Source organism: Fundulus heteroclitus, chromosome 14, assembly GCF_011125445.2.
Source record: "Fundulus heteroclitus isolate FHET01 chromosome 14, MU-UCD_Fhet_4.1, whole genome shotgun sequence".
NCBI classification, from domain to species: domain Eukaryota; kingdom Metazoa; phylum Chordata; class Actinopteri; order Cyprinodontiformes; family Fundulidae; genus Fundulus; species Fundulus heteroclitus.
Genome location: NC_046374.1, coordinates 3,991,793 through 4,063,387, shown reverse-complemented (window position 1 = coordinate 4,063,387; position 71,595 = coordinate 3,991,793). Strand labels below are relative to the sequence as shown.

The 71,595-nt window shown below is 40.1% G+C and overlaps 4 protein-coding genes and 1 non-coding gene across 6 annotated transcripts in view; 1 reads left to right on the top strand and 4 right to left on the bottom strand.

Moving 5' to 3' along the window:
• Window positions 1–4,751, bottom strand: part of pelp1 (proline, glutamate and leucine rich protein 1) — a 41,705-nt gene extending 36,954 nt beyond the window's left edge. Inside the window, exons 1-3 of one of the 2 annotated variants that reach the window (XM_012851607.3) lie at window positions 4,594–4,751; window positions 4,331–4,395; window positions 1,427–1,532 (exon numbers count right to left, since the gene is read on the bottom strand). In XM_012851607.3, the coding sequence (XP_012707061.2) occupies window positions 1,427–1,532; window positions 4,331–4,395; window positions 4,594–4,734 (312 nt within the window). In that variant the 5' untranslated portion in view covers window positions 4,735–4,751. The remainder of the gene's footprint in view (window positions 1–1,426; window positions 1,533–4,330; window positions 4,396–4,593) is intronic. The other variant, XM_036146086.1, reaches the window with a different exon arrangement.
• A 148-nt stretch (window positions 4,752–4,899) lies between these two features.
• med11 (mediator complex subunit 11) lies at window positions 4,900–10,534 on the top strand. Its single transcript, XM_021310076.2, has 3 exons — window positions 4,900–5,016; window positions 9,365–9,495; window positions 9,770–10,534. Exons 1-3 carry the CDS (start codon window positions 4,947–4,949, stop codon window positions 9,914–9,916), a joined length of 348 nt encoding a protein of 115 aa, XP_021165751.1. The 5' UTR covers window positions 4,900–4,946; the 3' UTR covers window positions 9,917–10,534.
• A 6,236-nt stretch (window positions 10,535–16,770) lies between these two features.
• On the bottom strand, window positions 16,771–22,558 carry eif4a1a (eukaryotic translation initiation factor 4A1A). The gene is made up of 11 exons (XM_012851609.3): window positions 22,459–22,558; window positions 21,285–21,327; window positions 20,938–21,070; window positions 20,703–20,842; window positions 20,064–20,232; window positions 18,606–18,715; window positions 18,223–18,366; window positions 17,854–17,991; window positions 17,663–17,752; window positions 17,245–17,324; window positions 16,771–17,165 (listed from the first exon to the last, which is right to left on the bottom strand). Exons 1-11 carry the CDS (start codon window positions 22,548–22,550, stop codon window positions 17,021–17,023), a joined length of 1,284 nt encoding a protein of 427 aa, XP_012707063.2. The 5' UTR covers window positions 22,551–22,558; the 3' UTR covers window positions 16,771–17,020.
• Window positions 19,598–19,736, bottom strand: LOC118565982. The gene has a single exon (XR_004932729.1). It is a non-coding gene; the product is annotated as a small nucleolar RNA SNORD10 (small nucleolar RNA).
• A 9,234-nt stretch (window positions 22,559–31,792) lies between the features above and the next one.
• senp3b (SUMO specific peptidase 3b) lies at window positions 31,793–58,737 on the bottom strand. The gene is made up of 12 exons (XM_012851610.3): window positions 58,571–58,737; window positions 56,937–57,062; window positions 53,270–53,950; window positions 52,546–52,650; window positions 52,198–52,309; window positions 46,456–46,603; window positions 39,460–39,507; window positions 37,687–37,764; window positions 37,231–37,368; window positions 36,347–36,430; window positions 34,544–34,594; window positions 31,793–33,127 (listed from the first exon to the last, which is right to left on the bottom strand). The coding sequence occupies exons 2-12, from the start codon at window positions 57,022–57,024 to the stop codon at window positions 33,017–33,019; spliced, it is 1,644 nt and encodes a 547-aa protein (XP_012707064.2). The 5' UTR covers window positions 57,025–57,062; window positions 58,571–58,737; the 3' UTR covers window positions 31,793–33,016.
• Between the last annotated feature and the right edge of the window lie 12,858 nt (window positions 58,738–71,595).

The window sequence follows — 71,595 nt, the reverse complement described above, 5'->3', positions numbered from 1 at the left end:
TTTTTGAAACAGCATTCCAGAAACACAAAAGAAAGATGCATTTAATGCAGGGACCTGTGTGTGGTAGGTTTGTGGTTGGGGAGGGGCGTGGCTATCTTTACCTATTCCAAGGGGAGGTTCACATTCATTGAATTTGAAAACCCATGGTTTAGACATTGATAGCTGTGTATTGTGTTAGGGTTTACACTGTTACCCAAGCTGTACACTTACTACTTTACATTGGATAAAAGTGTCAAGTCAAGTTTATTTATATAGCCATTCATATATATATAGCAGCAAGGCGATTCAACGTGCTTTATAACATGAAAACATAAAAACATCATAAACACTTTGAAAAAGTCACCGGTTCTGGGACCAGTAACAAATATTACATTTTATCAAGCGAAAACATCAATACACATCTGATCTAATATGTTGGTCCTGTTGTTATGGGTCAAAGCAACTCTAAACAGGTGGGTTTTCAGTCTTGATTTAAAGAAACTCAGTGTTTCTGCTGTTTCGCAATTTTCTGAAGGGTTGTACCAGATTTGTGGAGCATAGGAAGTAAATGCTGCTTCTCCATATCTTCAGTGTTGTCCCATTAAAAGATATTGCAAAATATTTACAAAAATTAAAGGGTGCTCACTTTAGTGAGATACCATCTAGGAGCGGGGTGATATGAACCATGATAAATTCCCCAATAAAGTAAAATGAATGATTTAAATGTTATGATACAAATTGGTATATTTTTGGTTGTGATTTAAAATCTAATGAATTTGAGGCTTTTTAATTAAAATGAACTGTCTTTTTAATCAAATACAGATATTTGACATAATAAGCTAAAGTTTTTCCAACAGCAATGAATTTTGTTTAATGACTGACTCAATAAATACACAAAATTTGGATTATGATTAAATCCAGCAATTTTTACCTTGATTTAGTGGAAACTGGAATGTTGTGGCTTTTATAAAGTTGTTCTTCAAAACAGATGCAGTTATAGTCAAAATGTTAAATGGCTCCTAAACCAGCAGCTTTATACGTGATACTTTTCTAAATAACGTTGGGGAGAAAGTTAACCACTTTTCAATTTTAAACAACAGCTGTCCTGTCATTCAGAAGTGTTAAACCTCTCTGCTTCTCTCTTCACCATCACTGCGATTTGGTGGAAATGTATTTTTTAAATCCTCTACATGTAAAATATTTTTCTTTACAATTCAACTAAATGTTTTATTACGTTTGTTGATGCTGTAGCTGTATTAGCCAAATAAACACGATACCTGATAATGTTTAGTATTGTCTGTAGACACTTCTTCAAAAAAGAAGGAAAAAACAGCAATAGAAACCTTTTATAGCAAATGAGAGAATATTAACCGGATTCCTGGAAAAAAGGAGCTATGTTCTTACCAATTAAACATATTAATGTCTCCCACCTGTTTGTGCATCTTACCTGTATGACCTGCTGCAGGGAGCGCAGCCAGGAGAGGCAGTGCTGCTGGAATAGATCGCTGGAGCTGTCTTTAACCAGCATGGACAGCAGACACAGCCCCTCGAACCTGCTCAAACATGCAAACACAAAACAATGTCTCCATCACATTAGGCCAATAGCAGTCTATCAACTGATAAGTAGCAACTGGGTCAACCAATAGAACATTCTTATTTTTCAAATCTGTACCACAGCGCCAAATGAGTCCTTATAGGTTCTGAGGAGCATATTCAATATTTCACCAAAAGTACTGAAATACTTCTCCAAATCATTTAACTCAGTTCTTCTCATCACTTTTATGACCACAAGTGTAGAATATGAACCTGGTGTATAAACCACTCTTGGCATACAGACTGCCTTCACAAACTTTTATGAAAAATGTCTCGCTCTCAGGAGCACTGCACCTAAGAGCACCGTTACCTTTACAGACTTTCCCTAAACTTGGAAAGGAACTGTCCACCTGTTCTGTATTTCAGTACTTATTACATAACATGATGCTCTTTACCCAAGAGATTGACGACAAAAACCACAACTACTGTCTTATCCATGAATCAAACTGGCCCACTGACTATTTGTTGTTAAATAAGCCTCTTCTTTACACTACAGATTTTAATTGCTCCACCATACCTGACCACTGAGAAGTTTCAAACGTGATGTTCTCAGAGAGAAGTTGCAACTGGGCTTCAACTATCACAAGATGGTTGCAAACGGCACACAGAGGGATGCAATAGTCACAGAGAGCCATGGAAACGGACCTCCAACCAACGCTGATGATCGCTTTGCTGTGAAAAGTGCTCTGCAGAACTGGATGGAGAATGGCACCCAACTACAGATACGTTAAAGATAAGAGTTGAGAAACAGACGCCACTGGTTCCATCAGCTCGCTATGCATGCTAGATAATCTACAGGGTACCTAAACACAGGGGTGGGCTTCTGTGCTGAATTCATGCTAAAATGCCGCAAACGCTGTTGGAGACCGAAGGACATCCAGGAAAATGCTATGCATCAGGCACAGTCGTCATCAGACGAGGCTTTGGAGGCGCAGGGATTACAGGCTGGGCCAGTTGGAAACCACAAACATCATTAATCCAGCTATGGAGAGCTCCGCATGAGCAACTCAGATGTAATTTTATCTTCAAGGAAGACAGTCATCCATTTCATTGCAGTTGCATCATCAAGGAGCAAGTTCTGAAGGCTGGGGGTCCCTAAATGAACGGGGTTAGGGTTAGAGGGTAGAGCAGCCAAGACTTGTACTCGAGTAAAGGCTGATACATACTCCACGAGAAATGAGTCATTTGTTCTCGCTCCCGCAGAAAGTGATGTCATTTTGTTCTTACAGCCCTGTCTTTGAGGGTCTCCCTGCTTGTTGTCAGCGTCTGGGCAGAACTTTTTAATCACGGGTTTCTGACTGCTGGAATGTGATAGGACAGGAATTAGATGCTCGTGTTTAGGTTGTAAAAGCGGAAATGTCTCATTCATTCTTTCAACTGTAGTCCCGCAGTTCTACTCTGGTGGTTTAAGCAGTCGAACATGTCAGTATCGCTCACTTGCAGCGTTTCCTTTATAAATGATCCTGGTGGAGCAGTCTAACCCCCTAACACCACATGCCCCCGGCGTTCAAAGCATCAGAGCACACCGTGATCCATACTTTCAACTGTCCGCCTGCTCCGTGCTCGGCTCTCTGTGCCCCCTCCCCCGCCCTTATGTGACATGGGACTGCTGCTGGCTGATCGTCTTATATGAATAGACAGCCAAAACAAACTCTTTTTGTCTTCTTACCAACCTAACAACAAGAAAAAACCCTATCTGTTGAAAAGTCCTACGTCAACGTATTTCAACTCAAGTAGAAGTAGAATGTAGTCATCCAAATACTCAAGAGTAAAAAAGTCTTTAATAAAAGGGCTACTTAAGCACTCAGTGACTGATCGTAACTTCTGATTTAATTTGTACAAAATTATGCAATCAGACAAAAATACATTATGTTAAAATCCTGGCCATTTAAAGAATAACATTTAAAAAAAAAAAGTACAAAATATTTCAACATGCCAAAGTCAGACTTGGGAAACATTTCCAACTATATTTTATTTTGCCACCAATACTTAGGAAAACTTATAAATTTATGTCAGAACATGGCAAGGTAACTCCAGTGATAATGGATATTGTGTTCACGTGACCTTCAAAGTGCACAACAGGCTCAGAACTTAGAAAACGACAACAGATTAAAGAAGTTGTGCTTTAAACAACACTCCTCCTTGCAGGTGTGTTTCTGTGTCTGGTGCACTTTGGGTAAAACCTGCTTGTTCTTCATTCACTGAAATAAGTCGAGATGGGTAGAGTAGCTACAATCTGTACTATAGTGAGAGTGCTTTAAAATTATATTACGCCAGTAAAAAGTGTGATACAGTAAAACTACTTTTAGATATTTTATTTTATTCATGAAGTTACTTAAGGTATAACTGAGTAAATGTAACAAGTAATTCACTTCTGGCAGTAATAGATGGCAAGGTACTGAGAAACTGACATTCATTTTTGTGTTATAACCACCATGACTGTTATAACCTTTCTTTGAATAGATCGTGAGAACAAAAATCGCTACTGCATAGATCCACTGAAACGCCCAACGTTCATGTTACATTATGATTAAAGCATGGACCTTAACCTTTCCCCAGCTTTGTGTGTGCCATGTAAATGTGAGGAAGCAGATGAGAATACTTTTGGTAATGCATAGTATATCTGTGTGCTTTTCCATGATATTCTGATATATCTAGTGACACATCAGTCAATCAGAGAGAAGAGCTCTACCAAACGCGAGGGAAGAAGGATCCTAGCGGCGATAACAGGGAAGTCCACAGGAAGCACTTTTCTCACCTGGTTTTGCTGCAGCCCAGTTTAGCATTGCTGAACCCAACAAGCCCCGCGATATCGCTGGTGCCCTGGAGACAAAACGCGGAGGTTTAAAACACATTTCCCACACACTTGCAGCAGCAGCCTGTAAGAACCGGGCTGGCTCTGCAGATATGCCGCTGCATAGAAACAAAGGCTGGAGCTGGAGCGGCAGCAGCACAGACAGTCTGGCAGCATGTTGGCCCAGAACCAGCCCGGTCCGCAGGGTTCCGCCTGAGGCCAGTTACCTGCGCTGAAAACACGCCGTGCTCCCTGTAGTTCGCCAACACCTCGGACAGATACTCCGGACGCTGCTCCTTAAGGACCGACACTAAACCCTCAGTAAGTCTCATAGCAGCGGCACCATGCAGCCAAGCCGAGGTAGCCATTTTCCCTCACTGCCAATGTGACGTCACTACTGCGCGACTACGGCACGCCTTCATCAGTTCTTCGCGCTGCCGTATAAAGGAATTGTAAAAAAACGGCTGAGATACTAAAATGAGTGGTTGTTAATTTACTAAAGCCTGTGTTTTTCTGGAGTTTCTAAGGGTGGGTTAAGATCTTCTATCTGGCTGCTGGTTTTAGCGCCTTCCTGCTCCGAATGGCGAACGAGCGGCTCCGACTGCTGGAGGAGGTGGAGAAGGAAATCGCTGTGGTCCTGCAGTGTGCCGGTGAGCAAACTTTGGATAACAGAGCGGGGAGGGGAGGGGGGGTTATTCCCTATAGTTTATACACAGAGCAAGGCAGAAATAAATATCTAACTGTAGTGTGCAGAGAGAGACAGACAGACACGATCTACCTTTATAGTCCCACTACCATGGGGGGTGAGGGGTTAAGTGAGCCAGCAGTACGGTAACAAAGCAGCAGGGGGGCGAAAACATTTATATTTGTGTAGAATGTGTTACTTTGACACTGTTACTATATCCACAATAAATGTTTAACAAATATACTACTTGTTTTTGAGAAGAAGAATAAAAACAAGTTTCTCAATTCCTATACGAGATAAAGAACGAGATCCCGGATACAAGCAGCCAAAATGAGTTTTCTCAGTAGTGTGTCTGGGCTCTCCTTTAGAGATAGGGTGAGAAGCTCGGTTATCCGGGGAGGACTCAGAGTAGAGCTGCTGCTTTTCCATGTCGAAAGGAACCTGTTCAGGTGGCTTGGACATCTGGTTAGACCCAGGACACTCTGGAGGGACTATGTTTCTCAGCTGGCCTGGGAACGCCTTAGAGTCAGAGATGGCCCAAGTGGCTGGGCAGAGGGAAGTCTGGGCCTCCCTAAGGCTGCTACCCCTGCCACCCGACCCCGGATAAGTGGAAGGAAGAAGATGGATGGATGGATTTGCAAGAAAATAAGTTTTTGAATTTTTATTGGCAGAACTGAAGTATTTGCAGTTTTACTTGCAAGACAAGTACAGTAGTTTTTGCATTTATACTAGAATATACAAGAAAAGTGTGCATGTGAACACTCAGGCGTGTATCTAATTGCAACAGACTTGCAGTTAGAGAGAAGACCATAAACATTCCTGTTCTCCTGAGCCCTATGAAGAGTGTCTCAATGCAAAGGAATACTATGTTGAACACAGTGGATGTCTCCATGAGATATAAAACAAATAAAATAAATGCTATCGCACAGACTAACCAGTATATGTCTAATATTAATTCAAACACAGTTAATAAAAATAACTAAATGACTAATGTAATAACCGTATTTTTCAGACTATAAGGCACATACGGTTCCCTATAATCCGGTGTACCTTACATATGATTACCGTTGTGGTTATTGGGCGATTTTATGTGATACAAAAATTGATTGATTCAAAAATCTGTTAAAATGTGTAAGTACGATGTTGGTAAGCAATTAAGTTTCTCTGCTCAATGGATATTCGAAGCATTACGGTACCCTGTGTCACTATTTGATCGGACTCCTGAGCTGTCTACAAGACTGCCTGACTGTAATGTCGAAATAGAAGTGCATTCATGTAAAGGCCTCCACTTACTCGGCCTTACTTCACTCCGCTGAGGTCCACGCGTACTCAAGACGGACTCTGCGCAGACTCCGCGCATACGGGTACTACATGCCGAGCTCAATCTTTACAACACTTTATAAACTTCTCGTCGGCAAGAAGTCAAGACAGGTGGGAGCCTGCTGGTTAAGAAACAGCTCTAAGTGCTCAGCTAGCTAATAACACATTTTACCATCGCACACCGTCCCATTTGCAGACGGTGTGCGAATTGTTGAAATTTTCCACAAGAAATGTAGGCAATAGTACGCTTGACTATAAAGGGTAAAACGTGCGCGGACAGTCAGCGCAGAGTCTACCAAGATTACAGTATGCGCGCAGTAGATGTGGCGCGCAGAGTATGTGGGAGCCTCAAGGCAGCCTTTCCCCGGAGTACGCGCTAGCAACAATAAACCTATTAAGTTAATGCGGTACCGCGCGCGAGCTATTTTTAGAAACACAACGTCACGATGACGTCACATCACGTGGTACGCAGTAGGGCAAGCTTGCATAGTCCGCCGCTGTTTCGCTGTAAAAGAGACGTGCGTTACCCTTGGTTTTACTCGGTAAACGACTGCTTTTTCCAAATCTAAGACCATGGTTTTTAAACATTGTTGCTATGGAACGTGCAACAGCGACTCGAGTTACGCTGATCGGCCGCATATGAAGGATGTTTTCTTCAAGACTGCCAAGGAGAAATGTGTACGCTTGGAACACCGGGGCGGTCGGCCTACACAACAGTTCAACCCGGAAAAAGTTACCAAATTCAAGTACATATGTAGCAAGCATTTTGTCGGAGGAAAGGGCACAACCGAAGAACATCCTGACCCAATTCCAGCGACATCAAGTCAAGGTAAGAGTATTTTGGTGGCCGACATGTTAATAAAGTAGCGCCTGCTACCATGATCGCATATAGGCTATCATGGTAGCAGGCGCTAACATGATAGCCTGCTACCAGGATAGCTTACTCAAAAACATTTCAAATGAGACAAACATTAAACATATACCCATTCCTGGACGGTGATTGCAAACAACAACAACAAAAAAAACGGCCGATGATGCCATGATCGCCGCGCAGGAAAAAAAAAACAAAGCTTACCGTTCATCAACTCGGCCAGTTTTCCAGTCTTTTTAAGCCATCGAACCTCAAGCCATCGTTTGAGCTGAAGGTTGGTGTGTTCTTCGACAGTGCGACCAATAAACCGTGTGCCTGGGACATCGTCTTGGGAAAGTTTAACGGCTGTAAAGTCGGTCATATCTGTTATCCGTGCGTTCTCTCCTGTATGCGTTCTCTCCTGTATGCCCTACCTAAGCGGCAAAAGGGGCGTTGCTCTTGAGACGGTGACGTCACGTGCGCGGTACCGCATTCAATATAAAAGTTACATTTATTTTGGCCGTATGTTAGAAACAGAGCAGTGTAGTCCGACTACTCTGTCCTCCTGACCGAGAAGGATAGCTCTTTCTCTCTCAGGAGAGAGCTGTGTACACGGAGAAACGGAGTGATATTACACACTTGGGAAGAATGTTTAGTGCACCATATGGTCTGAAAAATATAGTAACATAACTAATATAATTATCACAACACAAAAAAATCTATCTCAGTTGTCAGCATGTGTATTGCATGACAATATATTTTAAGTTTTGTAAAGTTTTGAAAATTTTAACACAAAAGGCCAATTCTCACAGTTTCAAAACAGAAGTGAATGAACTTTTGAATGAATGAAATTTTGTGCAATTATTAATCGATAACATGGCAAATTGAGGTGAAAATGCATACATATCTTAAAAGATGCAATATTCAAATTCAAAAGAGGAAACATTGCAGAAAAGAATGCAATATGCATGATTGTACAAGTAAACACCCTTAAAGAAATGAGCAAACGGATATCAGCATTTGAGAGACTGTAAATGATTCTTGGTCAGGTCAGGACCAAGCCGGCAAAAAAAAAAAAAAAGGAAATCTAAAAAAAAGTTGTGCGTGGCATCACGTAAATGTCATATACACCACTATGAGACACAAGTCTGCACAGTAATATTATGGCATTTTTTGTACGATGCTGACAGAAACGCGTTCTTGGCACAGTTTTGTGGGGTAGCAAATGGTCGGTCACAGGGTAACATTCCCAGTATTTCTCTAATTCATATTGAATGGTTTCCTCTGCTCATGATGTCTACACAGCAAACCTTTGTACTTCACCTGAACAACAGCAAAGTGCAGTGCATCGAAGCTGGTAGATAGCACCATCATAATCATGTCTAAGAAAAGTTTGTTTCTGTACAGTTGAATAAGTAATTTGATATATTAATGATCTGATTTTAACCACCAACAGGCTTAAATCAGAGGTAACTGGACTTTCGCTCAGTAATTTTCTGAAAACGTTTCAACACATATCCAGGGGTCTTTGTCAGTTCTGCCGGCTCGCGCTGCTGTTTTTAAGCACATGGGGACTGATCCTCTTGGAATGCGCCTTGGAGGAGGGGCCTCCATGTGCTTAAAAACAGCAGTGCTGGGATTTTCTTATACGTTTGAAGTTCATCTCCTTTTGCTGGTGGTTCTGAAAAACAAAAATATCTTTCAGAAATATTGTAGGAATCCAGAAATTATTATTACTCTGTTATTAAATTACATATTTGATCAAATGATTTGTTTAAGGTTAAACATGAAAAAAATTAGGATTTGTACTTTAGGACTTTTAGGTCTTTACCTGGTACTTGTGCCTTGCAAAACAATAATTCGGTCCCACCTCTGCCTGCCACTGCTCTGGATGACCTTCGTATTCGCCAATTGAAGATTAGTTGGTAGTCTGATTTGAATAAACTGAACTTACTGACGGGGCCTGTTCAGCTGAAAACAGTCTGATAATGATTGCTAATGCTACTCATTAATAGTCATATTTTAATGCTCTTTGTTGGCCATAGAGAATTCGTCCTAACTTGGCTTTAGATTTGTGTGCATCCTGTGGTTCACTGCCAACCTAAATTGTCTTCTTCTGATTGATCTTTGCCTTTGGTGTCAGGAAACATTGTTCTGGAACTCTCCAAAGACAAACACAACGCCAGCTTACTGGACAGACAACTAGTCCAGTTCCAGACGTCAATAAACCGAGTGGAGAGTGAACTGAGTGCCCAGATCCGCTACCTCACACAGGTCAGAAGAGGAAAATTAGACACTGTGTCACTTTTGCAACTGTAGATTTGTGTCCTTTTGTCCATGTACTGTGTACAATTTTGCAAAGAGAACCAGTATGTTACTCCTCACCTGCCATTGGTCATATTGTTATGGCTGATTAGAATAGGTGTGAATGTTTCAATGAACATTAGTTGTGGCAGGGGGGTTAAAACAAATTTCTAAGTTCAGTTTAAATCTATAAAATCTGATTGTCGGAAGCAGCCTGTTCATGTTTGCTTTTGTCTTCCACCAGGTAGCAACTGGTCAACCACACGAAGGCTCAACTTATTCAACCAGGAAGGACTGCCAGATGTCGCTGAACAGAGCAGAGTATGCAAAGGTCAAGCTGGGAGAACTGGGTCGGACATGTGAAGCCATGCTGGAGCAGCAGCAGATATGAGACACAGAGGCCACATGGCTGCCTGCTGTTCCCAAGGTTGCTGAGTCCGCAGCAGCACCTCCCTGTAGTTTCTGGGACTGTATTAGTTTTCCACAGACAATGGTCAAAAAGGTTAGAGTGACATCAACCAAGACACTGGATAAAAAGGAAGGCTTTTAAAGTGTATAACTTTTGCTGTTTTTTTCTTTCAAGCACCAAACCGTTTGTGCAACAATATTTGAATTTCAGTAAAGTTTTTGTAATTTCCACTAGATCTGCTACCTACAAGTATTGCAACTCCTTTCTAGTAGAAAGTACTGTGACTTCAACTGTAGGCTAGTTTTTCAAGTAAACATTTTCTTGGCAAACATTGTAAAACTTTGGTACAGTTGGCTTTTTCAGTTTTCAGAAAATGTAAATGAGTAAAAAAAACATTCTTAATCATTACTGCAGCTTTATTAATTGACAGATAGGATGTAATTATGCAGTTTGAAGGTGGAAATACTAATTGAAAAGATAGAAATTGGAATTCTAAGGAAGAAAGATGGTTTCAATCCAATATGGCTCCCTTGAATAAATATTTTTGTGACTTCCACTGTAAAATCAGTTTGTATCTTTATTAAACACGGTGAATATTTAGTTTATTGTTTGCAAATACAAAATGCAGAGAAAAGCATTTGTTTCGCTATGGATGGTTTTGTCACTGGACATATCAGTAAGCAAATCTCACAGATTTTTTTACTTGGGGAGTGAAACGCAGTTAAGTTGGCTTTGATGTTATTTCCAGATTCAAGTTCTGACCTAAACGGTAAATGGAATAGTGTCTGTAGCCACCAACACTTGGAACGGTTGCGTGCTCTGCTTCAACTCCGTTAATGAGGGTTCCAAGCCTGCACAGCAGCAAGTTAAGGCCTGCTCCAGCAGAGCAGGGGAACCTACTGTAATTGTTTTTCATTAATTATTTCCACTAAGTCATTGGGTAGAAGAAAAATTAGACCCCTAAGATAAAAAACCTCAGATGCCCCAATAACTAGGGGGCCTTATTACAAACCACAATGCGTTTTGGCTTATACCTTCCATGCTATGTCATATACTCAAAAGCTTTAAATAAACTTGTGACCAAAACAGTATGGACGAAAGTTTTATTTTTGAAAATTGTTGAAACTACATACGGACAAACCTAGTGTAACCTATAACAGAAGTTAATTGACTGTTTGCCATATTTCCTGATTTCCAAACAACGATCCACATCCTAATAGAGATAAGTTCTCATGCCTTTATATTTAGTTTTAGACATTTATCTAAAAGCCTTTAAATGTTCCTGACAAACTTGGATTTGTACACATGGGGAGAGGGGGGGTTAATTTGACGGTACTTTTTTGTTCTCTACAACTCCTAGTTGCAGAAACTCTTCTCCTGTATTTCCTCCTTGAGTCATTCTAAGTTTTTTTTTATTAGTACTAATATCATATCATATGTGAAATCTATTTTCAAATACTCTTAAGGCCAATCAAAGTGAAACTGGTGAGAGAGCAGATAAAGCCGATCAATCGATGTGGACAGTTTTATCAAAAATATAAATATAAGCAAACAAACTTAACTTAAAAACAGTTTAAGATTGATGATATAATTTCATACCAACAGTGCATAAGGTTAAATCGAGTGTAAGTATTCCTTTTCAGCATGATCCTAAACTACAGGTTGCAAGTATGAGAAATTTATATAGCCAAAATGGCTGAAAGCATTTTCCTAAAACCTCAGGATACCACTCTGTAGACATGGTCATCTGAGAATATTTTAGGAATTTTATGATAAACTGGATTCATTTAATATAAATTTTGGAATTTGCGTCACTGTCGTACTGTAGAAATTACACTATTTTTTTGTTGGAAAAGCATTTAATCTGTGAGGGGTTCCTGTTGTGTGAAACCATCCATCCATTTTCTAACACCTATATCCCTTGTGGGGTCACGAGAGGTGCTGGTACCTATCTCCAGCTGTCAATGGGAGAGGCAGGGCTCATCCTGGACAGGTCACCAGTCTATCACAGGATAACACAGAGACAAATAACCATTCTCACACACAAGGAGAATTTTAGAGATTAACAGTCATGTTTTTGGACTGTGGGAGGAAGCTAGAGTACCCAGAGAGAACCCACCCATGCATAGGGAGAACATGCAGACTCCATGCAGAAAGACCCAGGGCAAGGGTAGGACTTGAACCCAGGACCCTCTTGCTGCATGGCAACAACACTACCCAGTGCTCCACTGAGTATGGAGCATTTAGCTCCATAAACATTAGTTTATATTGTTCAAGATATGAACATGTTAAGAATGCTAAGAATATTTAGGGAAATTTATCAAACTGACTTTTAGAGGAATTCATGAATTTAAGTTGGCACTGCCAATATCGAAATGACATTTACAAATTTTTGGTTGAAAAGGATTTAAAAGTAATGGATCTGTGTTGTTCCTGATTGACATAGTCATGAGATTATTTTGATAATGTTCTGAAAAAATCCCATCTACCATTCAATAAAGACTCTCAATTTCAGTCCCATGTGTGTGGTTCTGGGTTCATCATAGACAAATCATGACAATTTTAGTATTCATTTCAATGCCACCCAAAGGCAATTTGCATTCTTAAATCTTAGATTTGAAGGTGTTAGCACTGCCCTGCGAATTCACTTGGCTTGGCGGTTCACTGGGGAAGAAAGTGCGCCACGATGGGTGGGGTTTCGCAGGTTGTGCTTGGAAGCTGTTTATACCTGCTTGCTGTTTCAGATAGTAGGGCTATTAATCGAGCAAATAATTCAAAATAATAATAATAGGGGAGAGTGGAGTAAGGTGAGCCAGCGGGTAGGTTTACCCATCCCCTGTATCTAGACAATGGTATTTTATTGTCACGTGACAATAAATTCTGCAAGCATCGTTCTTTTTGCTGCACCTGTAATTGATAGAAGCATGCAGTAATGTGGTATGTTTTCTTTGCAAAAACAGGTTTTTGCTTGTCAAACTACATTTTTTTTATTATTATTTCAGCTGTCATGTGAAAGCTAATTTATCCAAGTCTACAAAAATACATGTTGATTTACTAGCATATTAAACCATGTGCGCCATTTAGCTAAAGATCCATTTAAATTGTGAAACAAGGTCACTTTTTTTTCCAAAGTGGTGGCTGTGGGGTATGTTAAGCCACTAAAGCATGGGTAAAATGTCAATGTTAATTTTAATGTATTACATAGCTCTTTTTTTCCACATATTTTACACAGTGTAGAAAAGTAACCATGACAAGAAAACACAGCAGAAAGACAGACTGGGGGTCAACACCCCTTGAGGAGGTGTGAAAAGAGCAGCTGCTGGGGTCAAGGTAGGAAAATCCATAATTCAATTCAATTCAATTTTATTTATATAGTGCCAATTCATGAAACATGTCATCTCGAGGCACTTTACAAAGTCAAATTCAATCATATTATACAGCACACATTGATCCAGTAATTTGTTCTATATTAGATGGTAGTAGCGGGTGAGCCGTCTTCCCTGGATGATGTCACAGTTAACAGAACGTCAGACCAGGTGTACCTACTGAAGAAAAAAGAGAGAGAGCAAAAAGTTAAAAGCTGAAATGACAACAGTCATTTCAATGCAATGCAATGCAAAAAATAGGAGCTTGGTTGAAAAATCTTGGGGGCGAAGAAATGAGAAAAAGATTTCTTGGATAACTGAGGGACCATTGCTGAAAAGAAGCCAACTTTTGCTTTTAAGGAAGATGATGTAGCACTTTCCCTTGAAGATAAGCGCTAAAGAAGCTAGGTCAACCTCAAAAGGCTATAATATGAAGTTTATTTTGTTCCAGAAGTATTTGTGCTTTGTAAGCATGAATTTGAAGTTGTAGAGAGAGTGTCATTCCAAGTTTTTTATTTGTAGAATAAAAATAAAAAAATCACAGGTACCGGTACAATTTTTTTTACACCTCTTGAAATATTTTTTTCCCCCTCAACACAAATACAAATCAATAAATACAACTGCACGAATCTGCTGCTGTGAGTCACAAATTCAACGTTACAAGTTACGCCTTAATTTTCACGTTTGACACAAATGTCTCTGCGGTAGTACCCTTGATTGGACAGCAGGGGGCGCTGCCTCCACCGTCAGTCTGTACCAACTGGAAATAAATATTTGGCTACTGCCTTGTTGCCTTCCAATGACCCTGCCAGCATATGCCTTTGAAGGACGCCGCTGTCACTGTCACTACCCGATCCGTGGTCCGTGTACCTTCAGGCTGCACCTGCAGCTTCCGGGCCAGCCGTGATACCGTCTTCGTTTTTCAATCTGAAGAAGAAAATGGAAAAATTAATTGGCGAAATCCAAAAACGGGCCATTTTTTCCATTATATTTTTCTGGTTTTTCGTTTCTAAATTGTGGCGACAGGAAAGAAAAAACGGCCTTGTTTTCCATTTTTCCGTTTTGATTTGCAAATGGAAAAACAGAAGTAGTTTCTGTTTTTGGTTTTCCGGGGGAAAAAAAAGGAATTGCCTGAAGGTACACGGACAGGTGGAGGCAGTCTGTTGGCCCCCTGCTGTCCAATCAAGGGTACTACCCACATGTTACAGATCATTTTTACCGCTGAGACGTTTGTGTCAAAAGTGAAAATAAAGGCGTAACTTGTAACGTTAAACTTGTGACTTACAGCAGCAGATTCGTGCAGTCGTATTTATTGATTTGTATTTGTGTTGAGGAAAAAAAAATATTTGAAGAGGTGTAAACAATATTTGTACTTGTGGGGTTTTTTATTCTACAAATACAAAACTTGGAATGAAATTCTCTCCACAACTTCAAATTCATGCTTACAAGGCACAAATACTTCTGGAACAAAATAAACTTCATACTATAAGAACTGCACAGTGATCAGCAGTATTTCATATTTCCTTGCAACCTTGAGGGGTTGAATGTGAAATAATTGCATGCATGCATCTTGCTGCATCCTAGATGCTTTAACGAGCATTTCCATAGGTCTTTCCTCCCGGCTGCTGTTAAACTTTATGTCTCACAACAGACTCCATGACTGTTTACATCAAGCTAATGGATGCACAGGTTCTGATTCAATGCAGTTTTATTTATAAAGCGCCAATTCACACCAAGTCATCTCAAGGCACTTTACAAAGTCAAATCCGATCTGATCGTTAACCATTTACACGGTTTCCTAGATGCTAAGGTAAGTTGCATGTGTCTTAGCTACTTTAGGAGGCTGCTGAACTATCATGCACGTATGTTATGTAAATAGGCTGGATACTTTTTACTGTTATTTTTTTTTTTTACTGTGCAATATTTACTCTGGTATTTATTTTATTTTTATTTCCTATTCTTGGTGTTTGTTAGACCTACTTTTAGATTAGTTCTTTTCATGGCCATTGTGTGAATGCCACTCACACCCAAATTTCCCCATTGCTGGACAAGGAACTCTAATCTTATTTCACTTGCTGTATATAGTTTAAAGTGTCATTTAGGGTTATTCAAAATGCTATTTTAAAGTTGGAAAAGTTAATAGCTCAATTTAACCCTAAGCAGTGGCAAGTTTAACCACAAGACCATTTTAAGTCATAACCCCCTTGTGTTATGGATGCATTCTTAGCAGTTCCATTAACAGTAATGTTTTGGTTATACTTTATCACTTTTTCTTGCCTTGAGGAAAGAATAACTAAATTTACCCCACTCTCCACTAGCAGTGTAACTTGTAAGAGCTTGTATGGATCAGCTAATGGATGATTTGCCTTGGATATTTTTTCTTCATTATGTTACCTCCTTTCACTAGTCTTAGTGCTGCAACAATGCTATATTTAAATCTGCAAAAGTAATGTGAATCGTATTATGAACTGAAAGGATTGCAACACTGTTAGAGAGGAACACTGGTTTGCACATCTGCCTTGCAGCAATATTGAAGCCTAGCGGGGGGAGGGAGTGCTACTTTGTGTGAATCACTGGAACTTGGTACTTTGTAATAAAAAAAAAAAAAAAAAAATCCCAAAGTTTTGCTGTTAATGTATTAACAATGGCATTACTGCTACAGAATTCAAGATTTGCCAGCATCCTTAGTATTACCTTCATACCTGCTCAGAGCTAAACACCGTTGTCTGATTTTTGGGAGCAGTAACAATGTACCTTTACTTACAGAAAGCAATACTTGGGTTCCAAAGCAGCCACCATTTAGCCAGAACAAAGCATTCCAGGGACAGAAAAAATAAAATTGCATTAAAACAACCTTTAGGCTTTTCAATGCAGAAACCAGTTTTATGTTGTTAAAAAGGAGAAACCTTTATTTTTTTTAAAGACCATTAAAATAAATACTTTACAGAATCCAATGTAGAAAACTCGATACACTGTCTCAAAAGGTTAACATCCCATAATGAAATTTGAAGAAATGGGACTGGATAGGGGGGTAATAAAGAAAAATTACGGCCAGCACTTTAATGAAGCTTATCGAGAATGTTGGTGACAAATGGCCTTTTCTCCAATTAGACATAATTTGGTCCTTTCATGCCACATACCAGCCCCCCCACAAAAAAAGAAGAAAGCTTTATGAAAAGGTGTTAAAGTGTAAATTCGTCAGGAACCCAAGGCTGGAGGCCAGCTTCTCACCATTCTAAACTTGGCCCACATGTCCCATTTAGTAACCATGCCTGTCCTGAATGCCATGTGATTACACTTAAGGCTGAATATATACTGCCCTGGTGAAAAACAGCACTTTGCATCCTTTCACCTGAACGGCACTCTAAACCATTCAGATAAGCAGTGGTGGAGCATGAGAATCCTTAGACCACAACCGTGACGGAGTGGCTGACGTTATGCTGAAGTAACAGATTTCAGAGGAAACACCAATGAAACAAGATTGCTTTTATCAATGTATTACAGATGAAGGCAGGTCTGAGCTGCAGAAGAGTTCAGTTGATGCATGAAGGTCTGACAACTATGGTGAACAGATGGAACAGTTCAGTAAAACAAAAACGTTCTGATATTTGGATACAGATCATAGTGAAATTCAATGAAGTTTAAAATTTCAATTACATAGCAAAAACAGGACTTCACTTCTAAAATAAGCGGGTTGGGGTGGATTTTGGGCATGTAGAAGCTAGATGAGGTCAGCCACATTCATGGGCATCTCTTCAACGGTGGTGTTGTAGAATGTTTCAATATCTCTCAGGGTTCGTTTGTCATCCTCAGTCACCATGTTGATGGCTACTCCTTTTCTGCCAAAGCGACCCCCACGTCCAATCCTGACCAAAAAGGAAAAGTAGCTTTAACATATGGCCAGTATCGTCATGACGTCGATTCTGCTCTGAAGCTTTGAATTACCTGTGGATGTAGTTTTCTCTGTTGGTTGGCAGGTCATAGTTGATGACCAGGGACACCTGCTGAACATCAATACCTCTGGCCTGAAAGAGGAAACAGCAAGTGTTAGATAATGCAGCCTTGTACAGCTTGGTTTCAGAGGAAAAAAGCCAATTAGACAATGGATGGGAATGTAACCTGCCAATTAGTTGTGAAACAAAGACTTGAGCTAAGCTACAGTGGAGGGCAGGCAAGTCTCTCTACCAAGGAACTTTCAATCCTTGACCAACACTGCAGATGGAAGGAGAGGGAACCTTGGACCATTTACAGAACTGAAGCCATTGTGAGTATCCAGACGGATCTCCAAACAAATGCTGAAACACCACAGGGTTCTTAAAGCAGAACAAACAGTTAACTAAAGTCAGGCTGCAGCCAAACATACCAGCAGGTCAGTGGTAATAAGGACTCTACTGGAACCAGAACGGAACTCCCTCATGATCAGATCCCTCTCCTTCTGGTCCATGTCTCCATGCTGAAAAACAAAGTCACAACCAGAATGAACAAGGCGCCTATGACACGTTTACCACGTAGGGATGGGCGGTTCTGCTCAGCAGGATCACAGGACGGCCCTACCAGAGCAGAAACGGTGAAGTCTCGGGCATGCATCTTCTCCGTGAGCCAATCCACTTTCCTCCTGGTGTTGATGAAGATCACAGCTTGTGTGATAGTCAGGGTTTCATACAAGTCGCACAGTGTGTCCAACTTCCACTCCTGTCAACACCAAGTCAAACAGGCAAGTTCAGTTCTTGTGGATCTCCTAAATGAGCCATTAGTCAGTTTAACTGCATTAGCAGCACCCAAATGGACCTCAGGCTAGAATGACTTGGATTTAGCATCACTTAAAAGGTGGAAGAACTTCAGGTGATTTCAGTTTACACAATGAGATGATGGCGAATCATCCAGCATTAGCCATCATCAGGCTGAATAATCTTAATATTTCACCTCTTTCTCCACATTGATGTAGAACTGGCGGATACCCTCAAGGGTCAACTCTTCCTTCTTTACAAGGATCCGGATCGGTTCTCGCATGAATTTCTTTGTGACCTCCAAAACGTCTGCAGGCATGGTGGCTGACAGCAGGACAACCTGCACACAGATTATAGACAGTTCAGAACTGGGAGGAACACTGGGAACCTGAAATCCACTGTTGCTCTTTTGGAGCTGTTTTCAGCTCAGTTACTGTTGAATAACTGGAACAAGTGTATGTTAAAACTACCAGTAATCTGCAGACTTCTACATGATATACCCCACAGGCATCTGGATATTAGCCTGACAGCAGCAGGACATAAGATTCCTTTCATTAAACCTAGGAAAGACCAATTTACCTGTATGTTGCTTGACAATTTCTGGAAGATCTCATAGATTTGGTCCTTGAATCCTCGACTCAGCATTTCATCGGCCTCATCAAGCACAAACATTTTGATGTTTTTGGAGGCTGCAAAGTGTACCAGACATGAAAGGTTTTATCAGCAACTTGGAAAACAATGAATGACTTTCAAACTATTCAATCATAGCAGGCTGGCTGTTAATTTTCAATAAATAGCTCAACACATACTCTTCAGGGACCAACTGGACCAAACCTAAACTAGGAATCAGACTGAACAAGAGCTGAAGTCAAAGCTTTACGCAGAATCCTTCCTATGGACGGGTAAGTAGCAAATATCGACACTGGATTTAAGTGAATATTCCAACCCCAAGCTATTCAAGTTCCCCTTTAGTTCCCAAACACCTAGATTTACAGTTAAGCCCAGAAATATTCATACCCCTGACACTTTATATATAAAGTAATCTTATTTTACCAACAAGTTTCTTCTGACTGGAATATTATTGCTTTGGGGCAGCCCAGCCAGAGTCCCAAACTGAATCCGATAGAATCTGTGGAGGGAGCTAAAGATTAGGTTGATGGCAGGGATACTTTCTGATCTAGAAGACATGGAGCTTAAACAGAAATGGTCACAATACCAGCAGAAACACGGAGGAGGCAGGTCAACAATTACCAGACTGGTATGGACTGCTGTGGGGCCAACTTTTGCCATCAATTAAGAGCAAAAAATATATAAAAATGTAAACAGCCAATTTTAATTAACAGATGAATATATTTTTCCCCTCAAGCTTCATTCTCCTGCACTTTTATATGAGCATTTTTCTTGGGGAAAAGGGCTTTTACCAGAAAGACATCTATTGAAATCTGAATAATTTTGGGCTCAACTCTAGCTCTAAAATTACCCGCCCTCCCACAGACACTAAATCGGTATTTTCTAAGCTCTTGTACAGGTACAAAAAGACATTGATCAGAACCGCCAGCAGGATGATAGCTGTAATCAGAACCATGATGTATGATCATGCCTCTGGTTCCCTGATGTAGCGACATCTCAGGCCAGCAGAACGCCAACCAGAGATTCTCCACACCAGGGGATCTCAGAGTCAGTTGACACGCATGGATTTCATCATTATACAGCAGTGGAAGGCGTTTTCATGTCAGTCATTTAAAAAAAAGATGAGGCAACTGGCAAAAACGCAGGCCGATTACAGTTTTAGGGTGCAATGTTCCTCTGGGAAGCCTCGTCTTGTCCTTGGTTCCTTCACTATGCAACCCCAACAAAATCACATGATCCAGTTCTAAAACCTAGATTTACTACTTTTGAAAGACAGCTAAGGTACTCATACTGCAACAAGTAATCAGTCATCCTCACATTGATTGCCCATAATATACAACAACTCAAATTACAGATTTTTAGAGTAAAAGTCGAACCGGGGGAAGTTTGTAGCTGTCAATAACTTACAGAGGTTTTTGCGTGTCAGCATGTCGAAGACGCGGCCAGGGGTTCCCACCACAATGTGGGGAGCTTCCGCCTGCAGCTTCTGAACCTCACTGCGAATGTTGGTGCCTCCAATACAAGCGTAGCAACTGGCTCCCATGTAATCACCCAGGGCCAGCACCACTTTCTGGATCTAAAACAGTCAAAACACAGAAACAGTCATCAGAAAGAGCAGAGAGTCAAGCAGTCATGTTTTGACCAAAGTGAGAATCAATTTTCACTTTGGAACACCGCATTACACCAAAACATACAGGCAACCCCCAGTAAAAGGAACATAGCTGAAGGGTTATTTTAAGTCAGCATTTCAGGGCGTTGTTGCTTAACTAAGGAGGTCAGCAGGTCAACACCAGCTGGTAATGCCAATACTGAGTCCAGTAGCATGGGCAAGTAATCCAGCATTGATTTAGGTCGCATGTCTACAGACTTCTGGGTCAATGTTGGAATTTTGAGGTTGAGCCATTTGATTAGTCACATTCTTGCTGCATTTATAGTGTTATACTTTACCGAGGACTTTATCCCTCCTGTACATCTCAAAAAACAAACATACATAAAAAAAAAACACTACAATCAACAGATCCATGTCAGTCACAGATGTGGTCCTACCTGCTGAGCCAGCTCCCGGGTAGGAGCCAGAACCAGAGCCTGAGTGGCTTTCATCTCCACATCAATCTGCTGGAGAATGGAAATGGCAAAAGTGGCAGTCTTCCCAGTGCCAGACTGGGCCTGAGCGATCACATCATATCCTGAATGCAGAACGGAAACATTAAATTAACATCAGCAGGAGTCATAAGATTTAAAATCCCCCCCCCCCCCTGAATTATAGAGCCAAGACACTCACCCTTGATACAAGGCATAATAGCCCTTTGCTGAATAGCAGATGGCTTCTCAAAACCATAGGCATAAATTCCCCTGAGGAGAGCTTCGCGCAGGTTCATCTCATCGAAACTGTCCACGATCTGGTTCCAGTTGCTCTGAAGGAGGAAGAAAACAAATGTTAACTTCAAATGTTCGACATGTGAGATGTAACCATCTTTAACCTCAAGTTATACATTTGCTCACCTTAGCCTATTAATTTAAACCAGTGTTACAACTCACAAGTAGAACAAATACTTTCTAAACCATTTTTAGAGTCTAACTACAAACTGAGCAGGACTAATGGAGCCCAGGTGGAGGAGGGAGACTCACCTCGATGATGCCATCTGGCTCCATGCCCTCTGGGCCATTATCCCTGCGAATGAACAGGAAGAAAAAAAAAAGTCACTGCGGTGATGCGGAGGCAGTTATATTGTATGCTACACCAGCAAACATATTAACCCGTCATGAGAGGTAAATTAAGCGAGAAAATGTTACACATTTTAGCCCAAATACGTATTTTTGGCCCGCGGTGAAGAGAACAAGAGCCTAGTCCTAACAGCAGAGGCCGAGTGAGTCCGCCATTTTTACTGCTTGCTCAATTCAAGATGGTCGTTTTTCCTGTCGGGCTGAGAAAGGGAGGCGCGTCGACGGAACAAGCCCCACAGAACAGACTGTTCTAAGATACCACTGTAAAACGTTGTCTGAAGGGCGGCATTTAATCACGGGCCGGTTTTAACCCGACAGGACAAAAAAAATAAAATTCTCGAGTAGAACGGGGAGGTTGGCTAATAGTAGACGGGCCTGCTAACCAGGTTAGCTCTCACTTCGGTAGCTTTAGCTTAACTGAAGAAAAGGCCGTCAGCAAAATCATTTAATGGCAGCTCACATATTGTGCCAACAGGAAACGACTTCTACAATGGCGAAGTGGGAAGAGACGGGTTGTAAAGCCGTTGTCCCAGGAGGCAATGGCTACCGGTATTGTTCACTACCGGTCAGACACCATGTGCACCCAGCGAACCAGAAAACTGCCCCAACCCGCCAGCCTGTCACGACACACGACAAATTGCGATCAAGTTGGGAGCTCGCAGGGCCAGTGGCCCCTCCGCCTCCATGTAGAGGCTGTTCAGACAATGAAGCGACCGAACCAAGAGCTGGAACTCACTCACGTGCTGCTCATGGCGCTGGCAGCCATTTAATACAACTACGCTTAGAACCGTTCACACGCACACAAATTGATCGCGGCCCGAAATTAAACGTATCCTTTAGTAGAACTCCCCCAACACCAAACTCGACGCCTGAAACTTCCCCGCGGCGTGTTTTTTCGGTGATCTACTGAATTAAGGAGAACGAGGCAAATTCAGGCCTAGGCGGCTAATCGGTACGCGTTGCTTCGGTAAACGTCCTAAAACGGCCGGAGTAGCATATAGTAGCATTTCTACAAATCCGATGTTAACAAACTTCGAAACAATCCGTTCCTAAAGCAATTGTTCACAGTTTTACTAACCTGATATCATAGTCAGCCGACATTATTCCAAAGAAAGAAAAAAACGGCAGAAATGTCTTATATACGTTGAACGTACAATGCCTTGTTCTCATTGAAGGAAATCGCCGTCGTTCTATCATGATCCCGCCTTCCACGGGTAACGATTGGCTGTTTTGGAAATGGACGGAAAAAAGGCGGAGCATGTTGGGACTTTGTGATTCACAAGCCAGCAGGGCGGTGTTTAGATTTTTTAAAGAAACAGCTCACCCAAGTTCCCCTGACAACGTCTGAGGGTGTGGATTTTCAGTTTGCCCTCAGTTACCATTTACATTCAAAAGAAACTTAGGAATACGACATCACGATTCCTGGTTTATAGCTTAACATCATTTAGATCATCACTATTCAGAAAAAAATTATATTCAAAGGTGGGTTCAAAGATGCTGAGGATGATTAAAAAATGATAATAGACAGGTGGTCAGTTGAACATTGGCGCTTTTAGCTTTAACCATAAGCCTTCAATGGGCTGGATCAGATAGTTTATCATCATTGACTAGTATTCGTTCATAAAGTAGAATATATATGTATTTAATACGGATGACTGTGGCTCGGTGGGTAGTTGTCTTGAAATTGGAAGGTTGTGGGTTTGATCCCATCTTCCCTCTTCCACATGCCAATGTGCTCCTAGGGAAGGCACCTAACCTCATGTTGCCTTCCGATTTGCAAATAGGTATATGAAAGCGTGTGTACTAGTGAGTGCGATTGGGTGAATGTGGCTCTGGTGTGCTTTGAGTGATCTGTAGTGCTTTCTATAAAAGCGCCACATAAATTCAGTCCATTTACTATGGACAGATTACAGGATACCGAGTATAAAGTTTTGTTACCATTCCACCATATGTTTTAATGGAAGGAAATGAAAAATTTGACAAACAGACAAAACAATCTCTAATCTCTCACCAATTATTGATGCACATGTAGGGTTTAGAAAATCAGAAAATAATCAGTTATAGTTACATGATATGACAAGAGAAAAGGAATTTTTATGATACAGGAAGACATTTAAACACTGAAAAAAACACATGCATAAAACTCTTAAAAAATCGTTGACAATACAGATGAATAAATTACATTTAGGTATTTCAGGATAGGACACACACTAGGTTAATTCTTTTTGCAGTATAATAGGGGATACTGTGCTTGTGGTCATCAATGAGAATTTGTAAAACAGGTAATATTAGAATTTAATGCATTTAAAGAGGGCAGGAATATCCTTTAGGAAGACATGAATCAACTAAAAATCTCATTGTCTTACTTTATCATTTCTGCCACTGATATCAGGTTAATTGACAACATTGTTGAAAAGTAGGCTACTGGCTTGATAAACAGAAAACATTTTTCAACCAACTTCTTGTTTCACACTCCTGTCCAGTAGCTGGCAGTAAACTGACCTGTAAACTGGTTTCCCATCCACCAATAAGCACCAGAAAAATCTGATTTAAAATCCACTTTATTCGACAAGTTTGTGGATACAAACAAGGAATTTGACTTTGCATTCCAATGCTTGCAGTGTGAAAAATAAACTACAATCTATAACAGAAAATACATTACTGAAGGAAAAAAGGTGGAGGAGTATACAAGAGAGTTTTTTTTTTTCACGGCAGAATAGCTGGCTACCCTGACTGTAAGGTATTCATCAAAGACACAGCCTGGGGAGTGAGGATACAGAGTGAACAGAGGGCAGAGTGTGTGTGTGTGTGTGTGTGTGTGTGTCCCCACTGAAGTCCACTGTCATCTTCACAGCCTTTAGCAGATTTAGCTCCAGGAGATTCTTGGCGGATCAATGGACACACTCCTGGGGTCGTTGGTGTTGAATGGCAGGGGAAGATACTCCCCAGCATCACCTGCTGCTGGCGGTCGGCCATTAACAACTGGAGGATGGCACTGTGAGCTTCTGGTAGAGGATTTCAGGGTTGATTGTGTTAAAGGTCAAGCTCAATCTGACGATCCCATCTGCAAAATAAGTGATCCTCTGCTAGTTGAGAGGTTGACACGGCATGTGGAGAAGATGAGAGGTAGTTTGTTAAATACAAATCACCTCACTAATTGTGTTTGTGTGTTTAGCGCTTTCCTTATGTTGTTTTTTATATTGTATTTGTCTTCCAAAACTGAATATCATAATGTCCACCATTGTTCCTGTTATCATTGGTAGCTGTCGGTTGTGTTCATGGAGTTGATACAGAGGGAAAGAAAAATGCCTGTCATAAGAGTGAGGACGAGGAGGAATAAAGAGGAGGAGGGACAGAAGAAGGAGGAGGTAGTGGTGATAGATTCAAAGATTATTTATTGCTACCAAGTGTTCCTGTGGTGAAATTTATTTTTGGTCACTCCGGCTAGAAGAGGTGGACGAGAAAGAGCTGGAAAAAAAAAACTGTAGTAGGTACAGGTGCAGGGCTGGACTAGCAGTAGGTCTTTGCAATTAATTATATTAAACCTCTTGAAACGTTAATATTGAAGTCCAAACCAAGTCTTTATGACATAAAACAGTCTGAAAATGATACATTCCAGTTCTAGCTTGTATATCAGGATTCAGCTTTAGATTTCTTCCTTAATCGTTGAAAAACAAAGTTTTTATGCTGCAAATAAAGTATTCATGTCAAAATTCTGGTTCCACTTGCATCTGGTGTGTAACTGGATAAAAGGCATATCTAAACCAGACTCCCAGGCTGAATTTCAACCCCAGCCCACCGGTGGCTGTGAGTAACTGATTCAAATCTTCTTGATGGGCTTTCATAATTTATCTTAATAAGGCCCACTTCAATTGGTTGGTTTGCTATAAAATCTCGGAACTCTGTTCAATCCATCATCTGCACATAGAAGGAGTATGAAGCAACTGCCAACCTACAAAGACATGATTGTCAGCCTGAACTGACAGGCTTGGTGAGGAGAGCAAAAATCCAAGAGGCCAAGCTGTCCATGGTAACTCTGGAGGAGCTGCAGAGATCTATAACCTCCTTTCCTGCCTCCTGCAGGAAGAGAGACAACGTTAGTGTGGAGTGTTCCCCACTTCTCTGTTTCTTTAAGTTTTGTAAAATAGCTTTTATCGACAACAGTTTTTTCTATCAACAGAAGACTGTCCTACACTGTTTTTCTCAGCTCTTTTGATCACCATTACTGATTTACGTCTAATGGTTAGCTTTTAGCTACCACCTTTGTCAGCTGGTTTCATGCAAATTCAACCTTCAACCAGGTTGAATTTGCATTTTATCTAAGCCATTACAAGGCCCTTGTTTGGCAGTAGTATAAAGCTTGCTACTCCACATTACTCCAGACTTTTTGAATTGAGAAATCTTCCTGGAGAGGAAGCGAAAGGTCTTCAACTACGGAAAACAAGTCCAGTTGCTTCGTTTTAAATTTTTTTGGAATGACCATGACCTGGATCACTGAGAATCTTCACCAGCATAAGATACAAGTTATTCACAAAGCATCGTAGGCTTTAAGAATGATCCTAAAGTGAAAAGAAATGTTTGGAGTAGTGAGGACTTTTAGTGAGCCAGAGTGTCTGAAGCTGGGAAGATGGTGGAAACAGAGAGAGCTGATTGGCTGATCCACCACCTAAACTGATCACATAAACTTCTTTAACAATCGTACAATTATTAACATGTAGATAAGATCAACTTTATCATCCTCATAGAAGGAAATTAATTGTTAATTCTAATTAAGTGGAGAAATGTACAAAAATAAGGATTTTTTTTATATTATATGCAGAAAAAATATCTTAATAATGAACATTTTAGAAGAATTGGAAGAAATCTCAGACAAATGTATATATAACTACTCTAGACAAGATAAAAGAGGGGAGAAAGTATATTATGTATTGTCCATAATAATGTCAGTAGCCTAAATGGCCATATGAAGTTTGCTTGTGTGATGTCATCTCCTCTCTGGTTCGCTTTTTTCCACCTTTTTTTCACTATTTTATGTCGGTTATTTTGCTAAATCCAATCACTTTATACAAGCAGGAAATCCCAGTAAAATGCTGACAGGTGAGTATACATAAATATCAAATAGATGAAGTAGAAAGTGACCAGTTTAGCGAACAAAACATAACAATAAATCAAAATGATAAGGAGGATGTAAATAGGTAGGTCCAAACATTTTGATTCTGTTATTTATTTGCAAAGTTTCAACATGAGACACATTTCTTAATCCAGTCTAATCAGTTAATTTCTGTCCTTTGATCACGAGGAGCGCCTTTTTGTTTGTTTCTTGTACTATCAACCAATCACAGCTCTTAAAAGATAGCGTCACACTTAGCAATGCGGTTAACCACAGCTCCTCACTAAGATAAAAAAAAAAATTATGTCCTCTCCTTCCTCAAAGCCGCTCCCAGCAGCTATCTGAATGCTTAGATTCCTACGTAGGATTTTTTAGGCTGAAATATGAGCTCTCTGAGAGACTGAGAATCTCTGTGAATGCAGACACTGATGTTTTTTTCCCACCCTCTCAACAGAACCTGTCCATCTGTTCACAGCTACCTCCAGAAGGCCCACATCTCTGGCCATGGTGGAGGTCTGGCAGTAATTTATTGGAACAAATTTAAACTGCCCTCCCTAACTCTCCTGAAAACCCCCTCTATAGATGAACAAGGTATGAATTTATTGACCTCCCAAATTGCGTCTCGTGTCTTTTGGCCTCTCAGTTCATAAACTGGCATACAGAGACCATCGGAAATCCTAGGCAAAATCCCTTGATATTGCACAATCCAGCTACTATTCTAAAATGACCAAGAACAGCCCAGCAGAATTCAGGCAACTTTTCTCCACAATTGAAGATCTTCTCAAACCTCAAAGCCAAGTCCATTGATTCATCAGAACATCAGTGCAATAACTTTGTCACATTTTTCAAAAACAAAATTAAAACCATCTGGTCACAGTTTTCCAGCTTCTCCGTTGTCTTCTATTTATCTACAGTCTGTGACTTCCAGCTGCTTTTAAGGTGTTGCAAAGAGTGATGTTGAAAGCTTCACTAAAATAACAGCTATCCATTTATGACTTGGACTCCCTTCCTACTGTTCTCATCAAATTTATGCCACAAGCCCTCTCATCATAGAAATAATCAACCATTCCTTACAGTCTGGCCAGGTACCATCCTCACTTAAAACCGTCATCATCAAACCTCTTCTGAAAAAGGCAAACCTCAATGCTGAGGTGTTTTCCATATACCAGTCTATCTCCCAGCTCCTGTTTTTGTCCCAGGTGGTGGAAAAAGCTGGGTACAGGTATCCAGGAAACAAAGGTTTTTTGGACCTTTAAACAATTTCTCACTTTGGGTCAGTAGGCGACCCAATCATGGGGAAGACTGCTGACTGGACAGACGTCCAGAAGACAGTCATCAACACCCTTCAAAGGGTAATTGCTGAAGAAGCTGGTTGTTCATGTTCACGGAGTTCTGCATCCAAGCATATTAACAGAAAACTGCGTGGAAGGAAGAAGTGTGGTAGGAAAAGATGTAACAGTAACAGGGAGAACCACATCTTGAAAGGACTGTCAAACGATATCTATTCAAGGATTTGGGGAGCTTCATAAGGAGTGGACTGAGGCTGGAGTTGGGTTACAAATGTCACACTCCTTGTCAAGCCACTCCTGAACCAGAGACTGGACTCTTGCTCAGTGGTTCAAAGTCCTCTTTTCAGATGAAAGTAAAGTTTGCATTTAATTTGGAAATGAAGAGCCTGCAGGAAGAGTGGAGAGGCTCAGAATCCACATTGCTTGAAGTCCAGAGTGAAGTTTCCACAGTCATTGATGGTTTGGGGAGCCATGTCATCTGCTGGTGTTGGTCCACTGGGTTTTCTGAAGTCCACAGTCAATGGAGCCATCTACCAGGAAATTATAGAGCACTTCACGCTTCCCTGTGCTGACAAGCTGAGGAAAGGCACTTAGACTGATGTAAAGGGCTTGCACTTGTACTTGCATATCACTTATCAAGTTGCTTATCAAGTCTGACGTCCACAAAGAGCTTTAGACTATAGTCAGTCAAAGCTCACCACACAGAGTGGTGAGCTCTGTTAGAAGCCATAGCTCTCTGGGGCAGACTGACAGAAGTGAGGCGCCATCAGACCCTCTGACCACCGCCAGCAAGCAATGCGGGCTTAGTGTCAAAACGACAGAGACAAACTCCCTAACTTTTGCAAAACAGAGGATTATTTATACAGTTAATGACACACAACGTTAATTTTTGTACATCAGGTTACTTTTTTTTTTCTTTTGAACAAACTTTATGGCCCCAATTTAGCTCCACAGATTGTGCGTTAAACATTGTGCCGCATGGTCATGCTGGTGTACTTTGGGGTGCACTGCCTTCCCCTGCTATATGTACAGCATCAGGGCGCTTGCACTGCTGTTAGAAATCCAACAGCTGAGCTAGCTTTAGCATCTGTTGGGATGTAAACAGCAGTTACCAAGGCTATGGGATACAGTTATACTCCAGGTCCGAGGAGTCTTACAGTCACTGTAGAGCACGCCCGCTATTGTTAAAAAAAACAGGGATGCCTTTCAACCTCAAAGACTTGGAGCACACCAAAGATAAATTGTGAAAAACATCAGTGCAGACATGTAAACAGGTTTCATCAATTTGAGAATTGCTAGATTTAATAAATACAAGTAAAGGCTTTTCCATTGATTATTTAAACCATACAATGAACCACTTTGTCAGTCAAGCCTCATAACTAAGTTTATTCAAGTATAACAAATTAAATTATTCCATTCTTAGTTCAAAAAGGAGTAAGAGGAAGTGGATGCTTAAATCCAACATGTCTTGAACTCATCCTGCATAAATCAATAATATGTAGTCTATATTATGTATAAAACGTCCACTGTATTTCTATAATCCATAGTTATCAATCTTACTCTAGAAATGTACCTAGTATATGTCCTTATCATACAACCTACTCATTTGTATCTATAAAGTGTCTAAATATACATGTATGCCGATCTGTCTGGTAAAACTATCAATATTTAGACAATTATACATTGGATTGTGTAGATATCCAATTAAAACTGTAATGTGCAGTACAGCTACCTCACTCAACAGTATGCAGATTCCCTTAGTATTTAACCTATACTGCAGTTAATTTTTAAATCTTTTTACTGATTCATCTTGGTACATCTTTTCAGGTTGTCCCTCACACTGTACCACAAATTCACTTTGCTGACTATGCCCTCCCTCCCTCCTTATTGCATGTGCTGTTTCTTAAAGTTTACCGCCCCCGCAAACTCATAACTTAATTTCTTTGTACATTATTATTTACAAAAATGATTTTGGTTGAATGACTATTTTAAATCTAACTCTGCAAGGACGGTATATCATTTTTCATCTTTAGTTTTTCTCTCATTTTCTGCTTAATGTATTCCCCCCCCCCCCCCCAAATATATTTATTAAAATTTTGGCAGTTTAAACAAACATCTTGAACAATCTACAAAATATGACAACAGCAGTAGTAGTGTTACTTGTTCAAGTCAAAATAAAAAATAATAAAAAGTTTAACAGTATATGTCCATAAATAAATTCTTTGGAAACTGCAGTTCACATGTTCTTCAATCACTTGCACCTTCTTCTGAGATATTCAAGTTCTTGACATACTTAATGAAGGAGTTCCAGATAGACTCAAACAGGTCCTGTTTGCCCTTTAATATATATGTAATTTTTTTCCAGAGGGAGGACAGATAACATCTGCTGCAGCCATGGGTTTATAGTCGGTCTGTGAGGCTTTTTCCAAAACATTGATATACACCTCTTCGCATTAAGCAAACTTAGGTTTATAAACACTTGTTCAGTTTTTGTATAAGTGTGTTTTTCAGGGTACAGTCCAAACACAAACAACCTTGGCTCAAAAATGATTTGTTTGGAAATTATTTTTTCAATGACATCTTTTACCTCTTTCCAAAACCGTATAATTTCCCTGCAATGCCACATACAGTGAACCAGAGTTCCTCTGTGCATTTTGGACATACATCAGGTATCTCCCTGTTATACCTAATAAGGTCCACTGGTGTTATGTAAATTTGCATTAACCATAAAAATTTAATCATTTTAAAAGCTGTATTAATAGAGCTGGTGTGGGCCAATTTACATGCTGTCTGCCAATCTTCCTAAGATAGCTCTGTCAACAAGTCTTCTTTCCAAGCCCTAAGTCTATCATGAGATCCTTCTGAAATGTGTAACATCATTGAGTGATAACATTCTGTTATACCTTTCTTCAAACTGTCCTTTGTTAACATTCTTTCTAAAGTTGACATGGCAGGCTTTGTCAACTCATTTTGATTTGTTCGTATGAAGTTTCTGAGTTGAAGATATTTAAAGAAATGTGTCTTATCCATAAATTTATGTTGTAGATCCTGAAAACTCATTAGTATGTCAGAATCTGCTACATAAAAATTCTGAATGATTTGGAGTCCTTTGTCTTTCCATACTTTAAATGTTGGATCAGTTCTTCCAGGTACAAAAAACTGGTTTCCCCACACCGGGTTGAACAAAGACAGACAGTTTGGTTCATTTAAAATTCTTTTTACATCTCTCCATACTCTTATATTTTTAAGAAATTGATTTTTAGTTTATTTCAGAAGTTTTAATATCGAATTTGATTACAAATATGAAGGGAGAGTTAAATTTAAATTCTGAGTCTCCATTTCTATCCAATGTGGAGAGTGATTACTATAATAGAACATCATAGACCTCAAATGCACAGCATAATAATACAAGTGAAAATTCGGGCACTTCAAGCCTCCTCGGTCATAAGGGAGATACAGTAGAGACAGACGGAGTCAGGACTTTCTCTTGTTCCATAGGAAACGTAACATCATATTCTTTATTTGTGAAAAGAATTCAGGAGGAGGTGGAAGAGCAACTTTTGAAATATATAGAGTATATTTGGCAATATATTAATTTTTTACTATATTTATTCTTCCAATCAAAGATATTGGTATTGGCCTCAATCTTTCAAATGAATTATCTACTTCATTCAATATTTGTTTGTAGTTGGTTGCAACAACCTGATCAAGATCTGAAGAGATGTGTACCCCTAAATATTTAAAATCGTTAACTATTTTAAACTGCAAGACGTCTGAAGATGGGTTGATTCTTTCATTTGCGTTCATTAAGAGAATAGAAGACTTGTTTTTTTTATTTTGTATCCAGAAATCTCACTAAATGATTTAATTATTACCATAATAATTAGTATTGATCGATTTAATTTTGACTGCTTACTGTGTTTAGGTAGTAAATCCGCATCTCTAAATAACTGGTGAAGTCACAGCTTTGCACTGTGATATTAAAAAAAAACTAGCTTTAAAGACAATACACATTTGTTTGCCACATTTTTTTATTTTTAAACCAACCATAATGCATTTTATAAGATATAGAAAACAACTCTTTCGTATCCACTCCGAAAAAATGCAAAAACAAAAAGACAGCTATCCACAAGTTTGTCTTTTATTATAAAAAAGAGAAAAGCACTGCAACTCCATTGTGGGTATACCGTGCCTGTTGTGTAGCTGTTGTGGTCCTTACCAAAATGGCTTATTTTCAAAGAAATACTAAACAGAACATTTTGAACTTACTCCAAAAGAACAAATTTAAAGTTGTTTTTTTACACCATTTGTTTAAAGCAATAAGTATCACCACATTTACTGACAGCAATAAAAACACAAAAAGATAAATGAAACGAAAAGGTACCCCCTGGTTCTGGGTCGTATCAATATGCTTTATTTAGGCTGCTATCCGACAGATGCAAATCAGATCTGTCACACTTAGCTATTTCATTTGTTTTACTGGAAAGGACAGAACATGGTCGGGCAGCTGAGCCAGGTAACAGTGTTCTTCAAAAATGTACAAGTTCTTATTCCTTCTGCAAACACAAGAAGGCTGGTTTCTGGCAGCAGAATTCCTTAGGTCCAATCCTGCTAAAACACACTGACTGATGTCTTAAAAAAATAAAGAACACAATAAAACGCCACACTGTACTACACAGATGTCAATGTCCAAAAAAAACCCCCAATGCTCTAGCATTTCAGTTTGTGTGGCGTTAGTGTTGGATTTGCTAAAACATCTGCAGAGATGGACAATGAATGGAAAACTGACAGGTACTGTTCAATCACAAGCTTACACAGACTTCTTCAGATCATTGTACATCGTTACATAAAAGTAGATTTTACTGCAGGACAAGCTTTTTTTGATCTGGATTCGTTCTCCGCCCTCCTACTGTTTCTGATTCAGTCTAGACTGAACAATAAGTGAACTAGAACAAGATGACTAAGCCAATCACTGAACTGAAACTTGTCTTGGTCTCTGTCAAACAGTACCACAAGATGTCAGAACCCCAAATACATTTTTAAAGGGCAGAGGGAACAAAAGACTTATCAAATAGGAAACTATGATAAATGTGGTAGAAGTAATTTGTCTGCCTGGTTCATGAGGTCCCCGTTTGCTTGGAAGATGTTCTGTTGTCCAGCCAATTGTTTACTCTTTTTGTCCTTCTGATGTATCGATGTCCCTCTGTGTTGTTAGGATCCGAGTTAGGGGTGCAAGGTCACAGGGTGAGCTTGCAGTGGCACAGTTCTTTGTACATTTGCCTCCTTAGTCGGGGCATATCCTGCTGCCCAAAGTTAAACGGCTGTCCAAGCGCCAAACACTTGCAGTACTAGAGGACGGTTAAGGGAAAGATTAGATGTAACGTTACAGAGAACAACGCCGCATCAATATAAAAAGGCAGCTGATTTACATATCTACTACAGTGCATAACAACATTGACAGGATTTCAGATATTACCCGAGACAGATTACCAAATACAAACAATATATGATCTGGACATAGTGATGATAATCATTAAGAAAATGCTTAACATGTAGTTCTACATACAGGTTTATTAAGGAGCGTTGGAAGACTACGACTCAAAGTTTAACTCTTAATGGATCACACCTATAATCGATACTTTTATGTTTTTGCTTTAATGCACTTCTATAAAACACCTAAAAGATTTTAGTTAATTTAAAATAAATGTAAGAGATAACGCAGACTGAGCAGTTATTGACAAATGGCTGACCAATTAGAAGAGAACAGGCTTTAAAAGCTACCGCAACAATGTCCACTAGGAGGCCCTCTTGGTCCACAATCCATTAAAAATGTTTTTTGTTTCAGAACAAACTGAGGAGTTTAATTAACACAGGAGAAAACAGACATACTGTCATTTCAAAGTTGATTGTTTCTGTCTTGTTTCTCTAAAATGTATAACTGCTGATAACTACAGCTTGGTAGGGCCAATGTTTCCATGCAGGATGTTTTGTTTTGGTTCTGCAACATAGGATGCATTTGAAAAGTACTGTTGTGAGATCTGTAAAAATGCAAACATTGAGCCATCTCAAACTGACTATAGCCAGCAAATTTAGTTAAACAATCCAGCTCAAAGTTTCACTAACAAAAGCTGCACTGAACGGTGGTCCGCCCCAAATGTCTTAATGAGTAGTTTGGTTTGATACAAAACGAACAGCAAAACAAGCCAGGATCACTTCTGAACTCTGTTAGCCCCGGAGGTTGGAACTGAACCGTGCTCCAGTAGGAAACGAGAAAACCAGAAGGATTTGTTAATTGTTTCTCAGTTATTTCATTATTTATCTGCATTTTATGTGTTTAAACAGACGGAACATGTTCACAAATAATGAAAACCATCAGAACAGCAAATAACTATTGCTACTTTCTTACACATCAACGTTGTATAAGCAAGGCAGCAATATCTGCTTTTAAGATCTACATTTGGGAGGGAGCTGAAACTTTCCAAGTCAGAATTTGCCATTCGTGGGTTCCTGCTGATTGAAGTATAATTCTGACTTGTGAGTAAAAACTGAATGCTCCATTCTTCCTGCTTTTGTCTGGCTGCTAACAATCACTAATAAAAACTTAAGTATAGGAATATTTGCTATAATTACAACAACACTTCAGAAATTTTAACTAACTGGATTACTCCCATATCTATTTTAGGACTCAGACAAAAGTTAAAAATTATAGCTGAAGGAACTCTTACCATTTATTTGAAAACGTGAGAACCACATGAGAAACTTACCTGCAGTACAAAAGCTCCACAGTCACTGTCGTTGTTCTGGCGACCCACATTCTGTAACCAACAAAATCTGTCATTTCTAGTAGCCAGTCACTACCCACTGCAGCCTACCAACATTTTGCTACAGTTGCTGATTAACCTTCATGGTAACTTTCTGACACATCACCCTTATACTCTCCCCTCCTGCTTGCCGTTCGGTCAGAATGGCAGGGTTTGGTCAGAGTTTTGCTCTCACACCCCTCTGTCCCTCAAGTTCTGGGGGTATCACCTTCTCAATAGACCAGCTCACTGCTATTGTTTTCATCCGGGTTTTTCGTGCATGCTCGCCGGACTGGTAGGCAAAAGGCGAACACAATGGCGGACGCAAACAGAGAAACTGACGAGTTCTCCACGTATTTTTCTTCTTTAGATAATGTATCACAAGATCGTTTTAAGAGTAAGTTGATGGTTGATGGTATCAGATTGCCAGATTTATTCAGCAAAAGCCTGAAGGGACGGAGCGAGTCTGTGAAATGCTGGCCAAGGGTTCTGTACCGCGACATATGCAGCTGCCTTATAAACACGCAGGCCAGTACAGACGAGAGAGCATGAAAGCCATGAAACCACTGGACGGCTACAATTATTTTATGTCGGGAAAAAGGCTCCAGCAACACCCGCGACGCCATGAGGGATTAAGCGGATCAGAAATTGGATGGATGGATGGATGTTCAGACATGTTTGTGTAACAGCAGAAAGCGGAGTCGGACATTATTAGAGGAAGACCCGCCTGGTAGGTTAAAAAAAAAACGTTTTGTTCACTACAGATTATTTTGGTGTTTTTGTCTTGTTAAAATGGGTGGGGGTGTCGGCGACGTTGCAGCGTAAACACAGACGTACTAGCGTGCGTGAACGTGGCGTAATGCAGCCGCTGTCTGGTGAACATTATTTCACACTGATTGCACGAAGAAAACAAAAATGATGCAGCATGCTGCTGCTGCAGTAGCCTCGTGAGACCATCCTGATCTCGCGAGCTTTCAAGGTTTCACTCGCAGATCAGTCTGGCTACTCTCCGTTAAAGAAAATTTGGAGCCGTTTACCAAACGAACGTCCAATCAGCGTTGGCTTTGAGGCGGGTTGAGGTGTGACGCAACGGGAAGCGCGTCAGTTCAGTCTAAACAACATGGCGGTTTCAGCCGATAAAACTAGCGTTAGCGTGGCTATCGAGCAAGTTTTATCAGAATTACAGAGTGTTTCTTTGCTGAGCTAACGAGCCTTTACCTGCAGCAGCAAGAGTAGCTTGGCTTGTGGTTGTGTTTTCGTCGTCGCTCTGATTGGTTCATTTGGCCCGTCTATCACCAACATAGGCCAATCAGCTAACCAGTATTTTCGCCCCTTCCCAAAATTACTTCAACGGAAGGTTTCCAGATGGATATGCGGAGCAAATCTATCTGGCGGAGTCAGGTAACTGCTGCAGCGCATCTACTCCGCTTCTCCCGGCCCCGTCTAGCGATCGCCACCTCCCCTCCGCCGCTATTTAGGTAGAACAATGACTAGTGCAGAATTAAGTTGTATTTACCGGAGATGAAGTGTGGACTGCAAATTCTGTCGTGAATGAAATGCGACCAGAGTGGATTTGGGAGTGAAAGAGCAAAGTAAGACGGGGGGAATAAAAATCGCAGACTCTACCTTTAATATAAATAATAATAGTAATTACATATCTATTATTTAATGTAACAATGCATGATAACTATGATATCTGCTGATATAAAAGAGATGGACTACATCACTGAGCAATGAATGTGAGGAAAGAAAGAAAAACGTCATTACCATTTTAAAAAAGCCTTTCCAGTCCGTCAAAAAGTCTCGTTGGTCTTTCTTTATGGCCTCAGCTTGGAGATATTTGAAAATATGCTGGGATGAGAAATAGATGAGAAAATACTATGAAAATGACAACAAAGGCATATATATACAAACACACACACACACACACAATATATATATATATATATGTCTGGGCAGTGCTCCTGTCAATAATTTATGACAGTGACTTCAAATGTTCCTAAATTTGTCACTTGATTTTTCTCTATAGAAAGGAAATAGAAAGGCTTTACAGAGAAAACGAGTAATCAATTTACTCTGATTGGATATTTTGCTCAGAAAAAACACAACACAAACTAGGTAGCCATTACCACTACATTCAGTTGAGAAAAGGCAGAGAATGTTGGCTTTAAATACCAGCAATGATAATGTAGATTGTGTGTTTTGTTTTTTAACACAAGAGAATCTCGAAGCTGTTCCCAAAATGCCAAAGGCTCCTCTGAGACTAAAGTGTTATTTCTACTCACCCCGATTTGTGTCAGAAATGAAGCCAAAACTATGATATTACCTGGATAATGCATCAAAACAATGTACTAGGTTCTTTTTTTAAGGAAACCCTTCATAGAAAAGTTGAAAATTATTCAGCCTCACCTGCTTAACCAGTTCTTTAGACTCTTGGGAAAAACAACTAATGAACAGCGTCACTGAAAAGGTGTTTCTTGTAAGAGGTTACTGAAATCCTTTTTCAACAAATAAACTGGTAATTTGTTAAACTTCCAATACTCTCATCAGATTTAGGTCATCATATCACAAACATATTAGTTTACAGCCAAAAAGGAGGAAAGTGTTAAGATATATTTAGTTGTGTGCTAGTAAAAAGATTCGTAGACTACCTTTGGACAGCGCCTGTTGAGGGTCCGCTGAGAGTCAAAGTAGGTGATGGTACGACGTGGAATGTCAACACTGACCAATGACCAGTGGACTTCCAGGTGGATGGGAATCAACAACATATCTTTCTGAAAGATGTCCACCTGACAACAAAGGTAGCACCAAAAGAGCTAATAAACACAAAGAAAATGACAAAGCTCACCCCTCACCTTAGGACTTACTTGCTGATCTAATTAATGTTAGATCAGCAGAGCATGGAGCTGCATTATTATCTTCACAAAGCTTGCTGGGCTGCTGTCAGCCTGTGTCTCTATAAGCAGCTCAGTGTGTCTATTGCTGTTCAAAGTAAAATCAAATTTCTCAAAACAAAACAAGCTTCTCCAACATTCTATCGCGTTTACATCCACAAGAATGTCCCGAAACAGTAATTAAATAACTAAAAAGAGGAAGTGTCCACTTACATTTTTTGTCCACCGTTTAACTCCTTCGTATCCTTTAGTCCTGAGCTTATCATAAAAGAAGCTGTTGAAAAAGTGGACCTGGGGACAACAGAACATTGTTATTTTTTAAAATATGTGTTACTGTATTATAATGTAATAATGTATCAAATAATACATTATTACAATAATAATGTAATAATAATAGTGGTTTTCGTCCTGGTCGTGGAACACTGGACCAGCCCTACACCCTCAGCAGGATCCTGGAGGGTGCATGGGAGTTTGCCCAACCAGTCTACATGTGCTTTGTGGATCTGGAGAAGGCATTCGACCGTGTCCCCCGAGGGATCCTGTGGAGGGTACTCCAGGAGTATGGAGTATCGGACCCACTAAGAAGGGCTGTCAGGTCTCTACGACCGGTGTCAGAGTCTGGTCTGCATTGCCGGCAGTAAGTCAGACTCGTTTCCGGTGAGAGTTGGACTCCGACAAGGTTGCCCTTTGTCACCGGACAGAATTTCTAGGCGCAGCCAAGGTGTTGAGGGGATCTGTTTTGGTGGCCTTAGGATTGCGTCTCTGCTATTCGCGGATGAAGTGGTCCTATTGGCTTCATCAGGGCGTGATCTACAGCTCTCACTGGAGCGGTTCGCAGCAGAGTGCCAAGCGGCCGGGATGAGAATCAGTGCCTCCAAATCCGAGACCATGGTTTTGAACCGGAAAAGGGTAGAGTGCCTTCTCCGGGTTGGGGAGGATGTGCTGCCCCTAGTGGAGGAGTTCAAGTATCTTGGGGTCTTGTTCACCAATGAGGGGAAGATGGAGCGGGAGCTGAGCCAAAAGGCGAAGCTCTCGATTTACCGGTCGATCTACGTTCCTACCCTCATCTATGGTAATGAGGTTTGGGTCCGAAAGAACGAGATCCCGGATACAAGCGGCTGAAATGAGTTTTCTCCGTAGTGTGTCTGGGCTCTCCCTTAGAGATAGGGTGAGGAGCTCAGTCATCCAGGAAGGACTCAGAGTAGAGCCGCTGCTCCTCCACGTCGAGAGGAGCCAGTTGAGGTGGCTCGGGTATCTGGTCAGGATGCCTCCTGGACGCCTCCCTGGTGAGGTGTTCCAGGCACGTCCCACCGGGAGGAGGCCCAGGGGAAGACCCAGGACACGCTGGAGGGACTTTATCTCCCGGCTGGCCTGGGAACGCCTTGGGATTCCTCCTGAGGAGCTGGCCCAAGTGGCTGGGGAGAGGGACGTCTGGGCCTCCCTACTGAAGCTGCTACCCCCGCGACCCGACCCCGGATAAGCGGAAGAAAATGGACGGATGGATAATAGATTACAAGATGCTTTACATATTAAAAATATAACATTTTCCATTACTATACCACAGCCAACAGCAAACGGACTTAAATCGGGGACAGCCGTCTTTTGTTCAGTTTTTCTGAAAACTTTGACACCTATCCAGGAGTCTTTGTTAGTTCTGGCGGCTCGGACTGACCGACCTGCCGTTGGAGCGAGGCTGTTTTCAAGCACATGGGGGCCCATCTTCCACGGCCCATTCCAAGTCACATAAGGAAGTCAGAATTCTCAAAGTATCGGTTTACCAGTTTAACTATGCAGCAACACCGGCTAATTTCTGAGAACTCTAGAATGGGTTGTAAAAACCTTTAATTAAGTCTAACTGGCCACCAAAACCCCTCAAAAGTAGACATGGAATCTGATCCCAGTTATGCTGGCAACAAGCAAAGAGCTGAATCCAAATTGATCATTGGCTTAGAAAGCAAAAAGTAAAGGTGTTCTATAATTCCTTACCTTGTCTGGAACAGAATCCATCACGAGGTCACCGTACATGTTCATAATCTATACAAAACACATGTAATACGTGAGAATCCAGCCATAACGAACAATAAAAATACCAAAGCAAACATTAAACACTTCAAAAGAGAAAACAAATTGAGAAACATTCATATCAAAGCTAGAAGATAATCTATGGATACAAACTGAAGCTCAAACTAATCATAACTAGCCAAACATTTTAGAACTGACAAATATTTGGCTAATTTTACAGAATCATTGTTTTAACTGACTTCTCAAAAGTGCATCAATGCACTGCAGACAAATTACTCTGCATCTTTAACCTGACTCTCGCCAGATGGAGGGATTTCAATACCATCAGATGCAGATGGAAGATTTTAGTTTTTAATCAGGGCAACATAACCACAAAAAAGTTCAAATCCTACAATTGAAAATAAACAAAGTATTCATCTTTTAATAAATACACTTGACATTGTCTTTAATTTCATAGTAACATTTAGGGCTGGATAATTCAATAACAATATATATATCGATCAATAGATGTATATCGATGATAGCATAGAAAGGGTCAATAAAAAGTTCCATAGAACAGTTTTCCTTCCTTTTGCATTCTAGCCATGTAGGTTAATATTACAGTCATTACATCCTCCCAACCAATCACAAACGCAGACCCAGTAAGCTCCGCCCCCTTCAAAGAGTTCAAAGAGCATGTTCTATTTTCTTTTTTAAAAACTTGCAATTTTGGTAAAAAGTTGGTTGAATAAAGGGTTGAGTTTGAATTCAGTGTTTGTGTATTCTGTATATTAAAAATTGGTCCTTAAACAACAACATAAAATGGTCAGGGCTGCACTTAAAGCATATGTTTGATACATTATTATTATTATTATAAGATATATGTTTGTTGATAATTATCGATATTGATCAATATGATTTTTATTTTATTGATAAGCTTTTTTTCTATATCGTCCAGCCCTAGTAACATTGATCCAATGATATTTAATTACTCAAATGCAGTCTTTGGTCCATTAAAATCTGACCCAAATACTGTTCTTATATTGCTAGACCAAAAAGAATGAAGCTTATCATTGTGAAAGAGTCAAATAAAATTATTAAAATTTGCAAACTGGATGAATACATCAAATGAGCAAAACCCTTTTTTAAATTTTGGATCAACAATCATTTACACATTAATTTTCTACAAAAAAATTTATTTATTTAATTTAATTTATTTATTTAAAATGATCATATTTTGTAGAACAGGTAAAAAAAAAGTAAAACAATTTTTTTTTTTGGTTTAAAAATATATATATTTTTTTGTTCTTTTGACTTGACAATTTCGGCCCAATTTCCTCCATTTACGGCTACTGCAGTAAATGGAGGAAAACTCATTTTACATGTCAGGCATATGAGTGAAAAAAATAAATAAATAAAAAAAACTTCAAACTTGCACAACGCTCTTTTAAAAAAACATAAAACATTAACAAGGCATTGCAAACCATGTAGAACATTTAAAAAATAACAAAAAATAAACACTTGTTTGTGCACTTCATGTTGCAACACAAGGCCCTTCTAGTGTAAATGACCTTCCTAATAACATTTGTAAACAAGTATATAAGAAAATATTTTACGCACGCACGCACGCACGCACAGCGCTGGTCGTCAATCAGACACGGTTCTGTCGCATCTTTCTTGCTTTGACACCGTCTTGTTCCAAATAGCGTTGCAACTCAAACAAAACTTAATGAACTTGTCACAGCGAGAAGAGTTTCTTGTGGGGAGGAGGAGAAAAAAGACTGACCGCTTCGTATGAATTTTATTTTCTGCCAAGTTAGATGCTGTACGTGTAGTGATTGTATTCATGCGCGATTCTTCATGGCAACGCGCACTCACACAGTGGTGGCAGGTGGCCCGCCGGAGATTAGATGTCGGTTTTTAGAAAGTGGGAAAGGAGTTTTATACCGACTTTAAGCAGCTCAACCACCATTTAAAAACCAAATGCCTCTGTGTGCAACCGGGAGCACAAGTCGTAGGCATTGTTTAGATTCCAAAAATAAACGAACTAAAAGTACGCTCTAAATTACCCGTTTTGTCATGTAGTAGACAAGAACAGTACTGTTTTTTGCCTACCCACGGGACCCAGATGTAGCGCTGACGTCACGCGTGAACTACCCTATTTTTTTACCGGCCAAAATATTATTCCTCACCAGATCTCTCAATTTTTACCAAAAATTAAGAGAGAGATTATGTTCATTTTGGGGGGACGAGGTTCGGGGCGTGGCTGACTGGACCATGGAAGAGAAATCTTTGTTTCCTTCCTTTGATAGGAAAATATTAAGTTTATTATAAAAAGGCACAATATGAATTATCAGATTCATATCCAGGCAATAAAAAAAACACTACTGATTATCATTATTCTATCCATGTTGGTCTCACTAGTGAATGAGGCAGAGTTTCATCAAGCCTATACCGTCCAACATTTTTTCCTCAGCTGCCACACTTAAAGCACGCAGGGGTTCACGCTGCGTCTTTACGCTGATCCAGCTGCTGGATAAACAGTGGGGAAAATGCATAAATGAAGGCTGTAAAGGGCTCCTTTAGAGGGGAGAGAAGGAAATATTGGGTCTGAGCAAATGCCCCCGATGTTACAAGTTCCTTAAAATGACCCTTAAAATGCGTTGGTTACAGAAAAGTAACTTGACATTGTTAGCTGTTGTCTGAGCCTTGCAGCTGATCTGTGGCTGTCCGTAGTGGTGTAGTGATCCCTGGAGCTGTGGGTATACTCTCAATGTTTGCCTTTTAGATGCAGCTCAGAAAAATGCCATTTTAGAAACAATGACATGTAACACTGCTCTATTTAGTTTACCCAAAAATCCATCACTAGTGTTTACTCATTTTAGCATAAAATAATTAGGCTAAAATATTTAGATTAAAATATGTCCTCCAACGTGAGGTGTGAAAATACTGTTGTCTCTTTTTTTAAAGATATTTTCCAGCTTCTGGCAGGTAATGTAAAATTTTCTTTGCTTTATATTGAAGGAATTCCTACACAACATCCAGAATCAACATTTCATTACTGTAGATATTTCAATATAGACCTAGATGATAAGGCATATGGAAAGTCCTGAATTGAATGAGAAAGAGAATCTATAGAAAGGGATAAAGGTAATGACGAGGAGACCATCAAAACTCAAACCACTTTGTCTTTGCAAATCATGAATTGTCAAATATACCAGTTGAAACACCCAAAGAAGTGTTGATCCTGTTGATTTAGACCCCCTGACAATGAATTATTGTTATTATTATTGTTGTTTTAAATTGTTGAGTCTTTACCCAAGTCATTTTATTAGATGTTATTTTGTCTTCCCTCCTGTTAAAGTGCTCTTTAAATAATGATGCAATTATGATCATTATGATCACAAGAAACTTTTGCATCACCTCCCAGAAGCTGGAAAGAAAAGAGACAAAAAGATTTTTCACACCTCACTTAGGCTACGTTCACACTGCAGCCTGAAGTGACCCAATTCCGATTTCTTTGCCCATATGCGACCTGTATGTGATCTTTTTATGACAGTCTGAACAACACAGATCGGATTTTTTCAAATGTGACCCAGGCCACTTGGTCCTTATGTGGTCCTGAATCCGATACGTATCCGACCTTTTCAAATGCGACCTGTGTCTGTACGGCCAGGTCGCATTTATCCGACCTACACGTCACCGATACTCGACAAACGTCACTATTCTGCGTCCTGCTATGCAGAAGCGGGAAGAAAGACGACACCCATCGCGGACTACAATGAGAAGAGCAGTCAGTGGAGAGAAAGCTCCGGTTAGAAAATAAATTAATGACCGCAAAATGCGCGCCAGCATTATAATTCATGTTTACTTCCGCAAACACTGAGGACGCTTGCTGTGACGTCATTGCGTCCTCAAGTGCGCATGCGGGACACTTAGGTTGACTGCATTCAGTTCACAAAGGAGATCACATACAAGTCACATATATTTGGAAATGTGAACGACCACGCAAAGAAAATCTGATTTCACAAAAAAATCAGAATTGAGCATTAAGACCTGCAGTGTGAACGTAGCCTTAGTAACTCAAGGAATTATTTTAGACTAAATATTTTAGGCAAAAATATTTAACTCTTTATTAATTGTTGTTTTTTCTTGAATTCCACCGTTATGTTTAGTAATTTCTGCCAAAAGCTGGAGCATTTTTGATTTAATCCATCTGAATGCAGTATTTGCAAGCCATACTCTGATTGGATGGAAAGAGACCTGTCTGTTATTGGCTGGTGAGGTGGACAGTTTTTGAAGTCAGGAGCGCACAGATTCCAGCGAGCGCACAGCTGGTGTTGAGCGTGGAAGTAGCAGGTTACGGGCAGAAACGGAACCGAGCGCGAGGATAGGTTGAGAAGAGTTTATCAGTTTTGAGCGCGCGCACGTGATGTTTAAACACTGAATACCTGTCTCGCTGCGCGCTCAAACAAAAGACACAAATATCGCTCCAGAAGTTGGTATACGTAATTCTGACTGAAAAAAAGCATTGACACCCATTGTGCAAAGCTTCAATTTTTTTTTTTACAAACACGGCAAAATCCTTTGTCATCTTTACCATCGACAGGCTGCAGCCATGTCCCGAATTCCTCGTTTCCATCCACTTTTGTTGTAATTTGCATTTTCCATTCTCTAACTCTTTCTCCGCCTCGAGCTCCTTTTCCGAACATTGTAAACACATAGGGCTTTACGATCAACCGGAAGCAGTTCCGCGCAAACATGCGGAATCAGTTATATCTAATATTATATCTGACAAAACTGTTTTTATGAACGTATTTTTCTTAAAAAAAAAATAAAATAAGGCATTTTTAATGCCACAGATAATCAATCACATTTAGTGACTTTTAATACCAATTAAGGCCTTGATTTAAAAAAGTTTCATTTAGTGACTTTTAATGATTTTTAATGCCCTGTGGACACCCTGTTATTAATCCTTTTCACAGACTCATGCCAGAGGGTTTGCATGCATTGTACATGTACGTATATTATTATGAAACGAACGTTTACGTCTTGACTTAAATATATATCCTTTTTACAGGAGATGAAGTGTAGACTGCAAATTCTGTCGTGGTATGATGGCTCCCACAGTCGATTGGGAGTGTCTGCCTGCGCTCTTTTCATTTAAAAAATCCATTTCTTTCGTCTTTCTTCGTCCTTCGGTAAACGAAAAAACAAAACAAAAACGTACATCCGACGATTTGGAATGCCTTTGTGTGCAACCGGGAGCACAACAAGTCGTAGGCATTGTTTAGATTCCAAAAATAAACTAAAAGTACGCTCTAATTCACCCTTTTTGTCACGGTGGTAGGCGAAAACAGTCCTGCTTTTGCCTACCACCGTGACCCAGATGTAGCTCGTGACGTCACACGTGAACTGTTCTATACACCTATCACTGTGTAGCAGGGGCAAAGATTCCAGGAGCCCCAAAGCCATTCATTTTGGCGATGCTGATTGGCCAAATATTTATAAATTTTCCCAAGCAACAGTATACGATTGGTTATTTTGCTACACTTGTGGAGCCCTTTGAGTGATAGCCCCACAAGAGAAATGATACGTTCTGTAGGTGGAAATGCACTGTTAAATGAGAGTCAATTGGTAGAGAGAGTAGAAGTGTTTTAATAATTCTTATTACATGTAGCCATGTACTATTAAGTAAAAACTGACATTAATAATACTTTTAAAATCTATATATATTTTGACCTTTCCCCTCCACATCTAGGGAGGGCAGCGCCCCCTATGGGCCAGCCGCCACTGGCTCACAGTATGGGCACAGTACACCAAAGAGTGCGGGACGCCTTTGGTGTGTCTCCTAGCTAAGCATTTGCTCCTCTACTTTAAACTCAGTCACGTGTGTTCCTACGCAGGTAAACTCACCCTCCCGACAGGTGAGATAGCGCACAGAGTTGTTTTGTAACTGCACTCAATTTCTGAGGATGGCTGCACTAAAGTCTATCAGAGTCAGGAGCACTGAGTGTCTACTGTGCAGACATCAGCGGAGTCTGTTCTGATGGGGGAACATGGGACGTGCAGTAGAGCAACAAATGTTTAAATGACCAAGTTGTTATCCCCAACAGGATTTGTATCGCTTGCATTACAAACCCAAACCCTCGATTACAACAGAGGAATTATTTAACTTACAGGTACATCTAAAAAAAATAAAAAAGGTATTTGAAAAAGTTCTGCATTTTATGGGACTCATTTTACAAAGTGAAAAGCTTGTCATACTGATTTCTTACAGAGTGAAATATTTCAAGAATTTACTGCAGCATTCGCTACTTACTGCAGGCACAAATTAACTCTGCAAAATGTCTATCAGCAGACAGCTTTCTTTGATGCAAAATGGTGACGTGACAAAGTAATCAGCACGGCTCCCCTCCACTTTACTCCTCACTAATGAAAGGTATGGGCAGTAAATGTGGGTTATATTTAAGCAGGTAATTGTTAAATGACCCAGACCGAAGGTAATCATTCAAGCAAAAACTAGTCAGAAACAACAGCTATAACTCTAATTATTATCAGGACAGATGACATAATTATATCATAAGCATTACTCTATAATGTCTCAAAACCATAAACTACATTGCAAATCAATATATCTTTATTTATCTATGCCTGAAACCCCCCTATACTCTCCCCCAACACATCAAATTATAAACAAATGGCATCAAAACTGTGTTGAATGGAGAACACCAAACTTGAACCATTTCATTTAGGTGGAGATAATTTATCTGTTTACAGCTGACAAATTGTTAAGTCTAATGAGTCATTTAAGTTCAAAATCCTTTTTTTGAAAGCTCATGCATTTATTAGTAAACATCCTTGAAACTTGTGAAATAAATGTTGAAGCAGCAAACAAGCTTTTGGTTTCACTGCTAACACTTTTGGCCACGTCTATGTGATGATGGTTGTTATACTGTGTCGTGTGCAGTTGTGTCATACCTGGTCATTGAGCCAATTCTGTCCATACAAAGTGCCCAGGTCATCCATGGTCAAAACATGGCGCTTGTAGTTGACTCTGAATGTTTTAGCCACAGCGGATCCAGATGAACGCTGAAAGGACTGAATGAGATGCTGGACCATTGCTTTCCTTTAAAGAACCACATGATATGGGAATCAGTATTTATACATGTAAAAAAACAATATTGTTAAAAAGATTCATATATTTTTTTTGTCAGAAAATGAAGCAAAGACTTAGATTCATTATACAGAGTGAAATATTTCAATCCTTTATTGCTTGTAATTTTGAAGACTATCTTACAAATAATAAAAGCCCTAATTTCAGTCTCAGAAAATTACTGTCAAGAACATCCTTTTTGTGTAATTTTAGGTCTCTGAAAAGTATTTTAAGTTCTATTCAATACTTGGTTAGTTTCCTTTTGCATGAATCATTGCATCAATGTGGCTTGGCATGGAGACCATCAGTCTGTGGTTCGGATTGGGAGTAATAGAAGTCCAGTAGCTTTGAGAGCTGCTTTCAGGTCATCTGCCTTGTTGGGCCTGGTGTCTCTCATCTTCCTCTTGACAACAGCCCATAGATTCTGAAAGGGGTTCAGATAATGGCAGTTTGCTGGGCAATCTGGTACTAACACCATGGTTCAATGAACCAGCTCCTGGTACCTTTGGCAGTATGAGTACCAAGTCCTGTGGGAAAATGAAATGAGCATCTCTATACAGGTTTTGAAAAGATTTGCTGTGGTAGCAGCAACAATTTCCTGGTAGATGGCTCCATTGACTGTGAACTTCAGAAAACAGTGGACCAACACCAGCAGATGACATAACACTCCAAACCATCACTGACTGTGGAAACTTCACTTTTGGAATTCAAGCAACATGGATTCTGGGCCTCTCCTCTCTTCCTCCAGACTCTGGCACCTTGTTCTCCAAATGAGAAATAAACTTTACTCTTATCAGAAAGGAGGACTATGGACCACTGACCAACAGTCCTGTATCTTTGGGCTCTTGCCTGGGCTAAGAGAAAAAGAACAAAACTCTTGTAAACTGACGGTTTCGTTAGCAATGACCTGTTGTGTCCTCCCCTCCTTGTGAAGAGTGTTGATGACTGCCTTCTGGACATATATTCAGCCATTTAGAGGCCCAGGAAACAGGTGTTTTCATTAATTTCTGATAATGAAATCTCTTAAAGGTACTCTAAAGAAACTGGATTTTCAGGTTTCATTATCTGCAAGCTATAATCATTACAGTTATAAGAAATAAAGGTTGAGAATTTTCAATATGTGCAATGTATCTATACTATGTATGAGTTTCACTTTCAGTGTTAAAAACTATAGAACTTTTTCATGAAATACAAATTTCTCAAGATGTACCTGCACATGGTTTAGTAAACACTGTAGTTATGAATCATTCTGTGACCTGCCAGTTTGTGATCTATTAAAGTCAAACCTGAGAACTTTTCCCTCCATTATTTCCATTGAAACTGACCTCAAATTAATCAATTTGAGAATGTTTTTGCGTTTCTTGGGAAAGATGAGTTTAACAGTACAAAAGCACAAATAACGCTTAAGGGTGTGTAAGTCACGAGGGAGGAGGTGATGCTCCATAACCTGTGTGCTATAAATAGACTCAAAACCAAATTTTGCATAGTTGTACACCAGTATGGTTCTGTTGGTAAGAGTTTAAATGACAGTATGTGTTGCATTAGTCCACTAAAGGGCTGCACAGTGGAGAACTTGGTAGCACTGTTGCCTTGCAGCAAGAAGGGTTCAAATCCTGGACTTGAGCATGTAGTTTGGATGTTCTCCCTGTCCTGTGGGTTCTCTCTGGGTACTCCAGCTTCCCCCACAGTCCAAAACATGACTGTTAGTTTAATTGGTCTATAAATTGATGTGCGAATGAATGGACGATGAATGGAGTTCACTGATAGCCATTGCTGCAGCACTAACCTCTAAAAGCAAAATGGAAAAGCTCCAATAATGGAAATAAAAGCAAGCAACTAAAAAATGCATCCAATTTCAAATTTTGTCAAGTAAAATTAATTGAATTCATTTCTTATTTTTTAAATGAGAGTTGTCTATTCCCGTCTTCAACCCATTTTTTGAAAATGTGCTCGTGTTTTTTGTAAAGCCAGTAAGGAAAGGTGCCTGGTACAATCAGCAACACTACAGATTAGAGTTGGTCAGTATACTGGTACTAATTTGGTAGCGGGGAACGGCTGCATTTAATACGGTACTATACAGTCCCTGACAAAAGTCTTGTCACTTATCCATTTTGTAGAAACAACAGCTTGTAACCTGACTTTTAATTAATCCTTTGGTTTTGAAAATGGCTCATTTGAAAGCTAAAACTCTCCCAAATTATGTTTAATATCCTAAAATAAGTTTGCCTCACTGAAGAAAGTTTGATCATTTAGAAGAAAGGTCTGATTTTGGCAAGACAAAAGTTTTGTGGTCCACAAAGAGTAATGTGAAAATGTAACAATTTACTTACAAATACAAAAATATGTTGCATAACATCTGTGAATTAAGTTGTGGTGATATTTAATATCTTGTATGACTTCCATGAGCTTGAAGGACTGCATCCATGCGGTTCGGCAATGATTCATACAATGTACTGATGAAGTCATCAGGAATAGCAAAGAAAGCAGTTTTACATGCTCCCAGAGTTCATCAAGATTATTTTCGTCTTCCATACTTCCTCTTTAATTCTACGCCAGACATGCTCAGTGATGTTCATGTCTGGTGACTGGGCTGGCCGGTCCTGGAGCACTGTGATCTTCTTCGCCATGAGGAACCTTAATGTAGAAATGGAAGTATGCGACGGAGCACCATTCTGCTGCAAAATTTGACCCCTTATGTCGTTGGGAATGTAAGAGGTAGCTAATACTTCTTGATATTTTAGGCTATTGATATTACCTTCCACCCTGCAAATCTCTCGTACACTCCATACTTATGTAACCCCAGACCATGATTTTTCAGCCCCCAAACTTAACTGTTTTCTGGGTGAATCTCGGATCTCCTGGAATATTTACGGCGGCTGTGATGTGATTCAACCGAAGATTCATTTGAAAAATCCACCTTCTGCCACTTTTCCAGTATCCATTCTTTTAGCCGGCTGTGGGCCTTGGGAAATGCCACATGTTTTTTTAAGTGCCTTTTGTTTTGCGCTGGCTTCTGGGCACTAATGTGACCATGGAGGCCATTTGGAGACAGAATTCTACAAACTGTTCTTGTTGACATGGCGACCTGAGGTGACCAGACCTGGTGGAGCTCTGCAGCAGTGGAAAACAGGCTGGCCTTGGATTTTCGAGCCAACAATCGGTCCTACCTAGCAGTTGTCTTGCAGGGTCTGCCAGCCCTGGGCTTGTCAAAAACATTTTCTTATTCTTTGTACTTGACACTGAGACACATTGAATGTGTCAGCCACCTCAGCAGTGGGTGTGGTTTTCAGCCTCTTGATAATCATCGCTTTGGTCTCAGGGTGAATCTTAGGCATGTTGTCAGAGGTCAAGTTGCAGTTGATGTGAAGGTCTGGTGTGCTGGGGTTCTTTTTATACACACCCACTAATTGATCGATCAATTATTGATCACAGATGAGGCTGTAATCTAGGATTGGGTGCATCATACGACAAGGCGACAAAACGTTTGTCTTGCCAAAATCAGACCGTTTTGTGTTCATTAAATAATCAAACTTTCTTCAGTGAGGCGACTTTATTTTAGGATATTGAACATCATTTGGTAGAGTTTTAGCTTTCATATGAGCCATTTCTAAAACCAATGGATTAATTAAAAGTCAGGTTACAAGCTGTTGTTTCTACAAAATGGATAAGTGACAAGACTTTTGCCAGGGACTGTACTGCATTTGGAGGGGATCGGTACTTGCCTCGCTAGGGACAGCGCCCGCTGAGAGGACGAGGAGCAAGAGAGACTCTCTCTCGGGAGAGAGAGAGAGAGACGGTTGCAAAACAGCACCTTTGTCGCTAGATTTAGAAAGTTTTCAGACTCCTCTAGTGACTTTTTTTTCACAAAAGCGACTAGCAACAAATCTAGCGACTTTTCTGTGACAACACATAAATGCATCGATCAGTCTGCAGTTTACTAGTTTTAGCGAGTAGTAGGTGCTGCTGTGAGCCCTGCCCCTCCCATCTTCCAAGCACTGAAGCCTGCAACCCGCTCCACTGCCTGTCCACATTTCAAATGAATCACACCTGTGCAAAGCTGCCGCTGTTCCTACCCTAGTCTACAAAGTGGGGTGTTAATATAATAATAATTTTTTTACAAAACCATCGTTGCGCTAAAAAAAAGAAAAGAAAAGCAGCAGTATTTCCCCTGCATTAAATGCTCGGCTCAGGCTGCGTCTGCAGTTTGCTTGAGCTCTTCACGTCACATCAGATCTTGATAACTATTGAAGCTTCTCTTCTCATTATAGAAGCTTTTTTTCTGGTAATATCATGAACGTTTTATTCTGGCAATATTATGACTTTGATCTCATAATTAGAAATTGCCAAAGTATGGCCTGTTGCATGCACTTTTGGTTCATACAAAATTTGTTTATTTAGTGTAGGTTTGGGAAAAAGATTGTGCTGCTACAGTTGCTAAATTACTTTATTTTAAAATAATTGTATTTCTTCTTATTGTTCTAACGTAATACTTTTTCACACTAACTAAAACTTTGAGTACAATAAGAAAATGTTAGTGTTTTCTAATGCACACAGTTTAAAAATATAAATGAAATAAAAACTATTGAAAAGCTTGACTTTATAAAAATAAAAGTCAGTAATGATATTTTTTGTGTTCTCCTTTTATTTGAAAAGGTATCGAAATACATGTACCAGTACCGATACCAACATATTGGTACTGTGACAACACTACAACAGCTTCCTCACTGCAAGCCGCCATTGTTGTCTGAATCTCTGATACATCTACGAAAATCCCACCCGGTGATTCTGATTGGCTCGTCAATTTTATGTGGTATTTAAATCCCTCCCAATGGCAGTGATTCCAGATGGATGTGTTGAAGCCGTGTGGAGCTCGGCGGAACTACATCCATCTGTAGTCATTAGGAATACAGAAAAGTTGTATTTAGTCTGTCCAGGTGTTGCGTAGATATCATTATATTATTTTGTGGACATACTTTTCAAGCTGTTCAGTGTTCTCTGTTCTTTATTACCTTTTGTGAACTAAAACGTCAAAGTATTTGCTGCAGAGCTTCTAGGTCATGGACTTCCGCTTAACCAATTTTGAGAATTTGGCATTTTTATTTTGGAGTCCAAGCTGAAGGATGCCGAAGCCTGAAGTGGAGTAGTAAAAATGTAAGGCTGTTGGGTGTATTAAATTATTACACCGTGCCCCAGAAGACTACAAAAATGGCCGAGCTGGGTGAGGTGGAACGCTGTGCGACCTTGGAGGTGGGTGGGGTGTGACATGCCACCACTGCATTTAAAGAGACGGCACCAAAACAATTTTTTTTCTCCAACGAACCTCAGAAGAGGGGGAGAAGAGGATCTTTGAGGCAACATTAACAAGGAATTCAGAACAAAGCTTTGCAGTTTCATTTTATATACACACAACTGAATGATTTTAATATGAAAATGAAGGCATTATAAAGCATGATAAGTACCCTTTAAAAGTTTCATCCAGTCTCTACTTATCTTACTGAAGATTTTCTGCTACAGTTTAGCTATCATTTAGCATATTACACAAAGAGGAGGCGAGCAGCATCTCTGACCTGTGTGGTTGTGAGAAGTTGTCATGGAAAACATCTTGAAGCTTTCCCACGACGTCATCAACATGGATGGGAATCAAACTGCCATACTGGTGCAGAGACTCTTCAAGAATACCTAACAGAAAAAGAACATTAGGCCGCTACCACTCAGGATCCAGTGTTTAGTTTTTCTTCTATTCCATCCAGGCAGGTTATCAGGAGCGTTTGATGAGATATTTTCCGCAACATTAATCAAACAGAGTCTACCTCTGTAGGAGGTAGACTCTGCAACTGACCTCGCAATAAATTTAAATATTTTACAACTGCTACAACCTTTACATTAGATATCTGAACAGTGATCTGCCAACATACCAGTTACACATTTTGTGTGTTCTTCACTAAGAGCCACTTCCACTGGTCTGATGTCGCGTCTCATTTTTTCATCCTGCTTGTTTGAAGGGCCGTTTAACTGCATATCTATAAGAGAAAAATAAATAAACATTTGACAAACTAATTTTAAAGTGTAATATGCCAACATGCATTTATAAACAACATTTAGGTAAATATTTTCATTAAGTATACAGTTAGGTCCAGCTAGGTAAAGAGATGTAATTCCTAAACCCTTGATCCAACTTGGATGTGAATACTCTCAAATTACAGCTGAGAGTCTGCACTTTAAGCCCATATTAATTATATAATTGTATCTTGAAAATGTTTTTATAAACAGCTAAATTAGCAGAACTTGTGTAACTGTCCAAATATTTCTGGGCCTAACTGTATATGAAATACTGCCCAACAGACAAAAAACTGTTTATAGGATAGTAAGGCAATAATTCTGCAGATGAACCATTTTTAGCATCTAGTGCAACTCTAGAGAATATATTACAAGAGATTTAGTATGAACTATGGAAACACACATTCATGCTAAACCTTCCATAAATTGGTTGAAAAAACAACAACAGCTTTAGGCGGGATTATCTCCAGAATCCTACCTGATCAAACAAGACCTCTGCAATCAAAGCTGGTTTATATTTCTGATCTTCATTAGAGACAAAAACCGGCTCAGGAAGTGAATTCTGCATTTGAACAAGAGTACCTGTTAACCGCTCCTCTTGGCTATCATCCTCTTCATCATTGTAACGTGGTTGATATTTTTTTGTCCTCCTTTGTCTGCCGTACAAACTGTGCTTTTGCCCTCTTCCACCCCACTGGTGCCCTGCTAAGGTGATCCATCGAGCCTTCTGGCGCCAGCTTTTCCAGTTCTTGGCGAGGTGAAATCCAATAACTCCATGGGGACGCAAGCGACGCAAGCGTCTCAGCCTCTTCAAGGCCCTGTATCTGCTGAACTGGGACCCAAACAAACCCCTGACCTCAGCCTGGGAGACAATATTTTCTACAGAGGGATCACCAAGTTTTTCTTCACTATGTTGTGGTCCATGATCTTGGTGTTGATGTAATCGACTTGACTGGCAAGGAAACTCTGAAACTTCCCACTCCACCAACTCCTGCTCCTCACTTTCTTCCATCTCATCCCCATCCCCATCTTCCTCTTCATCGTTTTCCCAGCCTTTGCCTTCAAAACCCTCAACATCATCTTCATACAGATTTTTTATCTCTTCATCACCAATTGCTTCAATCCCACCCGGCCCATCCTCTTCCTCGTCTTCTACATACTCTCCTGTCCACAGTTTTTCTTTCTGCCCAAGCCTGAGGTGCATGGGGCTGGATACACTGTGGCCTGACACAGGGACAATGAGGTGGTCTCCGGGAATTCCTCCTAAATAAAACATGAGAAAACAATAGTTAGCTGGTAAAACGGTCAAAAAGCATTCAGCCTTCCATGCAATGAAAGAAAAAAGCTGATTTAACATCAACTAAAAAAAACCTACAGGCCCTGATAAATTGGCTGCCTTTAAAGATTGCTAAAGATATTGTTGTGCACATGGCACATATTTTTACCTGAAGTCTCCAATTAACTACAAGACCTAAAATTGGGGGGGGGGGGGGGGGGAAATTGCATCTCAATTGCCTTAACATAAAGATGGGGTTCCTCCTGAAAAAAACTATTACTGTTCCATCTTCACACTTTCAGACCTGGCTAACTTACAGTTGACATCTTTTTTTAGTCACCGTTAATATAGTCGTGACAACAATTGATCCTAATGGTACACTGGACTCACTGTTGTGCCATCACACCATGGGCAAAATACTGAATTGGGAACAACATGTACCATGAGGGAGAAATCAAAAGGGGTTTAGTCCGTGGGCCAGAATCTGTAGGACGTCTCCTTAAGAAGTTTCGTATGAACTGTCAGGGGGCAACTTTCTTCCACCGGGATAAGTTGCTACACATAGCAGTGATCTCAAAACACCAATGTTCCCACGTTTTCACTTGCATATTAATAAGTTAAAGGTGGTAGAAAATCTAAACTGTGGCGCTCCGGTCCAAGAGGTCACGTGATTCAATTTTTGCTGCTCAGCCAATCAGATCGCTGTATTGTCAGCTGAGCAAGTTCACCAGTTCATCATGGCTGCGCCCGTAAAGGGTTGTAAACATTTGTTTCAAGATGAAGAAAGCCCAATAATAGCATTTTCTGGTGCCAGTTGGTAAAGATCTTTATGGCGAGGAAAAAGAAATAGCCCAGTCCATCCATCCATTCATTTTCTAACACGCTTATCCCTGCTGGGTTCATGACGGGTGCCGGTCTCCAGCTGTCAATGGGCGAGAGGCGGGGTATAACCTGGACAGGTCGCCAGTCCATCACAGGGCAGAAATAGTCCAGACTTTTGCCCAATTTACTGTGATATCACCAAGACCTGCTGCGCTAGGATAGCACAGGCGACAGGTGTCGTTGTGCCAAACGACTTATCCCCGCCAGAATTTTCCTCACCAGACCACGTGGAGAGCAAAAGTGGAACTGAAATCGCCCGCTGCAACCGGGTCAGAGACTGCATGCAGGACATCGGACCGGCCTGCCCCAACCGCGTTTCAGATAGCCGCAGAGCTCCGTGTCCGCTTCTTTTCCTAGTGCCCAAAGTGAACCGAACTGGCACAGAGCTACCGACAAGTTTGGCAGAGAAACAAACAGGGAAAGTTAAATGGTTTATTTAGAACAGGGACACCCGTGGGGGTGCAGGAGATGAAAACTGTAATAGCAGTCTGACAGTGTTTTTTCCCCACACCATAAAGACATGTAAATAAACATTTCATTTGTAAAGACTAAAATCAAAAACTGTAAATTTAATCAATACATAAAAATGTATTGTAATGATCCGTATTAGACTTTATTGCTAAGTGCTGTTGCACCCTTCCTGTTTCTTTAAGTTAGGTTGTTTTGGGGTTATACCGGAAGAAATGTGTGGGGAGGAGTGGTGGTTCAGGGGACTGGTGGGGTGAAGCTGTCCTGCTCTGTTCGTCCTAAAATAAACTATTAGCAGCAAAACATCGGTCTGGTGCTTGGGTGTCATAACGGAACGATACAGTATTCAAACGAAAAATGTTTTATTTAGAAGAAATCTTCTATGCTTCATTTTAAGATGAAATATCTGCAATGTGCTGTAAATGTGCATCTAACTTGTGGCCTCTACTTCATTAATTCTGGCAAATATGCTCAATTGACTGGAACCAGGGAAACTGTCATGCAGGTGAGACATCCAAGGTTAGTCATGAATGAGGAGAGGAACCAAGAGAGGGAAATTTCTTGACCATGTTCACGCACAGATCTGTAATAATTTTCATCGGGATTCAGACAGGTGCAGTTAATTTTACAGATGCGTATTCAAACATGAACAAGGAAACCAGCAACCGGTGGTAGGGGGTGAGGGGAGTAGAGGTGTGTTGCCATGGGCGTGTTTACCTGCTGAATGTAACCGCTCTGAAACAATCAGGAAATAACCGTTTATTTCTCTGATTAATAACAGCTTTATCAAGGCTGGCGCTCACAGGTAGATTATCAGAGTTTAGTCCATGAATCCACCTGGACAGTCTCTGGTTCAGAGACGTTTCAGGTTGTCTGCGGAGGTTTGACCGATCCAAGTGTCTCTTTCTGTCTCTCGTGCCAGCATAAGCCACTGATGCACCTGAAAATCCTCAGCATCCTGTTGTGGATGTTTGGTGCAACTTTATTACAATTTAATAAAAATTCTGTTCTAATTTTATTTCCATAACCTTTGTTATGATGGTTGTATTACTGTAACTGTTACTGCAATTTCTGCCATTTATTTTTTATTTTTGTGTGTTCTGGTGATTTGAGCATGATTTAACATGCCACCTTAACTATATCAATAAAAAAGCTTGTTGCAATTTTTTTGAAGATTTGGGGAGGTGTCAACCTGGATGGGACACACAAGGGGGGTGCGTGGCAAAAAAAGTTTTGGAACCACTGTCTTAAACATTCAACCTTAATACTTCCTCTGTAATAAAACAGAGGAAGTATTAATTATTTTAAAAATGTCACAAAAAATTCAATAGAGTAGGAATGTCAGATTTTCTTGAGATGTTCCTGCCTTTAAATTCCCTGAGTTATTTAAAAAAAATAGTGTGTCCCCTTTTTTATTTGTATAGACAGCTCTGATTTGTCTGGCTGCTGTCTAGGCTCTTAGTAAAAGAGATTCCTGCACTAATTAGGACCTCTGGGTCAAATAAAGGTATATTAACACAACTCTGAAACATGCACAATAACAGAGAATACTGAAATCCATATTGCACGAATTGAAAGAAAAAACTGAGCCCCTTATAGTGGAGACCAATATCCCCTGCATACCTCCTCCAGTGCTGTCCTGCCCCACAGCAGTCAACCCCAGGTCCCCCTGCCAGCGGTTCTGGGCCAGGCTCCCGCCATTGTCTCGCATTGTCCACGGACAGCCCACGACCTGCGCCAGCTCGTCACCTGCAAACAGCAAACACATTATGGCTGGAAGCAGAAATGACTGCTCTTGCAAGTTTGTGCAATCAGCATCTGTAGAGCAGAGCATCTAACTGCTGCCATGGCAACGTCACAGGGAAGGTTGTGTGTTTCTGAGCCAGAGTTGGGACAAAAATAGAGTTCTCACCACTGCTAACCTTGTTCAAATAAGTTTAGTTATTACGTTATTGTTATTGCAGGAAAAGTTTCCTAACAGGAAAACCACAGGGAATATGATGCGTTACTTTTTTCCCCATTTCTGTTGTGTTCATATCCAGAGCTTGTTGCTGAAATTTTGGTCTGACAAAACCAATGCAATTACGGTAACAATAGTTCTGCTAGTTCATGCTTTATGCCTGCGTAGCCAGTATCCATCAAAAAAGAGTTATTAGTATCTGAATTTTAGAATTCAAAAATGATTATTTGAATACAGGCTGAAGACCTTTTCATTTCATGACAGATCTTTTTCTGTGGCTGTCTTCGAAGGTGAAAACTTCATATTCATTTAATAAACCTGATTTCCGAACAATTATATTGGCTACTAGAAAGGGTTGATCATTCATCAAAGATTGTTAGTTTGTCACATGTTTCATGGGAAATTCTGGAAACAAAAAACTTAAACGAAGCAATCGTTGGTGCTTATGAGTCACAGCTTATCACAGTTTTAATAAGACTTAAATTATTATTTATTATTATCCAAACCTTTAGCTTTTAAAACACTGTTTGGTGACTTTTTTTCTTCCTTTTTTTAACCTACCATATAATAAATGTATTTTCAATGCTGGAAAATTTCAATTAAGGAGAAATAACTTGCATTGAAATGTCCTTTTGGTGTTAAACGATAATAGATAGCCGTTTCCACGTGAGCGTAGTTTCGCTATTTGCAGCTGGAAGCCAGCATACAAACAAATGGATGTTTGAATCTTTACTGGTTGGTTATTCCTTGAAAATGGAATGGCCAGAGTTGATCAGAATGTGTAAACACCAACAACCATGTGGAGCTCTTCCACACACGGGTACGTTACCTGGCCAACTGTTGTCAGAGGCTTTATTCGCTGAATAAAGCGAGCACCATACTACAGAAGTAAAACTCAGGCCAGCATTTATGACGCCTTTTAACGGGGAAACAGCGGTGTGTTGAAACTGCTAAACACCAGGAACCCATTCAATACCTCAATTCTGTGCCGTGCGCGCTCTGAGGTATGCTACCAATGGTAGCTTCACAACCCAAGATAACCCCCTCCAACCTTGTCTTTAAAACTTGTTTTATCCGGAATCATAATAAGTCCACGTCATTTACACCACAGTCAGAAAAAAACATTCATGTAATTCAATGCCAATAATCTGTTGATGATTTGTATCTCCGCGCAAGGATGTTAGCTGTTAGCAACGTTATCTTAAGCTAGGTAGGCACTTAGCATGCTTCAAAAACTGCATGAAAAAGCCGGCGGGAGCATACATCAACCAGCTGGATAAAGCAACGTTGTTCTTACCCCTCAGTCTGAGACTTTCTGACTGAATACTGGACGTATTTCTTTTTAATGTTTTAATGAGCAAACACAAACTTTAGCTGCTCTTTAGCCTCATTCAATTAAACCAGTAGGGAACAGCCACAATTCGGCTCCTTCTGCTTCGTTTTCTTCCTCTGTTTTTATCCTAAAGACTTGAAACGCTCACAATGGCGCGTTGGCGCCATCTATCGGTTATCAGCGAGCCGGAGAACCCTGCCCCCGTTTGGATAAGTACAAAATTATCTACTGACTCCGTATCAAGCCCGTTCAGTGCCCCCACACCCCCAAAAAACAAAACAAAAAATACAAGTCATAAACATATAACACATATAAAAAACAAGTATATAAACATAGAAATATGATAATTTCAAAAATGTTTAAAAATACATGTAAAAATTAATTATCAATTATTTCTAAGGCAGGAACATTTTTCAAACATTTACAAGTTTTTTCAAGATTTATTTTGTTATTGAATAGTGTGTGTACAGTATTCTATTAAAATGATTAATGAAGATTTTAATCCCCTTTTACAAGGCAGCAGCAGAGACATGAAAACGGTGTAATTCCCTCGCCACTAATTGTTGCTATGTTCTTTAAACTCAACATGCGTATGAGTACTGCCTTAAAGCTGCCGCAACTAATAAACATTCGAGATGGCAGATAATAAGTTTTCACTGTGAACAGTGAGGTTCAACTGTTGCTTAAAGGACACATGTCATGGTTTATCATGTCTTCCTTTTCACAATGGAATTATTCAGTTTTGGTCTATATAACGTGGAACTGCACTTTGGAATGAATTCCTTGTTGCCCCTACTCTTTTGGCCCTGTTCTGAGGTTTGTCTGAGAGCAAGTCATTTTGATGCAGTCACTTTAAATTCAAATGAGGCATTTTAGACCCCACCACGTTCCAGGTTGCGCAGCATTTCACTCAAGTCTGCCTGGTCCTATCCACTTCAACCAGATCTAATTGTTAGGACGATATTTTCTGTCAGATCGGATGGAAGGGATGGTGTGGGTTGTTTCAGTCTTAAAGCTATAGTTGGTAGTCCTGTTAAGAAACAGTCCTTCTATCCTGAAAGTAGGATAAATCTGAATTATGCATTCAGAAAAAGGAGGTTAAAAAATCAATCTCTGGGAGCTGCAGGACTGTAAAAACTCTTACCAATCACTGCCATTCATACCGAAGGGAAGGGATTTGTCAGAGGTTCGGTCCTTATTTTGAAAACTAACCACCAACAGAAGGTAATAACTTGGTAGTTGTTTTGGAAAAAATAACTAATTGTGTAAGAGTTAATTTTATAGAGAAAAAAAACTGTATTACTAGTAAAAAAATTTAAATAAAAAATTGTTGTAATGCATTACTTGCATACATGCGTTTTTGTGGGATGTCAGTTTTAAAATTTTTCCCCTTCTTATAGTTTTTTTGACTTGTACAGATTGCAGCACCGGGTCTGATGTGATGTTGTATTTTGTTGTTCTGCCTAAGATTAGTCATTATTGGGTGATTTCACTTCTAAAATATGATTGGTTGACGGGAGAGCGAGTCAAGGGGAACAACGGTGAACTTTGTGAGCCAGCAGCTTCGTTTTGGGAGTTTTTTTGTGTGTGTGTCCGTTTTAAAGTGCAGCAATTTAACGGTGCATTATTGTCCAGAAACAGCCAAAGGACAGACTGAAGCATCTTGCCTGAGCTGGAGACTGAGGTTCTGCAGGGGTGCCTCTCCAGGGGAAAGACTGACTGCAGGGGATCAGCTGTGGGTTTTGCCTTCCCTTCTCACCCCACCATTGCCAGGAAAGGGTGTGTGTTTTAGTACCTGTGCACTGAGAGACCGGGAAACTGGACACTGTCAACTAGACATTGTGGACTTAGAAACCATAAGCATTATATAAGTAGACGTCTTGTTGGGCGGGGTCTGCCTATGCTGAGGATGAGTCAGAGCATCTGCCATGTTGAATGTGGCAAATCTGCTGTTAGGCTCAGTCACTTAAACAGTATCAGAGGGACTTTAATCTCAAAATATACTTTATATTCGTAATATTTTTATTTTTGTAATATTACAAGTTTATTTTCGTATCCCTTTGGCTTCATTATCCTGACTTTATTCTCGCAAAGAATAAAAATAATGCAAAGAATATAACCTTGCTATAAATCCAGGACTAAAATAGTTCTGGAAACTGTGACAATCTGGAAATATTCCCCCTTAAATCTCATAATATGACGTTTTTCTCATAGTATTACCACTTTTGTCTTTTTTTTTATACTTTACTCTCCTATGACTTTTTTTCTTATATTAGTAATCTTATCTGTCCCCCAAAAAGTCTGTTCCTAATCTGTGTCTATGCCAGATCTTACAAGGTTCACATGGTTGTATGAAATAATGAAGACCACAATGTTTAGATTTAACCAATTGATTTTTATATTTATAACACATACACATATCTCTCTCTGTCTCCCCCTCCTCTCTTTATATATATATATATATATATATATATATATATATATATATATATATATATATATATATATATATATATATATATATATATATATGGCTTAGCACCTAAATACATCACAGACTTGTTATCAGTGTATCAACCCTCCAGACCACTAAAGGTCTTCTGACTTCAGCCTACTCTGCATATCTAGAACCAGAACCAAACACGGAGAACCAGAATTTAGTTGCTATGCTCCACTTATTTCCAGCTGTTTTTAACATATGCTTTTAGTTTCCATTTCCCATGTTTTATTTTGTTTACATTTTTCTACATTTTATTCCAACTTGCTATTATTCTGTTTTTATTTTCCTATATTTTAATAATTTAAAGCACTTTGTGTTGTCTTTGTACTCAAATGTGCTATACAAATATATTTGCCTTGTCTTGCCGTGTAATATTTAAGTAAAAAAGCTGATATATTCATGTTAACAGTGGTTAAACTAAAAAAAAAAAAGAAATTACCAGCCAATTTACTGAACAATATGAGATAATATGCAATAAGCATGATATTACATCAGCATTTCAAAGTAGCTAAGGCGTGTGTAAGTGTACCTTAACATTTAAGAGACAATGTAAACAAGTCATGATCATACCAGAACCCGTGCAATCATTAGCATGTTGTAAACAGTTATTGAATGTATTGTGAGCAGTGGGGATTATAAAGTATAAACAGCATGTGGAATGAAGGACCCACGGAAATGCTACTTTGAGTATCTAGGATGCAACGGTTCATAAATGAAAGAGATCTCCAGCTCTGCAACATGAGAGACTCTGTTCATCAGTGTCTCTCATGTTGTGTTACAGTTCATGTCTCCCTGCACTGGGTCCAGGGGGCATACAGGCCCTCCTAATGAGTTTAACTAGTCGCTTCCTCCCAGCTACAGTTAAGCTGCTGCTCCAACTTATCTTCTATGGTGACTACATCATAGAAGATGGCTGATGCCATCTCAGAGTTAAAGAAGGTCTTCAGGAGCACCCCCTGCACTCCAAAAGATCTCAGCGTCTTCACCAGGAAGAGTCTGCTCTGACCCTTCCTGTTGTGACTGTAGTCCAGTTTATTGTTCAGGTGAACACCCAGGTACTTATAAGAGTCCACTATCTCAACATCAGTTCCTGAGATGTGAACTGATATCGGTGTGCCTGTGAGAGTCCACCACAGGCTCCTTAGTTTTCCCTGTATTTAACCTGAGCTGGTTCTGCTGGTGCCAGTCTACAAAGCTCTTTATCCACTGTCTATACTCTGAGTCGTCCTCATCTGTGATGAGACCGACTATGGCAGAGTCATCAGAGAACATCTTGAAGGTTAGCAGCCTGGTGAGCTGATGGAGAAATCTACAGTGAACAGAAACGGTGTCAGCACAGTTCCCTGTGGTGCTCCTGGACTGCAGGCCAGCCTGTCAGAAACACAGCTCCATGTCCTCACATACTATGGTTGACCAGTGAGGTAATCAGTATCTACTGTGACAGGTGGTGGTCCACTGCTGACCACTCCAGCTTGTCCTTCAGGAGTCCTGGGTTGATGGTGTTGAAAGCACTGGAGAAATTAAAGACCATGATCTTCATGCTACTCGCAGGAGTAGCATGATTAATTTGGGTCTGGCTGCATGGTTTGATGGGTATCACTATCTATCTATCTATCTATCTATCTATCTATCTATCTATCTATCTATCTATCTATCTATCTATCTGTACTGTTTCAAACAACACATAACCTTTATTTCTTGCTATCTGACGTCAAATCAGACAAGACTTTTTCCTGTTTTAGGTCAGTTAGGATTACCAACATTATTTCTACTGGCTAAATACAAGCATGCACATAAGAATACTTCTTTATTATTTTTTGTCTTCATAAATGCTCATACACTAAGATGATTATGCATTTATATAGGTTGGGTAAGTAGACAGTCCTACAACTTACAATATCAGCATAAAAGCTGTAGAAGCCATTGCAGGGTTGGACAGATTAAATATGTTGCTTGGGTTGTTTGTTTCTCTTTCAGTTAGATTCCTGTTGGTGGCAGCAGAGACCATTTATCCATGTTACCATGTTACCTTCTAGCACATGGAGATCTATCATTAAATATATTGATATTTTAAAAGATAATGAGATAATATTCTTTCTTTTTTTAATTTACAGTGGGTACGGAAAGTATTCAGACCCCTTTGAATTGTTCACTCTTTGTGTCATTGGAGCCATTTTCCAGGAATCTAAAAAGTTCATTTTATTTCTCAGTAATGTACACTCAGCACCCCATCTTGACAGAAAGAAACAGAAATGTAGAATTTTTTGCAAATTTATTAAAAAAGAAAAACTGAAATATCACATGGTCATAAGTATTCAGACCCTTTGCTCAGTATTTAGTAGATGCACCCTTTTGATGTAATACAGCCATGAGTCGATTTGGGAATGATGTAACAAGTTTTTCACACCTGGATTTGGGGATCCTCTGTCATTCCTCCTTGCAGATTCTCTCCAGTTCTGTCAGGTTGGATGGTAAACATTGGTGAACAGCCATTTTCAGGTCTCTCCAGAGATGCTCAATTGGGTTTAGGTCAGGGCTCTGGCTGGGCCAGACAAGAATGGACGCAGAGTTCTTGTGAAGCCAGTCCTTTGTTATTTTAGCGGTGTGCTTAGGGTCATTTTCTTGTTAGAAGGTAAACCCTCGGCCCAGTCTGAGGTCCAGAGCACTCTGGAAAAGGTTTTCGTCCAGGATATCCCTGTACTTGGCCGCATTCATCTTTCCCTCGATTGCAGCTAGTCGCCCTGTCCCTGCAGCTGAAAAACACCCCCACAGCATGATGCTGCCACCACCATGCTTCACTGTTGAGACTGTATTGGGCAGGTGATGAGCAGTGCCTGGTGTTCTCCACACATACCATTTAGAATTAAGGCCAAAAAGTTCTATCTTGGTCTCATCAGACCAGAGGATCTTATTTATCACCATATTGGAGTCCTTCAGGTGTTTTTTTTTAGCAAACTCCATGCAGGCTTTCACGTGTCTTGCACTGAGGAGAAGCTTCCGTTGGGCCACTCTGCTATAAAGCAGGTGGATTGCTGCAGTGATGGTTGACTTACTACAACTTTCCCCCATCTCCAGACTGCATCTCTGGAGCTCAGCCACAGTGATCTTTGGGTTCTTCTTTACCTCTCTCACCAAGGCTCTTCTTCCCGATAACTCAGTTTGGCCAGACGGCCAGCTCTAGGAAGGGTTCTGGTCCTCCCAAACGTCTTCCATTTAAGGACTGTGGAGGCCACTGTGCTCTTAGTAACCTTAAGTGCAGCAGACATTTTTTTTGTAACCATGGCCTGATCTGTGCCTTGCCACAATTCTATCTCTGAGCTCTTCAGGCAGTTCCTTTGTCCTCATGATTCCCATTTGCTCTGACATGCACTGTGAGCTGTAAGGTCTTATATAGACAGGTGTGTGGCTTACCTAATCAAGTCCAATCAGTATAATCAAACACAGCTGGACTCAAATGAAGGTGTAGAACCATCTCAAGGATGATCAGAAGAAATAGACAGCACCTGAATTAAATATGAGTGTCACAGCAAAGGGTCTGCATACTTATGACCATGTGATATTTCAGTTTTTTTTTTTTATAAATTTGCAAAAATTTCTACATTTCTGTTTTTTTTTTCTGTCAAGATTTTCTGCTGAGTGTACATTACTGAGAAATAAAATGAACTTTTTAGATTTTTGGAAAATGGCTGCAATGACACAAAGAGTGAAGCGGTCTGAATACTTTCCGTACCCACTGTATATCAGGCTAGAGAGCTGGTTGACGTTTGTACTCAACTTTCATTTGATTTTAATTTCTGATGCCTGAATCTTTTTTTTAAATCAATATTGGAAAGGAAAAGTGGAAAATCAGAACAGAAAAAAATAGACAGACATCACAGATAGCTACAAGTATGTGTCTCTGTCAGACAAATTAAAATGAGGATATTAAGACTTTAAAGTCATATCTTTTGTGGCATTTATTTCTTATTTAACAGCATTAAGTCTATTTTTCCAACTTCTCAATTTGGGGAGAATTAGATAAGAAAATTCTGAAGAATTTTCTTTTTTATACTGTCCTTGGTATTTGTACCCTAAACAACCTTATAAGCTCGATGACTACATGGACTATTGTTGAATATCTTTGTGCCTTAAGGCATTTCTTGTTGGGCCAAAAATAGGTTGTCGTAACACTTGGACTTTTTGAACATGCTTTGGGACTTACTGTCACTTTTGTATTCGATCCCAAATCTGAAAATGCAATGAACAAATTGAAAGAATTAGAAGTAAGATGTCTGAGAAGAGAATGGCTGTTTTTCAAAAATATTTAAATTTTGTAGATGATTTGCAGAGGTTCGGTTGTTTAATCTGGTGTTTTGTGGATGTTGAGGAGATTCATGACCTTGTTTTTCAATTAGCAATTTTCCCCCAGAGTAGGTAGGACTGCCGCAGGGCTGATCCTTGTCACTGATCTTCAAACAGGGTTTGAATATGTAGTCGTGCAGAAGAGATGTCCTGAAGCATCTCAGAGTAGAGTTTCTGGGTTAAGCTTTTGGGTGCTTGTAGGCTCATCTTTGCTTTTATAATTTATGTGGATCTGTAGCCATACCCTTTGATATTCATTGGAGCAGTTTGCAGTTGAGTATCAAGGAGAGTCTGTTCACTTATGGCCATGGGATGTGGAGTGAATGACCAAGACAATGTGCTCCTAAGGCTGAGCTGAGCTGGATCCATGGGCTGGCCGGGCTCTGCCTTCAAGATAGGATGAGGAACTCGTTCTTCCAGGGGAGTTCATAGACAAAGTCATTCAGTTGCACATTCAAAATGCACATTGAATGAAATTTCATTGCAAGACTAAAAAAAACATAAATAAAAAACCTAAAAAACATAAATATAAGCATTCATCATTTGTCAGGAATTTAGCGACAAACCAAAAAAGACATTTTATATGTACACAAAATGATAAGACAGTATGAATAGTGCAAGTACGTATATGTAACAGCAGGATACATTGCATCAATGAATGGGTCACAATGGTGCAGACAGTAAAGTTAGTGCAACAGAGCTCACAGAGACGATGTAAAGTCACTAGTTTTGCGTGTGTATGTGTGTGTGTGTGTGTGTGTGTGTGTGTGGCGGGGGGGGGGGGGGGGCTGTTGGGAGTCTAGAAGTCTTCAGACGTGTGGAATGAAGCTGTTGAGGAATCTGGTTGTTCTGCATTTGAAGCCGTTGATCGTCTTGCCAGAGAGCAGCAGGGTCCATGGTGGGGGTGGGAGGAGTCTTTTATAATTGTCTGAGCCCTGGTCATGCATCATCTGCGAACAGTGTCATGGACTGAAGGAAGAGCTGTCCTCACCTCTCTCTCTACACATTTCCAGTCTAAGGCGTTGCAGACCTCAAAGCAGACAGAGATGCAGCTGGTCTCTATTGTCAGTCTGTAGAAAGGCGTGAGGATGGGAGAAGGGAGGTTTGCTCTTATAATCCAACACAGTCCAGATGCTGCTGTCCTCTCTTCACAAGAGCAAAGGTGTGGAGGGACCAGGTCAGAGTGTCTGTGATCTGCACCACCAGGAATTTGATGCTGCTGACTCGCTCCACTGCGGAGTCCTTGATGAGGAGGGCTGTGTGACATAGCTGATCTCTTTTGTTTTCTTGACATTCAGAATCACAATGTTTTTGTACCACCAGTCCATCGGGTGTTTCACCTTCTCCCTATATGCCAGTTGGTTGTTGTCCCTGATCAGAGCCACCACAGCTGTGTTGTCTGCATACTTAATGATGTGATTTACGCTGAACCCGGTACAGCAGTCCTGGGTCCTTAGGGTGAAGAGCAGTGAGCTCAGTATGCAGCCCTGTGCTGAAGGAGATGATGTTGGAGATGTTTTTGCCAACCCAGACAGTCTGGGGTCTGTATGTGAGGTTCCCACTTCAGCAAGAGTGCTCCATAAAAATGTCAAAAGTAATTCTCAGGAAAAGAAAAAAAGTCACATATCAGGTTGTCTTTGGGCCCTGAACTAGTAACAACATATTGTGAAGTGCATATTAAAAATAGCTGTCTTAAATTATTGTTTGGATTTTGACTGGGTAAGATGGTTTGGAGTGCCGTAGACAGGTTAAACCGTTTTTCTTTCCTCCAAGGGCCTCAGCATTACTACCTCAAAATATGTTAACCTCTCCTTACTTTTTAATCTTGCTCTTAGCCTAGGTGGCCCTTCCTCACTTTTTGTGGAGAAGGTACCCTTTGCCCATCCCCCAGCTTTCCAACACACATACCATCTTGTTACCCACTCCACCCCCTGTTGGGTGCTGGATCGTAGAGTGGGGCGGGTGGATTATGCGAGTGTGAGACTCGCAAAAGGCCTGCCATGGTCTTTCTCTGTGTGACGGATGGCTAGGAGGTTGAACAGGCCTGTTTTGCATGAAAAGAGAAGGCAGCAGGGGGAAGAATAGAGGTTTATTGAATGAGGCCTGTCACCCAAAACCACCCTCCTGCTCCAAACCCTTACACCAACCCTTCATCCATTCCTTCATCATTTCAACCCTCCTCCTCCCTTGTTCTCCTACCACATTGCCTCCCCATTCTCCTTTACTTGGGGGTTTTGTTGGACCATATTCACTGGCCCTTTCTCACCCTTGAATCTACTCCCCACCCCCCATTTTGCTGCCATCCTTACTTCTCCTTATTTTATCCTTCTTAATTTCTGTTCATTCAGATTTCCCCTTCTTTCCATCAAGCTGTTTTCACCTTTCGTAAGGTTCCAAAGCATTTGAATCCTCTCATTATTTTGTGGGTATGCTGAATAGGGAGCCATTATGATAATCCGATAGGCAGAGTTCTTTAACACTAAAAGAAGGCATGTGACTTGATGCTGTCATGAAGAGTAAATCTACATTTGAGTCAATGGGAGATATTATGGCATCATTAAAAAGTTAAAGCTTTCTACCTAACTTTTAGCCACCCGTGAGCAGGAAACTATCAAACTAGACAGAGGGGCAGATTAAAGCCTCATGTTTTTTACCACCTGATAAAGCAACAATATTTCTTTTTAAAATTAGACTTGAGTAAGCAATAATGTCCATTATGTAAAACAAATTAAAGTAAATCTGGCACAATAGCAGCATCCATTCTGAGCCTGATGTTTTATTGATTTCAACTTAAACCACATGTAGCTGGCATTTTAACTGATTCAGCTTTAGTAATAGTTGGTATTTTCACCACAGGACCACCAGAGGTGATATGTCGCACTGTCAGGAAAGTTTCTGGCTGAGAAACACAAGATTAATAAAAGAACTACACAGAATGAAAGCAGTCATTTATTCTGTATCAAATTTTGAAACTTCGAGCTCTTAATTTTCTATTTATATATTTTAGGTTTGATTCATATAATTCTCCCCCATTTCTTCACTTAAACAATGCCGCCATTACTTGAACTTTTTATAAAGGGTCCACAGGGTCAAGTGGATAGCTTAGCCAATGTCCCCCTCCAAGATAGTGTCATAGTTAAATAGAATGCCAGACTATAAAAATAAAAAAAATAAAAAAATGTTTTTTGGCCTGGCTTTTTCCTGTTATTTTCCAGTCACCTCCTCCTCTCACTTAGCTCACCCTCCACTCCCTCAGCAATCAGTCACACCTGTTAGGCACTAATCAGTCAGAACTCACTCCACCTGCCAGTCTCTCTATATAAGCTCACCTCTGTTTGCTCCTTGTTGCCGGCCCATCTTCAGTCTCTACTAACAACACGCCTGTCAAGTACTGTTCTTCTCAGTCTCCACGGCAGCCAAGTTTGCTTCCTGCTTTGTTGCTGGATCTCCTGCTACCCCTGTGCTCCAAGTAAGGTCTCTGCTAGCTGCTGGTTGTCCTGCTACCTCTGCACCTCTCGTTCGACAGTAGTCCTGTTTCTCCAAAAACTCTCTCGCTCTGCATCTCTGGTTCGACAATAGCCCTGCATCTCAAGAACGCTCTCTCACTGCATCTCTGGTTCGAAAGTTGTCCTAGCACCTCCAAGTACTCGTCACTAGATCCAGCTCTGTGTTCGCCAGTCAGTCTGCTCCTGCACCCATCATCCCCAGTCCGGTAACTAACTCTGGTCATCTCATCCACAACTCAGTACTTTCAGTAAACTGCAAAAGAACAAGCTGTGTGTGTGCGTGCTCTGTCCGGGTTCACGAAGACAAATCATGACATTGCCTGTTTGTTTTTTCAAATTTGCTCTTCATTATGTGTAATGTGAACCGGAGTAGCCAAAGAGAAATTTTGCCGCAGTGGCAAATAAAATATTCTTGATTCTTTATCGAAAAGGAAATTTTTAAGCCTGGTCTTAGATCTGTCTCCCATTCTACTTTTAGAAACTCCAGGAACCACCAGTAGAACTGCAGTCTGAGAGTGACGTGCTCTGTTAGGAACATATAAAGCAATCTGATCTTTGATGGAGTTTGAGAACTTATATGATTGACTTTGTAAAATGCCTTGATATGACATGTGTTGTGAATTAGCATCATATAAATAAAACTGAATTGAATATACATTAGCCTACCTACTGTAGGTATCTGTTTCAAAAGCTTTATGTAGTGAATTAAACAGATTTGGAAATGTTTGTTTCTTGAATTTGTTAGTGAGTAATGTTATCTATTTTACAATTTTTTTGTTTTTTAATCTCATGCTTTAAAATTCCTCTTGTATGGTGATGACTCAGGGGTAGAGCATGCAACCCATGTTCAGAGGCCTTAGTCCTTGACATGATCATTTTGGGTCTTAGTTCTGGCCTGTGAACCTTTTGCCGTATGTCTTCCACTTCTCCCTTAACCCCAATAACTGTCAGCCTACTGTCAAAGGCAACTAGTGCCAAAACATTTTTTTTATTGTAAAAATGTAATACCTCTGTTTGCAAATAATTTTAAATGTCTGATTAAATTGTTTTACCAAATTACATCAGATGATATAATCACACACTTCAGAAGCCTGTTTGCAGAACACCTTTTTGCTCTGGCTTAATTCATATTTGCATGAATAATACAACGATAATGAAGTAATGCTACCCTTACATAAAGGAGCAATAAGTAATAACACTTGATGGCTCACAACAGTACTACAGCCTGCCAGTGACAATCTAATATTATTTTGGCGATGGAGAACTCACTTAAATTGAACTCAAAGGTTGTTAAAAAATGGTCAGAGAGGACAGGGTTGTGAGGAAACACTGTAAATTCTTCACAATCAATGCACAAGGTCCAAAGTGTGAAAGCTAGAATGCTTCAGTTGATGCACATTTTGAGCAAAACCAAATGAATATAGGATAGTATTAAAGGCTACATTAAGCTTGTCACATTCAGTGTCTACTTGAGTGTTAAATCCCCCACTATAATAAACTTGTCAGTGTTTGACACTAAATAAGATAAGAAGGCTGAGAACTGATATAAAAATTGAGAGTAAGGGCCTGGTGGGCAATACAAAAGAACAAACAGAAGAGCAAATTAACATTTCATTGTTTTATTTTTTGGTTCAAGTTGAGTTATATAAATTTTTATGAGAATTTCATGATTTGGTCCTTTTAGATCTTTTTTTTTTTTAAATCTATTTAGTTTTAATCATGGGAAGTACTGTCTTAATAGGGTTATAGGTGGGTAACATCCCAGAAGCTGCAGAGAGGTGTGTTAAACTATGGCTCTGCTTCCTGGTCTGGACCCTGGGTTTTCACAGGACAGGTATATGATGCTGTATTTTGTGCTATTTCTGGTCTGCTTCTCTTATTGGCTTCTATGTTAACAGGCTGCTGCCCTATTGCCAACATAAAATACCAAATGATGGCCTCTGTTTTGGGAAACCTGGAAACTCTCCTATGCTTGGGTCAGGAACCAGGAAGTATACACAAGCTACACTCGCAACCGTTCGGGGCCGTGGCTCTAGGTTTGAAAAGAGAAAAACTCAACTAAGACATTGTTGATGGAGAGGACCGATTGTTTATAGAGAATGTTACTTCCATCCTGGGTGACAAATGAGAATGATTTTGGTTAATTTTCTTATTGCACTTTTAAAAGATAAGCGGATAATAAGTGGAATTTTATCACTAGGTGCGCTGTTGATCACTGTTTGTAGACCAAATCAAGATGTGTGGCAAGCCGCGCTTCTACCTCCAAAATCTAGTCACCAGGCCAGTTATCCTTTTCAATTATAAATGTTTTGCCAAAAAATAGAATGCCTTAAATGTATCCGAGAATCACGGTGGGCAGCTCACAAGCCCGCTGGGCCACAATAAACAAGGCTAACGGTGTTAGCTGAGCTTGTCGCCTCACAACAGTAATGCTGGTCAAACTCCAACAATTAACCCACATGCTGCAATTGTAGCATTACATTAAATTGAATCAACATAGCAAGTGTAACAAGACCGCAACACCAACAAAACCAGCTTTGGGCTTATTGCTGTTACCTGTCCGGAGGAGAAAAGCTAGCTTAGAGTCAAACTGGAGCTGGTTCTGCTCTCAGAATGCTCTCCACCTTGGAAACGTGAGGGCA

Excerpts from the sequence above, each read along its gene's own strand:
- senp3b (XM_012851610.3), bottom strand. The coding sequence starts at position 57,024 with ATGCGAGACAATGGCGGGAGCCTGGCCCAGAACCGCTGGCAGGGGGAC. Across the intron at positions 53,951-56,936 it reads GCAGGACAGCACTGGAGGAG|GAGGAATTCCCGGAGACCAC; the intron begins GTATGCAGGGGA and ends TGTTTTATTTAG. Across the intron at positions 39,508-46,455 it reads AGAATTGGCTCAATGACCAG|ATTATGAACATGTACGGTGA; the intron begins GTATGACACAAC and ends TGTTTTGTATAG.
- med11 (XM_021310076.2), top strand. The coding sequence starts at position 4,947 with ATGGCGAACGAGCGGCTCCGACTGCTGGAGGAGGTGGAGAAGGAAATC. Across the intron at positions 5,017-9,364 it reads TGTGGTCCTGCAGTGTGCCG|GAAACATTGTTCTGGAACTC; the intron begins GTGAGCAAACTT and ends CTTTGGTGTCAG. Across the intron at positions 9,496-9,769 it reads AGATCCGCTACCTCACACAG|GTAGCAACTGGTCAACCACA; the intron begins GTCAGAAGAGGA and ends GTCTTCCACCAG.
- eif4a1a (XM_012851609.3), bottom strand. The coding sequence starts at position 22,550 with ATGAGAACAAGGCATTGTACGTTCAACGTATATAAGACATTTCTGCCG. Across the intron at positions 20,233-20,702 it reads CCCGGGAGCTGGCTCAGCAG|ATCCAGAAAGTGGTGCTGGC; the intron begins GTAGGACCACAT and ends TGACTGTTTTAG. Across the intron at positions 17,992-18,222 it reads ACATCAATGTGGAGAAAGAG|GAGTGGAAGTTGGACACACT; the intron begins GTGAAATATTAA and ends TGGTGTTGACAG.